The following is a 72089-nucleotide window of genomic DNA, read 5'->3' as shown; positions in this document are numbered from 1 at the left end:
AACCCTGAGCAAGCACTCCTACTCAGAGGTGAAATTCACTTCTGAAGTCTCAGGCTGACTTCCAGTTATATATTTTTATTTCTGTCTCTTACAAAAGACATAATGCACGCTAGGAAATGTGTAGTCATTCATCAGAGTGAACAGACTCTGGAATATGTTGAATGAAAGCCATAAAACATCACCAGAAGTACTACTGAATGGAATGAGAAGTCAAGGAGGAAGTCAGTTATGAAGCCTGAAGTTTTTTTGTGTGTAACTATTTTTCTTGTTGACACTTGCTTTATTTCTGGAAAGCATCTTTTGCTCTCTTATTTCCCTTGACTTAATGATGACTTGAGTAAAACAAATCTTTCCAGGTTTTTCTCTCTGACGGCTCCTTATCATGAATTTCAAAGCAGTGGTTCTGAACCTGGCTCTGTGTTTCAGGCAAGCAGACTTCCTCTTACCCACATCTCAGTCATTCTATCAGTCCATCTGGTTTGGGCTTCTGGAAGTGTACAGTTACGTGAGTTGAAGGTACTGTGTGCATTGCAGTGCCTGCATAAGGCAGGGTGTGTTACAGGATGAGTGACCAACTCTTTCCTTTCTCTGTCAGTTTGCCTTGCAAGGGAAACTTATTTTAGCATGTTGTTTTTGCGTTTAAAGGGCTGCATTACAGAGACAAAATGAGGTGTACTTAACACAAGTGAGGGTGCTCCTGAAGGTACTGAAGCAAATGACATATTGAATATACTCATGCATAAATACTGTGGTTTAAAAATCCATTTTAGTCTATGCCATATCTGAGTGTACATTTTTATTCAGTTTTAGTTTTCCATACATAAAGTACCTTGTTACAGAGTCAATCTTCATTTAAACATTTATGGGACCTATCCTAAAGGTACCTCCTGTTGATCTAGATGCAATAGTCTTCTATTTTGCCCGGTTTGGGCTACACAGTATGTTGAGAAGGTTGAGGTTCTCAATAGCTTCTTTGTATCAGTCTTTGGCAAATGCTCCAGCCTCATTGCAAAGGCCACAGCAGGTGAAAGCAGGGACTGGGAGAAGGAAGTAACCCCCACTGTATGAGAAGAACAGGTTTGTGACCATCTAAAGAACCTGAAGGTGCACAAGTCTATGGGGTCTCATCTAGTCCATTGACAGGTCCTCAGGGAGCTGGTGGGTGCAATTACCAAGCTGTTTTCCATCATATTTGAGAGGTCATGGCAATCTGGTGAGGTTCCCGCTGACTGGAAAAAAGGGAACATAGCCCCTATTTTTAAAAAGAGGGAAAAGAAAAACCTGGGGAACTACAGGCCAGTCAATCTCACCTCTGTGCCTGGCAAGATCATGGAGCAGATCCTCCTGGAAAATCTTCTGGGGCACATAGAAAGTAAAGAGGTGATTGGTGACAGCCAACATGAATTCACTAAGTGCAAATCATGCCTGGCCAATTTGATGGTTTTTACAATGGGGCTACTGTGATGGCTGATAGTGAAAGAGCAACTGACACCATCTATATGAATTTGTGCAAGGCATTTGGCACTCTCCCACAGGACATCCTAGTCTCCAAACTGACAAGACATGGATTTGACAGATGGACCACTCAGTGGATAAGTAATTGGCTGGATGGTCACACCCAGAGTTGTGGTCAATGGTTCAGTGTGCAAGTGGAGACTAGTGATGAGTGGTTTTCCTCCGGGATCAGAACTGGGACCAGTGCTGTTCAACATCTTTGTTGGAGACATGGACGGTGGGATTGAGTGAATTTGTTTTGGAGGAAGAAAATAATATCAATTTCTTATTAGCTTTTCATTAGGTTGCATTAACAGATTTTTTGCAGTGGATAATTCCCTCCTTAGGCCTGTTTCTAGTAGCAGTCTTCTCTGTTACTAAGGGGGTAAAATTCTGTGTCCTTCAAAGTGAACAGCACAACCACAGCCAGCACCATTAATTCCAGGATTAAACTCATCAGGGTTAGTGAAGCTATTTCCAAGACACAGGATTGCCATGCCTAAGTAGACTTTCTGCTAAATGTCGTTCTTTGAATAATGGTCATCTTCATCACAACTGCGGACAAATTTAGGATCACAGAAATCAGAATTAATTATTGGGTTTTCATTGTATGTTATTAAATACTAGTAAGTCAATCTGCTTTGTGCAAGAAAAGGACCATTATTCTGTTTCCACGGCCATTTTATTCTTACTCAAAATTTCTTTTTCTAGTAGTTAACATTTAGATGTTATTTTTCCTATCTGAGCATAAAAATAACATCCAAAAATGTCTCAAATTCCCACATTTCACTCTACTTTGGTAATCAAAAATCAGGAAATAAAGGAAGTTAGGACAAGTTGTAGCTCACAGCAAAAATAAATACATTAAGCTATCTAATTTAGAGCATTTTAAGTTCCTAGAGCACCTTGTGAAGACCCATATTTAAAATTCAGTTGAGTCTTTCCATTAACTTCAGTAAGTTCTATTTCAAGTCCATATGGAAAATATGCTGCTCTAAATAAAACTATTCCACTTCTTTCATGACACCGTAGTAGTCACTGTAATTTTTTCAGACATTGTTTGGTAAATCTTGCTACAATATTTCTGTCTAAGTAAGTTCCCATTTTAGTCTAATATTTAGAAAATCTTCTCTTTTTCTATTTGTAGTGTATCACATAAACATATATTATGCTAGGATACAGGCTTAAAGGGTCAGCAGTGTTTTAAAAACAGTTGTCAGTCTCAAGTAAAACACCTGGTCTTAAGTCTTGTTTCCCTCCCTTTCTCCCTTCCCCCTCCTTTTTTTTGCTAAAATATTCTCAACATCACTACCACAAGCATACTGTGGTTTCTTTGCCTTTAAAACACTGCTATGCAAAAATATAGTAATTTAAACCTGCTAGGCTTCAGAAATAAAAACTGAATTATCTTTCCAACTCACATTTTAGTTTTGAACTCATATCTAGGAGAAATAAACACACAGAAAATAATGAAGAGGTAGACTTAAAGAGCTATAAAAGGATTTGCACTATATTAATAAAACTTCAAGGATTTTTTGGAAAGCAAAAATAAAGTAACTAGAGCTTTGTAGTTCTAGAACTGTAACTGGAGCCACAGCAAAGAGTTCAGGAGAGCTTTGCACCTTTAATAAGCTTTGGAACCAAGCTGTAAAGGTCATGTGCAAAATAGCACTCTTTTATGAACAGTTAACACAAAAAAAAACCCATAGTGTGTACCTAGCAAACTATTAGAAAATTTCAAAAGCCAATTTTGATCTCAGAATGGGCAGAGTTTCTGAAACAATATAATTATCTTCAGAAGGCCTAATGAGAGAGCTCTTTCAAATCTCATTTAAACTATTAGTTTGTGAACTGAAAAAAGATACAAGAAGCATAAATTAACTGCTGAGAGAACAAATAAGTGTTTTTACTTCCTTCCCTGTTGGTTGAGAGCAAAACAGGAAGCAAAGCAAGGAAGAGAGGTGGTGAGATCCTGAAACACTTACAAATTTTAGGTAGTGGGTCATCTGTGTATAATCTGTATTTGCTGAGTAAGAGGGGAGAATTCTAAAAAGAACCTGCTGTAAACCTAGCTTTCCATCAAGAACATAAGCCAATTGGGTCATAAAACATAAAGTGATTGTGACAATAATAGTTCCTGAGGTATACAGTGAATACTCAGAAGAAATTTGGGTTACTTCAGATGGAGTTTAATGTGACAGAAGATACTTTATTGACCACACACTGACTATCTGTCCTTTTATCCATGTAGCAAATCATCTTCCAAGTCAATTTGCAAGGCAGTAGTCTTAGAAATAATGTCAGAATATAGAAGCAGTTTGGTGGCATGACAGGTAAAATTTCTTCATTATCATAAATGTTTATTAAATTAGGAAGTATTAGGGACTTTCTTTTTCTGCACTGAGGAAACTCACTGTAATGGCTTCGCTTTAATGCTGGCTAGCCAGCATATTAGAAAATTAAGAAAACTTTGATGGAAAAATAAGAGATGCCTCTATTCATTACAATTACAAATATCCAGTTTTCCTGCATTGCATTCTCTCCTCTCTGTCAAACTGGCAAATATGTAGAATTCATATTTTTATTGCCATGGGTCCTGGTTTGAGCCAAGATGAAGCCAATTTTCTTTTTAAGGTTTTGTTTGTTTTGTGTATTTTTTTGATGAGCTCTCGTTTAATGAGCAGTACGTTTTCCAGCTAGTGGGCTGGTAACACTGGAATGCTTATGTGACTATTGAGACTTCAAGGACACTCTGATCTGCTGCCTCAGTTGTATCTGCAACCCTCCGGCAGGGAGGAGTGGACTAGATGGACAGCAAAACTGACCAAAGTATTTCATTCCATGTATCTATGTAAGCTCAGTATAAGGTCAGGGATTACAAAAATCAAGTTTTCTCCTGCTTCTTTCTCCTCCCTCTCTTCCATCCATGACTAGTGTCCAGGGAGGACTCCATCTATCCATCACTGTTGATCCCCAGGCTCAGGCATCCCTGACCCTCATAACTCTGCCCTCAGTTCCTGCCTGCTCTGCCGCTCTCTCCGGCAGAGAATTTCTGGACATTTCAGGACTGCTCACAGCTCAGGAGATACCCTGGGAGGTGCTGGGGGTAGGGAGAGGCAGTAGGGTTTTGCACATTCCTGAACACATTTGTATATAATGGTACATATTTTCCTTTATAGTTAGCATTTAATTAAAGCTGTCTAGTTTAGTTTGCACTGTAGAAAGTGTGTCTCCTTATTCTCTCTCCCTTCCCTGAATGGGAGGGGATTGAGAGCATTATTGTCTCTGGTTGAATTGCTGATCCTGAGTCAAGCTGTGACATCATGTTACTCAGAAAGTGAAGTCTCTAAGAGCAAAGTTGAGAAAGTCATTACACAGCATAAAATCTATATAGTTATCCAAACTATTGTAATAGTATTTGCAAAGGCAGTTGGCAATGTTTTCTGGTAGGTGTGCATTCTGAAACCTATCATTTTAATGATGCCGATTCACTTAAGATAAAGAAATTGGAAGAAGGTTAAGATATATGCTGCTTGATTCAAGACCAAAACAGGTAAGAAAAGAATCTGTGTGATTGCCAGAGTGTAAATCACATGGTAGCTAGCAATTTCCTATAAAAACAAAAAACAGAAGAAAAAAATATTGGAAAATAGTGGAAAAGAAGTACTGCACTGCCATTGGTCAGATGATAAGACATATTTTTTACTAGTGGGGAAAAAAAAAAAAGGAAAAAGGAAAATTGTTGTAAAGTCTGTTATGTGGATTCCTCCTCCTCCCCCCACAACCGCCCACTGTTACATAAAAGACAAAGAGATGTTTACTGCATTTGTGAGAGAAGAGTTACACTGGCTTTTGGATCCATCTTGACAAATCTTTATTCTGGCGGGTTTTTAAAATACTCACTTGATGCTTTAGAAATCTATTAGCAGAAAAGGAAAGCAAGATGCTTTGAAAATAAAGTAGATATCTCTCAAAGCCAAAGTTTTCTGCCGGAATGGCTTTAACATCAAGAACAACAAATACACAATTAACCACTTTACTGCTCTAGTGACAAAAGATGTATGTCTCCTACAAGCAGTAGCTACACCCATAAGCCTCTTATGACATTAAAAATATGTCCACACAGTTGAAGATTTCTTAAAAGCAGTATAATGATTGATTGTATTTTTTATTAAATGGCACATACTTGAAAAGGCCGTACCAGCTGTTACAAAATCATTTGTTATATAAAAACATTTACATATCTGATATTAGCTAGATTGTGTCTTAACATGTCACAGTTACCATCAATCAACTAGTGATGAATCAGAACGCTGCTACATTAAAATTAATAAAGCAAGCTATAAATTATTGGTTGAAAAAATTTGAATGTAAAGAAATTTCAAATGTTCTTGATATGCATACAGTCACTGGTAAAAACTGTCATTTCACAAAAAAAGTGTTTAATTTGGAACAAACTGTAACTAACTCTATGCAAAGACTCACCTTCCCTCCCCACTGCCTCTTGTTCTCCATTCCTTTGTATTTTAGAATATATTACACTCCTTAGATATGTATCTGTATTACTTCAAGACCAAAATAATAAGTAATTCTCCTCTATATTGTATGGTAAAACAACACAACTTTTTAATAATTATGGTAGTATTAAATGTCTTTCAATGCTACTTTTAAAATCTGACTTCATTCTAGTTACTAGAAGCCTCAACACTTCCTGGGAAAAGGCAGAATATGAACAATTCACAGTGCTAATACATGACTACAAGTTTTTTTGTCTGTTCTTTAAATGTTACTTCCGTTAGCAGTGATTATACTTACATAAAATCGGCAAAAGCAGGTACAATATGACAATTTTTATGAGACAACCATCGCGTGTGTTAGAAAGTATTGCTGCTTTGGTTGCCTTACTCGCCTTCTGAAAAGCCTTTCTGATGGGGCCAGGATTTTCACAGATTTAATATGGGTTTTTCCTGTGTAAATCTGTGTAAAATTTGGACCATTGAAAGGATGATAACACATTTAAAGTTGGACAATGTTTTTTATAGAAATTGGACATGATTTTTCACCAGGAAGGGAGGCATCATTGCATATCAAGATGGAATTTTATGTACTTTTTGAGCCTATTGAGAAATCCCATAACTTGGGGCTATGCAATAAGATACTGATGTGGTTTGCCAGCTGCTGTCTGAAACCATGTTTATTGGTATTTTTACCCCTATGCCATCTGTATTTTCATTCCAATTTATCATCACACCTGGAGTGGCTTTGTGGGGGAGGAATTCCCTTGGTCCATTTAGGATTACAGTATTTGAACTGATAGAAGAGAGCTGTTTTTGTGACTGACAGCAAATTCTAGAATAAGGAGCTTAATAATTTCTACTTACACGGATGTGTTTTATCAGTGTAAGAGCACTTGGCTACACAGTACTTGCCATGGGCACGGCAATGGGACCATGGTCAAGACAAAGAGGGGACTTCCCAGTCCAGACCCCTGGATGTGCGGGAAAGTAGACGAAGAGCTACCTGATGAAGTGACATGGCAGATTAATTCCTAGACAGGGAGGCAGAGTCCTGAGAATCACTAGAGGGATTTTTAAAGGACCAGTTGTGATTTAAATGGCCTGTACTATAGAAGGAAACTAAATTTGCCTCCGGCAAATCTTGCATATATTCCAAAGGCTTCTTAAAAATTGTTTCCCTCACAAATGGTGATTTTTTTTTTCTGCTTAGCAGTCTTATTAGGGAGACACCATGCTTAATTTGAATGTCATCTTAATTGTTTAATTACAGTACCATACAGCTGAGACAGCTGCATTCCTCACTCTGACTCTTGCATTTCCTGATAGGTTTTCAGGCAATGGTCATGTTTTCCTCTTGGCCTTTGTTTTCCTAGATTGAAGTAGGGAACATTCATCATCTCTTCTTGCAAAGCAGATTGTCCATTTTCTGATCTCAAAGTCAAGGTTGGCAGTGAATACTTTTGTTATGAGCCTGTCTCCACACTAGAGAAATTGGAACAGGATGCATACATGTGGGCTGTCTGCTAAAGAGCTGATATGCTAAGCTGTAGTGTCAGTGAATCAGTAAGAAGATTTACTAATTCTCCACACATATTCCTTTGGGTGGCTGAAGGAACTGGAGTCTTAGCTGACAGTTTCCTACCTGAGGAGTGTATAGGGTGTTAATGGTAGATAAACCCAAGTAAAATAAAACAGGCAAAAGTGACCAAAAAAGTCTTATATAGACATTAGACACAAGAATATAACTTCTGGCTCAGAAAGTCCCAAGGCTGGAATGATACAACCAGAAAATACTCTTACATTTCTGTCATAGATGTTGATTATGAAGAAGTTGACTGTTGAAGATGGATATAAAGACAAAACTACCTTGGGTCCAAACCTATATGGCCATTCTTATGCTACAGTAGCCTTCCAGAGGCGGGCAGTATTATTTTACACAGGCTAATACTGCAAAAACAGCTTGAAAGGAGAAAAAGAGGTTGTTCTGTTGCAGAAATCTTACTCTGCTTCAATTAGTTTTTTTATTATTATCCATGAAAGCAGGAGAGATGGGATTATGTGTGCAGGAAAATTTACTGTTGGATAGTTCCCTGTTAATTAATGAAGTTAGGACATACTTATCCCATATTCTTATGTACTGCTACACTTTCTGTGCTGTTCAATGCAGTTTTAATAAGAGTAGTCTCTTATCAGTTGCATGGGAGAACAAACCACTACCTGCAGTCTACAAAGGTGAAATATATGTCTTATAACCACTTAATGAAATCTGTCCTAGACCTGATGAATTGTCTTGCAGCCATGTTGCAGCATATATCACCAAGGCCTTGGAGTGGTCAGCCCTCTGTCCTGAAACTGCTGCCAGAAGCCTCTGCTTATCCTTTCCTCCATCAGCCCTCTCCTCCATCAGCTCACACAGACAAAACATTTCTGTCTGATAGTGATTACAGCACAGAGTTTACTGAGGAGACATAGTAATTATAAATATTGATGTAAATATTGGGGGTTTGCAGCTGTTCAACTAGAATAAAATTATATTATTTCTTTATGAACTTCTTATAATAATTCAAATTTCCAAGTACTACTCAGCAAGAGCAAGAGTTGTAAAATTAATCATTTATTGTCATAGCCAGATTACTCCACTTTTGCAGAAGATTAGTGGTAATATCCACATTGGTTGATTAATTTTTAACAATAAAATTCTGGGGAAGATTATTTGGGTAGGCAGTTGTTAATAATTATTAATATAACCACTTGACATTTGTTTTTTTTTCCTTTCCCTGGCTCATTCAATGTTACCTATCATAGTATTTACAGATCAGGCACTCTATCGGGCTTTACCCTGGTTTCAGTTTGAAAACCTGAATTTCAATACATGGGCTGGAAATTCCCATACTTCCAAAATTACAACTATTCCACTCACAGAGCCCCGTTATTGGCATCTCTTTCCACTCTCACTTCTCAGCTAAGCAACAATCAATGAGCAGAAAAGGAACTATACAAAGGAGGTAAAATCAGAATGACTTTTGTAAATCCAAACAAATGTTCATTTGACTAGGAAAAAGAAGTTGGGTTTTTTGTGTAACTTTGGTTTCAGTTGCTGCCGGGAAATTTTTCCTTCCTCTTTGGTTCATGCTTAATAATATTGATCAAGATTTTAGTTTGTAGAATCAAAGAATCATAGAATTGTTTGGGTTGGAAGGGAATTCAAAGATCATCTAGTTCCAGCCCACATGCATGGGCAGGGACACCTCTCACTAAATCAGGTTGCTCAGAGCCCCATCCAACCCGGTCTTGAACACTTCCAGGGATGAGGCTTCCACAACTTCCCTGGACAACCTGTTCTTGTGTCTCACCACCCTCACACTAAAGAATTTCTTCCTTTTCCAGTTTTGATCCATTACCTTTTGTCTTCTCACTACAAGCCCTTGTAAAAAGTCCCTGCTCACCTTTCATGTAGCCCCTTCAGGTGCTGGAAGGCTGCTATAAGTTCTCCCCAGAGCCTTTCCTTCTCCAGGCTGAAGAGCTCAATCAGACCTGTCCTCATATGAGATGTGCTCCACCCTTCTGATCATCTCTGTGTCCCTTCTCTGTACTTTCTCCGTGAGCTCCACACTCTTCTTATGTTGGGGACACAGTACTCCAGGCAGGGTCTCATGAGAGCCAAGTAAAGGAGGAGAATCACATTCCACAACCTGCTGGTCATGCTTCTTTTGATGCAGCCTAGGACACAGTTAACTTTCTGGACTGCAAGCTCACATTAATGGCTCATGTTGAGCTTCTTGACCACCATCATCCCCAAGTCTTTCTCCTCCAGGTTGCTTCCAATCCATTCTCCACCCAGCCTGTATTTGTGCTTGGGATTGCCCCAACCCAGGTGGAGGAACTTGCACTTCATCTTATTGAATTTTATGCGGTTTGCACAAGTCCACCTCTCAAGCCTATCAAGATCCCTCTGGATGGCATCCCTTCCCTCCAATGTGTTGACCTCATCAGACACTTTGGTGTCATCAGCAATCTCGCTGAGGGTGCAGTCAATACCACGGTCCCTGTCACCAACAAAGTTGCACTGGTCCAAGCACCAGCCATTGGGGAATACCACTTGTCATAGGTCTTCACCTGGATATTGAGCCCTTGATCACCACTCTTTGAGTGTGACCATCCAGCCAGTTCCTTACGTAACAAGTAGTTCTTCCGTTGAATCCTTATCCTTCCATTTTCAATACCAGGATTTTATGTGGGACAGTGTTGAAGGTTTAATACAGGTCCAGGTAGATGACATTGGTTGCTCTTCCTTATCCCACCAATGCTGTGATCTCATTGTAGAAGGCCACCAATTTAGTCAGGCAGGATTTGAGTTTGGTGAAGCCATGTTACGGTCACCCATCATCCTTTGGTTTCCCTTGTACCTTAGCAGAGCCTTTAGGAGGATCTGCTCCAGGATCTTGCCTGACAAAGAGGTGAGACTGACAGGTCTATGGTTCCCTGGGTCTTCCTTTTTTCCCTTCTTGAACATGGGAGTTATGTTTCCCCTTTTCCAATCAGTAGGGATTTCACTAGATTGCCAAGGCTTTTCAAATACAATGGACAGAGGCTTTGCAACTTCGTCAGCCAGTTCCTTCAGCAGCCATGGATGAATCCCATCAGGGCCCCTAGACTTGTGCACCTTCACGTTCTTCAGATGGTTACAAACCTGCTCTTTTCCTACAGTGAGGAGATCTTCCTTTTCACAGTGCATGACTTCACCTTCTCTGGCTTGGATGGTGTCACCAGAGCATTTCCCAGTGAAGACTGAGGCAAAATAGTCACTGAGTACCTTAGCCTTCTCTATGTCCTGCATGGCCAGGTCTCCATTTTCCTACTGAAGCAGGTCCACATTTTTCCTCATCTTCCCGTTATTGATGACATACCTGTAGAAACCTTTCTTATTATTCTTAGCATCCCTGGCTAGGTTCAACTCTATCTGTTCTTTGGCCTTCTTTACCCAATCCCTTGCTTCTCTAACAGCTTGTCCCTACTTCCCCCAGGATACATGGCCCTGTTTCCACTCTCTGTATACCTTGTTTTTACATTTAACTGTGTCTAGAGCTCTTTGCTCATCCATACAGGCCTCATAACTCTTTTGGCTGCCTTCCTCTTCACTGGGACACATTCTTCCTGGGTGTGGAGGAAGTGATCCTTGAATATGAAAAGGACCAGTGAACATGATATAGTGATTAAGAAAAGTACAGAAAGATCATTGCAGAAAGCTAAATCTCAAGTCAAAATTAGGGCAATAGAACCACAGCACCTCAAATTACAGAATCACGGAAGTATGAGAAGTATGAAAACAAAAAAGTATGAAAATGAAAAAACAGTGATGAAGAAAGATGGGAGTGGGAATACAAAGGAAAAGGCATGGAGGAGATGCTATGGCGATTATTTTTTTTTTTTTTAAAGTCAGCTTTCACCGGATTAACTCTAAATGTGTTTTTACTTATTTAAGAAAGATTTTTAATTGTTCTTTTTTTCATTGAAAAGTTGCTTTCTGTTTTCAAATTTGGACTCGAAAGTATATCCACACTACGGCAGTGCTGAATCTAAACGCAGGGAAAGAAGGAAGACACAGGGAACTATAGGGCAGTTAATCTCACCTCTGTTCCTGGCAAAATCATGGAGCAAATCCTCCTGAAAGGTCTGTTAAGACACATGGAAAATGTTGAGGTGGTTGGTGGTAACCAGCATGGTTTCACCAAGAGCAAATAATGCCTGGCAAATTTGGTGGCCTTTTATGATGGGGTCACCACATTGGTGGACAAGGGTAGAGCAACCTGACTTGTAAAAACTCTCAACACTGTCCTGCATGACATCTTGGTCTCTAAATTAGAAGGATAAGGATTTGATGAATGGACCACTAGGTGGATAAGAAAGTGGCTGGATGGTTGCACTGGAAGTGTAGTGGTCAATATCTTGAAGTCAAAATGAAGAACAGTGACAGTGGTGTTACTCAGGGATCAGTACTGAGACCAATGATGTTGGTTGGCAACACAGACAGTGGAACTGAGTGCACTCTCAGCAAGTTTGCTGAGAACAAGCTGTGTGGTGTGGTCAATATGCCAGAGGGATAAGAGGCTTAGGATGTGGGCCCATCCCTACCTCATGAAGCTCAATAAGGCCAAGAGAAAAGTCTTGCACATAGGTCCAGGCAATTCCAAGCACAAATACTCTGGGAATAGGATGGATTGAGAACAGCCCTAAGGAAAGGATTTGAGGGTGTTGGCTGATGAAAAGCTCAACATGAGCTGGCAATGTGCGCTTGTAGCTCAGAAAGCCAGCTGTGTCCTGGGCTGCATCAAAAGAAGCGTGGCAGCAGATCATGGGAGGTGATTCTCCCCTTCTGCTCCACTCTTGTAAGACCCCACCTGGAGAATTGGGTCCAGTTCTGGAGCCCTCAACACAAGAAGGGTACGGAGATCTTGGAGCGAGTGCAGAGGAGGGCTACAAAGATGATCAAAGGGTTGGAGCACCTCTCCTGTGAAGACAGGCTGAGAGAGCTGGAGTGGTTCAGCCTGAAAAAGACTCTGGGTGGACCTTATAGTGGCTTTCTAGTGCCTGAAAATGCTACAGAAAAGCTGTGGAGGGACTTTTTATGAAGGGATATAGCAATAGGACAAAGTGTAATGGCTTTAGTCTGGAAGAGGGTAGATTTAGGTTAAACATTAGGAAGAAATTCTTCACTAAAAAAGTGTTGAGACAGTGGAACAAAGCTGCTCAGGGAGGTTGTGGCTGCCCCCTCCTTGGAAGTGTTCAAGGCCGGTTGAATGGGTCTTGGAGCAACCTGGTCTAGTGGACGCTGTTCCTGCCCATGGCATGTGGGTTAGAGCCAGATGACCTTTGAATTCCCTTCCAACCCTAGCCATTCTATAATTCTATTATATGGTGCTATGACTGTATAAATTTTATCAAGCTAAGCATGACAGAGAGATATGTGCCAGGGTGAAGACACAAATAAAAAATATTTTGTCTGTGTTTTCCTCTGCCCTCATAAGACCACATCTGGAGTATTGTATCCAGCTCTGGGCTCCCCGGTTCCAAAGGGACAGGGAATGTCAAGAATGGGCCAATCTCTTTTCAGTGGTGCCCTGTGATAGGACAAGGGGAAATGGCACCAAGTAACAACCAGGAAGTCCCACCTCAACATGAGGAAAAGCTTTCAAGACCCATCTGGATGCATTCCTGTGTGATCTGCCTTAGGTGTTCCTGTTGCAGCAGCCATGTTGGACTCTTCAGAGGTCTGATGATCTTCAGAGGTCTCTTGCAACTGTTATGATTCTGTGGTTCTATGATTCTTTGATTCCATGATTCTGTAATTTAATTCCATGGGAAGATTTCCAAAATGAACCTGTTAAGTTTGGGAAGGGATCTAAACAAAAATGATCCAGTTTCACTTGGAGCGTAGTTACAAACAGATCATGTTTGCTTCTAATAGGAACTGTATGCATCGAGGCCTCTAAAATCAAACTAACTTCACTTAAAAACCACAGAAAGGGTTTCACAGAATCACAGACTCACAGAATGGCTGAGATCTGAAGGGACTACCAGAGGTCATCTTCTCCAATCTTCCTTGTTCAGGCAGGGTTGCAGGGAGCCAGTTATTAAAAACTTAATATTATAAAAGGTTTTATAGATTAAGGTTTAATACTTCAGCTCAAATTTATGTTCCTGCTGCCGGTTTCAGTTCTATCTATGTATTTATTACACAGGTTTGCATAAATAAATTGAAGCATAATTAAGTTTTACAAGAACACAAATGTAATTCTGAGATCCGTAATATAATTTAAATAAATGTAATGTTTAACTGTGCATATTTTTTTTTATGTTAGTGCTTTACATTATTTTTTATTTATTTATTTTATTTTTACTTTTTTGTTTGTTTTTTTGTTTGTCTGGAAAGATTTCTTGAGAGTTTTTTGTTTCAAATTAGTAAATATATATGGCAATATTGTTTACTTTCATGCCATTTCAGTATGAATACCAAGTATTAAAATGGCACAGACACTAGTCTGAAATAAATGCTTCAGCTTTTACTTTAAAATCTGAAAAGATCTCAGTTGCAGCCTTGAATCATAACAACTTCTCACCATGAGAAAAAGAGAGGATGTAAAACATGACCATATGTTCTGCAATGGAGGACAGCAGAAAAGGTAGAATAATGTATTATTGTGATTAGTATGCATCCATCATTAATTGATATACAGAATAAAATATTGATCCTGTGAATATATATATGACAAACTTCTCTCCTTTCTGTCAGTTCTAAAGATTCGAACTGGCTCTGTCCTCTTGTGATTTTCAGACTGATGTAATTTACAAAAAATGTACAACTGAAATACGTAATGTGACTGTCAGTAAAGGTTCCAAATAATTTTTCTGCCTTTTTTTTTCCCTATATGATAAAACTTCCGTTATTTTTTTAAAGACCCAAAGCATTCTAAAGCCTTCTATGATTCTATGGTTTTTAAAACTGTCATTGTAGCCATTTCCCTCAAAAAGAATAAGATAAGACTGTTTCTGTGTTCCTTTTGAATATTCAGAAATATATGGTAGTTTTATTACCCAATTTTTGAGCATCCTGGAGTTTCCAATAACCATCAGGAAAACAATTACAAGAGTCTGGTCAAGGAAGTCTCCAATTTTCTAAAGTCAAAGAGTTGAATTAATTTTTAGGATACTATTTATTGACTTAACACCTCTCACATAAATATTAATGCAAAAAAATAAGACAATGTTTTAGTCCAGCGCTGCTGCAGTTTTCCAATTAAAAGAAGTGGAGTTTTCATTTTTTGTTAACTTTTCTGGTACTTTATACTGTTTGCTCCAGCATGATTTCAACTGTGTTTGAGTGAAGTAAAATGCTTAGGAACACAGTGTTATTGTTTCTTCTTCAATGTACCTATTTTCAAGAAAACTCTTTAAAACACATGACTATTCAATGAATTTTCCCAAAATCATTTAAGTAAGACATCACATTAGGTAATAGTTTTGAATCTGGTCATCTGTGAAGTATTGCTGCACCTTCAATCACTTTGCTTCATGTAGAGATAGTATGGCAGCTTATGAGAGAAGAACACAAAATAGCTTATCATATGTATTTGTTACAAGGTATCTGTTGTGTTCCAGGTTTATAACTGAGCACATACATTCACATTTTATCATCCCCTTAAAACATCGTCATGTATGACGTTATTTTTTTTTGGTAAAGTTTATTCCCAAATAAAAAAAAATGAAGGTTCTGAAGAGTTAATATTGTAAAACAAAGCCATAATAAAATAATCTAACTGAAACTCTTAAAATTCATACCAAAACAATGCTGTGTTTTATTACAAAACCTTCATAGAAGTAAATTATTTTTCAAAACAGCTGAAGCTTTGCAAATTCAGGCATTTCAGTTCAACTTTGATACAATATAGACAAATGTATTATAAAGAAAAAAAATACCCCAAACCCCGGAAATATAAAACACTTTATTGGGAAGATTGTGTTGGCTACTTACTGGACTACGTGAATGAATTGACAGTCTTTGAAAGCAGGTAAGAAGTGAAAGCTTAGTATGGCTGAGATAACAAATCGGGGAGTGCATTGTTTGTCTACTGGCGCCAAGCAGTGTTCTTAAGATTAGCGGTCCTAAATCTTTCATTCAAGGCATTACAAACTGACCATCTAAATCCATTCATTAAAGCCATACCAAAGAAAAGGATAAGAAGCTAAACAGCTATACTTAAAAAACACAAAACCTTAAAATGACAATTTAAGTATTTAAATGTGCACAAAGTCATATTAAACAAATCTTATGGTATTTTGGACTAGAAAGGCTTTTGCAAGTTAGAATAACTTTGTAAATGACCATTTTTCCTTCTCCCTCTTCCCCCTCCTCTCATGATACACATACTATAACAAAAGGGATTAGCTTCCCCCTCCTCTCATTATACACATACTATACCAAAAGGGATTAGCTAAGAAATCTGAAGTGATTCCACTTTTAGAACATGGTTAAACTGAAGGTAACCAGAAGTCAGTGTCAGGGCATGTCAACTTAACATGCGTTCTTGTAAATGAGTTGATCCTTGATCTCCCATCTTCTGTTATGAAATAGTACTACCTGATGGGAAGAAAACTTTCTCATAATGTAAGATCATAAAACGTCTAGCAGATTTTTTATATATCCTCCTACCTTTTTCTAAACTAGAATTATTCCACTAATGAAATATGGGTCCTCTTTTTACCCCAGTAAGTGGGACCATGGCAGTTGCCCAAACAGAATTGTATCTAAATGTTTACCTACAGCTGTGGGTAGATTTTTCCAAGGAAGCTGTACACCTGAACTCATCTATAAGGGGTACTCTGTGATTGTGCTCAGTACCAATAGTCTTATCTGTTTAAACAATTAAAACAGATTTAGAGGTCCTCTTGTGGCACTAGGCATTCTCCAGGGAAGATGTAGCCTTGCTTACCTTCAGTACACCAGGAGCGATCTGTTAAGAATATGTGCCTGGGCACTTCATAAAGATTTCCTATAAGCTCCCCACATTACCAGGTGGGTTATACAGATAGACAATTAGTCCTAGGTCAGCTTTTGGAGGTCTATGAAACTATAAACTATGGGAAATCGGGGCTCAGTATGCAGTGATTTGGTCTCAGTCTTTGAAAATTTCAGGCTAAAGTTCTGAAAGCAGAATGTATTTTACAAAGAGGTTTGTCCTAGAAACAGCTTTATAATACCTTAGTACCAAGCAAAAGCCTGTTATGAACAGCTTTACTTGTGAGTATCAGCTAGACGAGTAAGTATCAAAGCATACTTCTTTATGAAAGATATTTTTACTCTTTCCCCAGTCAGGAAGTAATGCAATCCCTGAAAGAATTACTGATACAGCAGTTCTTGTGCTGGACAATAATAGACTGAGTAACATCAAGTCTCCTAGCAGCATAGTTTAATCATCTTTCTTAGATCTTTGTGCCTTACCCTTTAGAGGTCAGATTTCTAACTCTTTTAAATGTCCATTTAATTCATTCTGGTTCCATTTATCTATGACAGCTCCACATATTCCACAGTAAGAAAGAAAGAAATATTGTATTTTACCAAAAATTAATGCAAGTCAACAAGCATATTTTCAGTGCAGATCACAACTATGTATGTCTTTGGATTTTTTTTAAATCAGGTTTTTCCTAAGGATACATATGGAATTTGTTGAAAAGGAACTGCTTCATTGAGTTTGGAATTGAAGAAAAATATTAATGTTGCAATGTTCTGTTTTGTTAGTTTGAAAATTAAAAATAATATTATTTTCATTCTAGAGAGCTTTTAATTTGAAATTATGTGAACTCCAGTAATTACCTATTACAGAATAATGAATGTTTGAATTGATAAAAAATAAATATTTTTCAGATACTTGGGAAAATTTCTGAGATTTTGAGATGCTGGTACAGCTTGATCATTAAAAATAGCTCTACTGTCTAAAGAAAGTAAAAAAAAATTATATTTAAAACTCAAACTATAAGACAAAGGGTATAAAAATTTAACATTTTTCTGCAGTGATATTTTGTAAATCCTCTTAGAAAGACTACAGTGCCCAAATCAGCTCTTGCGGCATAATTGTGCTCATTCTCAGAGATTTTTCAGTGTTAGTCTTTCTAAACTGAGCTGTTGTCTTAAAAGATTTCAGACTAATGAGCTGACGAGCTTTAGTGATTTCTAAGCATGATAGTAGCTAAAGTTATTATGCAGTTATCCTGTTACTCACTCAGAGTAGATAGAGATTGAGACCCAGGAGAAGATTAGCATAAGAAAAAGTAGGCACCTATTTACAAGCTTATGTCTTTTCTTTTGATTCATCCTGTCTTTTTGGATATACAAGAAGTGTAGCCAGATCCAAGGACAAGATGGATGGACAGATACTGTGTATGTACAGGTGATAGCCACATGATAAATTGTGGAACCATCCCACTTATTTATATTCACCTTTGACCATGTCACCTGCCCTTTGCCTACCAATTAATCTTTACCATGATGACTTAGAAAATTCCAACTCCTTGAGACATTTAAGTCAATTCTATTCTGCTTGCTCTTAGTTTTTCCTCTTATTCCTCCAGCTAAATGACAAAACATTGCCACAGCCTGAAAAGGAAATATTAATTAATACAGATGTGATTAAAAGAATTCCAAAACCCCTAAAAAAATGAAATTTGAATCATGACTACCTACTTTTCTTTACTTTAGAGAGCTTTCCAATGATGATAAAAAACAAAGGTGGCTGTAATTTATTTAATTTTAACACTTACTAGTTCTAGAACTGGGCATTTTGACTCCTTCAGTAACCAAAGAAAGAGCAACCTAAAGAAAAACAAATTTATCTCGGTTTAGATTGCTCATTTAAAACAATAGAACAACAAAGAAAATTAGGAAAACAAAATTCTTGTGTCCACACAGTTCATCACCACTATTGTTTTGCCTTTATCATATTATTTGGGGCAGACTTTTCAATAACAAGAATAAATGACACAGGTGTTCAGTAATACTGATAGGCATCTTCTGAAGCCTGAAAGGATGTGAAATTGTTTAGCTCAGTCCATTCTGACAGCAGGATTTGGAATATGATTTTAAAACTATCTCTTATATGTAAATAATTTACTTTTATATTCAGTACAAAAGGAATCAGTTTCTTATTGGTGAAGACTGTAGGTAGCAAGACACTGTAGGAGATATTTCTTCTAAAAGTTCCAATCTTTTCTTCAACAGCAAATGCAAAGGCTCAAGCCTGTGAATTTCAGGATCATCCATTGCTTGCCACAGCAAAAAGGATTGTGAAACCTCTAGTACCATTGCTGTCACAAGTTTAAATTTTATTTCACATCTTGTGTCTCGATGTTTGCTCTGTTATTAGATACCAGCTAACACTAACACCACCTTGAAAGGTATGTGGAAAACAGTATAGAGTTCTTTTCTTGCTCTTGAAAACATTTGGAATATTTACACGGTCATTTCTAAGGTAAAATATGTCAAATTGCTTACAAATTTCTGATAAAGATACAACCTAGAAAATATGCAAAAAAAAAAATGTTTGTAGTATGTGAAATCTTATACATGCTAGTCTTATCAGTTAATATTTTAATAAATGTTTCTAAGTCATGAAAGATGCACCTATCATATAGGACCAAACAGTAGGAAATTACTCTGTCTTAACAGCAAAAGTAGACAATATTTGTCCTTCAGACAATACATTTTTAAAAGTGAAAGTAGTGTTTGATTTTTAACTAAGTACTGGAACACAGAAAGATCAAGCAATAATGCAAAAACTGGTTAGGGACTGCACAGCAGTCAGTATGCTAAACTGATACCAAACTGGAAGTGGCAGTTGAATCTCTTGAGGGACAAGAGGCCTTGCAGAAGGAGCTAAACATATTGGAGCATTGGGCTCTAATAAATGAGATGAAATTTAACAAGTTGAAAGGCCTGGCTCTGCACCTGGGAATGAGTAATGCTGGGCACCAGTATAAAGTAGGAGAGGAGGGGAGCAGCCCTGCAGAAGGCCTCTGGGGGTGCTGGTCGACAGCAGGCTCAGTACAAGGCAGCAGTTTGCCCTGGCAGCCAAGAGGGCAAATCCCACCCTGGTGTGCACCAAACACAGCCTGACCAGCCTGTCAAAAGAGGTGGTTACCCCACTGCATTCAGCATTGGTGCAGCCTCACCTTGGACACTGTCTGCAGATCTGGGCCTGACAACTCAGGAAGGATGTGAAGGTCCTTGAACATGGCAAGAGAAGAGCAACAAAGCTGGTGAAAGGGCTGGAAGGAATGTCCTGTGAGGAGCAGCTGAGGACTTTGGGACTGTCTAGTTTGCAGAGAAGGAGGCTGAAAGGTGACCTCATTGCTCTCTGCAGCTTTCTAAGGAGGGGACATAGAGAGGGAGGTACTGAGCTCTGCTCCCTGGTATCCGATGATAGGACACATGGGAATGGTTCCAAGCTGTGTCAGAGAGGCTTAAACTCAACATCAGGAAGCATTTATTTACCAAGAGGGTGGTCAAACACTGGAATAGGCTTCCTAGAGAGGTGGTTGATGCCCCAAACCTGTCAGTGTTTAAGGGGCATTTGGACAAAGCCTTTAATAACATGCTTTAACCTTTGGTCAGCCCTGAAGTGGTCAGGCAGTTGGACTAGGTGATCACTTTATGTCCCATCCAGCTTAAATAGTCTCTTTTGCCTATTCTATTCTGAACGTATTTCAAGATTATTGTATGCCTTGAAATTGCTCTAAGCTGAAGGCACCAGCAATAGCCATTATGTATTGGGAGAGCTTACTTAATTAGGGGAAGGAAATTAGGCAGCATTTTGGGATTATTTCACCTCCCATTCATCCAGGATATGGCACGACTTCTTCAGCATCCCTTGAGCAAGAAGTGCAGAGAGACAAGAGCTGCTTCCTTCTTAATTGCCAAAGTTTACCCACAACACTGATAAGAATGATCTTTGAATAAAATCTAAAATATAAGGCAGATGCTTTTTACTCCTTCTTCACTCCACTGAGCAGCCAGAGTCGAGCTATGGGCCCATCAGTATGTGCAAGTGGGAAAAAAGGAACAGTCACAAAAATCAATTAATTACACGTACAATTATAAATTTCTAAAATGTAAGACTAGTTTTGCTTTTTTATCTTACTCAGACACTTCATAGTATAAGTACCTCATTCAGTTTATAACATAACTGTTTTCAAATGTATTAGTGCATCCTCAGCTACACAGAAAACCTATTTATTTATATTGGCAACAGACAGAAGATGAAGGCAATGCTCAAACATTACTTTCAGGTATTTGTCTTAAAGCCTATTATTTTGGAAATAGAAACATTTAAATTCAGATGCATATCAAACAGTTCAAGCAAACACCAGTCCAAGTTTTTGTCACAGTCAATAGCATTTCCAGAGGTGCCTGAGATAGCTGTAACAAAACACTGAATGTAGCTCCCGAAGACTGGGACTGCCTCACTGCTGCCAGAGGGAGATGGAGGTGGGACAGAGAGATGCTAGGAGAGCTGGGCTTTCGGCTTGAAGAAGTGGGAAGGATGGGGTGGGGCCACGCAACACAGCATAGCCACTCTCCTCCATGCCCGGACTCTTCTCAGCAGAAATTAATCTCTCATTCCAGCACATGGGAAAAACCTGTCTGAGGCATTGCTCTTTCATGGCAAGAGAGCCTAAGCAAGCATCTATTACATTTATGCCAACAGCACAAATATAACATCAGGCCACATCCCCATCTGGGTTACACTTGTAAAATTCTATAAATCAATGTAAAATAATTGCTTATAAACTAGAACCTTATATTCCAGGTTTATAATTATATGATTCCAACTATTTTTAAAAATAAAAATCCAGTACCAAAAATTCCTATCCTTTCTAGTCAGAAAACAGAATTCCATTTGCAGTAACCTCATTCAGGTCAAACACTAAGTTCTTGAAAAGCTTTTTTTGCAGCAGACATTTAAAAAAAATAAAGTCCATATCACCTACGTACCTTTAGATGGTGTGACTGTAAAGGTGTACACATGACTGGATAATCTGTTTCCATTAATGAATATTCATAATTACAAACAATTTTTCCCTGTACTTATCAGTTTGCTTTTCCTCCATTTGCAAGCAAGAAAATGTAAACCACAGAAAAATTCAGTTTTTGGGAAATGGCATGAACCTCCCAAGCTATATATTGTATTCAGGAGGAATTTTAACAGAGAAAAATATCATACTGAGAAAAGTTCTAAGAATATCAGAGTTGCTAACACTGTGAATATCATTGTGTGAATTATTTTTAATATTTATGTTTCATAAATAGAGTTCTGATAGTCACCAAGATTTAAAAAACCTATTACAAACATTAATGAAATGGTTAAACACAGGAAAGAATAAATTTATTAGTGTGCTTCCTGACAAAACAATGATTTTTGGTTTAGTTTTCACTAAAGAATGTAGCTTTTTCCTTCAAAAAAATTTCTCCCACCTAAATAAATGAATTCATATGTTAAAAAACAGACATGGGGTCAAAATTGACTGAAAATTTATTATCTCACACCTGAAGAAACTGTTAACTTTAGATTATAAAAAGGGTGAACAGGAGAAACAAGGTGAAGACATTTCTGGTACATTTTTTGTACAAGCAAATTAAAAATGAGAGTACAAATTTGGAAATGTTTGCAAGTAATACTGCTGTACAGTTTCAAATTATGTCTGGAAAGGAAGCAACCTGTATTAGTAAAAAATGGATTATTTAGTTAATCATAACACCAGATCTCACCACTGTGTCTGGAGCAAGGTTTTATCATTATTTCCAGTTTCCTAACAATTATAATTATTTCCAACACAAAAGGATGTATATTTCACTCATGATCTTTCCCTCTAGCTGTGAATCAGGCAGTAGCCAAGCTCAGTTGTGTATATTATGAGTAAATAAGTTAACCAATCATTTCAGGTTTTGAGCTCTTAGACTCTGCAGCCTTCACACGCCTGGCATGTTCCCATTTACATGTTCATATGCTGCTATTGTTTCATGTTAGCCTTCTCCAGTTGCCTCTCCATGGTGAGTTGCTGGTCTTACTGTTGCTGGAAATATCCTGGGAGACTGCCAATACCTTCATACACTGTTAGAACAGGTCTTTTGACAGGCTATCACAACCTCCCTGAAATAAACTTTCCTGTTGGTGGAGCAGCAGAAATGTTACTGTTCAAACACAGTGCAATAATGATGAAATCACTATCATGCCTTTTCTTTTATTCAAGATTGGATGTGGCTGCATCACACATTCAGCTACAGCTGGGTCTTCACTTAATATTTGTAAATTTTATTCCTGAGCAGGCTGTGAGTTTGGATAAGATCTTTAGGATCCATCTTTAGGGTGCCATTAAGATACATAAGCTGTTTTCCAGGCTAATCATCTGGGAGGTGGCCTGTTCATTTACACCAGAGGCAATTGGTGACATTCATCAGCTCAGGATGCCAGGGCTGGGCAGGTGGCAGCACTCCTGACACAACAGCTGAGCATTAGCTGACTCAGTATCTGTGAAAAATGGCCAGGGTTAAGAGAAAGCACAACTAGATTAAGGCAAAGGCATTTTAACTTCTGCTGAGATCCCCAGCTCCTTGAATCATTTGATCCAGCCATAAGCTCTGCCTGCAACAAACCCACAAGAAGTCGAAGTGACAACCGTTGCAAAGCAAAGTTTGAAAAAAGAAATCAGATTATATGAGGCAGCAACAAATCAATGCCTGAGTGTGCATGCAGCCCATTGCATGCAAAAGGACTTTTCAGACATTTGTTTCTCTAAAATAGTAAACCTGTCACCCATTGCTCGCCATGAGAGCTGAAACTGAGTATCATCCTGCAAGTGAGGTGTGTGACAGAGGTGTAGCATAGGCCCTTCTATACCCCTGGGTAGAGACCATGACTGCAGATAGAAACAGCCTCAGGTTGTCTCTGAAGAGGAGGAGCCTGAACTGATGTTCCATGGGATCAGCTGAAGAAGACAGACCTATCAGAAAACAAAGTGCAGACAATACTTGTGTCTAAGAGCTTGTCTACAGTAGTGAAGAGGTCTAGTGGTCTCCTCAAAACAAGAGGCAATGCTATGAAATGCTTCTTTTACTTTTTGTTCACAGAAGGTGTTCCCAATGTAATCCGGCCAAAGACCAGCATAGACTTCATACAGTGCAGCTTTCCTGAAGCTACAAACAATCTGGTTTCATGGCCAGTGTCACCACATTTTGCTCCTGTTCTAGCATTGTGGTTGAAAACAGTTTTTAATTATTTTAGTCTCTTTAATGAAAGCTGTGTGTTGTATGCTGTAGAAGACACACATTTCTTGGGTATTTCACAAGCAATTTCATGGGATCACACAAAACAGAACAACTCACCTTTCTGAAAACAGGCACTGACCCTTTGTCTTTAGTTTCATGCCTGGGAAAGAAACTCACACACAGTATAAATTTCTATCAACAATAAGACAGAAAAAAATGTTCAAAACAGTAGACTTATAAATCAAGACATTAGATATTAGCTACTGTGTACAGTTATGCAGTTAAAGCCAGGCAGGTGAAAGGCCACTCACAAAAATAAACTAGCCATCCATCCACACGGTCCAGCAGGCCTCCATGAGGAGGCCACTTGAACCTGAACTCCAGAGCACAAACCTGAAAGCACCAGACCTCACCAGCAGACCTCGAGCAGTCTCCACAGGGCTCAACTTTCAGCTTCAATTGGGCAGGAGCAGTGCCACAAACTCAGTTTGTCAGCAGGTGCCCAGAGCGCTCTTCTTCCAAGCATGAGCCCAGCAAAGAGGTGACATCAGGACCAGGTCTTTTGCTTCAGTTAGTATCCAAAAATTGTCCAAAGTAGGGCCTGACCTGGGCCTTGATGGCGTTGCTGAGAAATAAGCAAACTGTTAGGAAAAGATTCTCCAGCCAGTTGCCTGCTTTGCAAAGTAATTAACTCATCCCTTAAATTTACTAATACAATATTAATATGGGAAATAATAAAAATGGCTGCAAATTTAAATTTTTATAAAAATATTCTGTATTTCAGACACATAAGCAATTTCTAGGGAAGTGCAAAAAACCCGATAAGAAACTGTCAATGAATGATCAAATGGCTTACACTTCTTAGTTATAATTCAAAGGCATATAAAGATTGACGGGTAGAAAAGGTGTAGCAGAATTTCTAGATTCTGTTCCAGTGTATTAAGTATGCAGTTTGAGTATTCTCACATTGATGTATCCAGTGCTTTTTCTGTAAAACACAAAAAAACCTGTCAGCTATTAAACACTTCTGGTGACTATCCTAATCCAGCTTTCAGTTTTAGCAATACTACTTTGTTTTAAGTCAGTCAAGTCAGCTCACCAGCACAGGGATTCTTGCCCTTCTCTTGCCTTCACAAGGGCTTCACTGACCTGACTGTTACGCACCTCTTCCAAAAGGTGTATTTGCACACAGCTCTCAATAGTATTTAATAATAACTGAGCCAAATTCTTCATGTGTGGTTTAAATAGTGTTTAGATGTGTTATTTATAAACTATCTTGTACACATTTCAAAAGTTCCAAAGGCTTTAATGAAAGAGAATGTGTGTGTGGGTTGGAAATTAACATGTGAGAGATTTATCTTTCATGCAAGAGGCTTAGGAATATAAAATCAAGTTTTAAACTATCTTTTAGAGATCTTAAAGGAAAAAGAACATTTCTCACAAACAAATTCAATTTAGAGGAGAAAGGATAATTTAAATGTACACATAAAAAGAATGTTTTCATTATTTTGAGTTGTGTGATTTAAAAAGGACAGATTTTTCATATTTCTTAAACTGCTTTATTTTGCAGGTCTTTTGACATACCAAATTTGGATTACTAGCATGGACATAGTTTATGAAGAATTGCACACGTGAATAGTAGGACGGGATGAAGCTGGCTATCTAAACGTGTTTACTCACATGTTAATGTAACTATACTAAATTTAAAAGCCTGATGTTGAATCAATCTGAAAATATTACCAGCTTGTTCTCTAACAGAAAAAAACCAAACACCCCACTTCCCAATCAAACACCAAAAATACCAAACATAGAGAATCTTAGATTTGATTTAACATTTTATTTAGAGAAGAAAACGTGTCTTATATAAATGTGATGTCTGGGAAGGCTAGAATTTCTAGATTTATGTGGAAAATAACCAAGCTTGGGTTAATGAGCTAATATTTTTTGTGTGTGTTAAAGAGGAATGTAACCAGAAAATTTCCATTTAGTAGCAAAGACATACTCACTGTATTGCCTGTATACCATCTGCTGAATAACAGAAAGACAAAGCTGCAGTAAACCCAAGAGATGCCAATAGTCTACACAGCATTTTGTAACTTTTAGTGGAACCTATTAGATAAGGTTACTGAAACTCAACTTTTGCTGCTTTAAAATATAAAAGACAACTACACTCTCATTGGTTTAATGTGCTTATAGCTTCAGAAAGACTATCTTAAAAGTTCATACCTTTTCAGCTGCATTATCACTCCACTCAAAAGCGTTCCTAGTATTGAGAAGATTACTGTAGATTACCCTGTACATTCTTGCTTTTCCAGGTTTTGAATGCTATTTCTAAGGGGACTACACAATGTAAGCATTGATTAACAATGACTTTCTACCTACCACAGAGGTTAAGCAGGGATAAGACTCATCAAAAGGAGGAGTAAAGAATGCTAGACAAACTGAAATCTCATGTGACAACCTAGAAGTTAAGCATCAACATTTTTCCAGATATCAAAAATGCAGTTAAAATTTTCTATTGAGATATAATGTAGGAAATTGTAAGAAATAAAATATATAAGCATTTGTAACTGTCATGTATTTATCAAGAAGCAGTATCTTTCATGACTATTTTTTTTGTAGAGGAGAAATTGAGTAACTTTATTTTTGCTAGTTGAGATGGATTAAATACTGGAACTATATGTAAGCAAGGGAAATTATGTTCTAAAATATCGTATTCTGTTCTGGCATTTGTTGTCACCACTTACTGTCAAAAATCATGGGAGTCTTCCACATGTGAGATAGAATTTTGAGATTCTTAATTTGAGTTGCAGAACCAAAAAGCTGATTGAATAAAAGAATAACCCTTATTCCACCCTTTTTAACAAGGTGGGGAAATTGCTCTGAAACTGTTTCCAGGCTGTACAGAACAAGTGGGCTTCCAGCTAGCTCTAAGCAAAGATTTATCCTAGACAAGCATTTAGTGAACTTAGGTCTTTAACATTTTCCAGCTGGCTGGTTTACATGGCATCCTCCACAGCCTAGTAGCTCCTGTAAAACCTGTTAGGATACACTGTGCCTTCCTCAAACATCAAACAGTGAGCATGAACTGCGTCCATAGTGGGACCTGGTGTTCAAGACATGGCACTGCAGTGTTAGCTTCTGCAGATTTTAAGCCCTTCTTCTATCTGGCCCAAGATAGTGCCCTCATTAGGCACTCAGGTAGCTAAGGCAATATTTAGGCTTCATATTTCATTATTTGACATCTTGAAATCCTTATGTTCTGTTCATTTTCTCCAATTCTAGATGCAGGACATTCTCTAATTATGTGAACCGTGAAAAATAAGAGACATAAACTTTCCAAATCACTTGGATCAAATATATATAAAAAATATGTATTCTCTGTATTCCCGTTTCATGTACAAATTAGCAAAGCATTTCTAGATTGCAATTCTAGTAGAAAGAAGAAACTTCATTAAAAATGATCTCTTCAGTTTTGATTTTATCTCTTACAAAATGGTTACAAATTGGGTGATACGGTAATTCTTAATGTAGTCTGAACCAACTTTCAACTTCTGTCATGAATGGGATACTGTTCTTCCAAAGCCCTGTTTGCTTTTGGTTGCTAGAGCAGAATATATGTGTCTGTAAATAGCCAGATGGGTGTCACTGATGAACTGATAATATCAGACCCCATAGCAGTTGACCTTTCCTAAAGGTGTCATGTAGCCATTAAACAGCCTGAGGAAAGAAATAAAATCACTAGTCTGTTGCAAGGTGCAACCCTGAAGGAGGATTCAACATAATTTATTACCATTTCTGAACTTCTGGTTTTCAAATATAGCCTAAACAACTGCAGATTGTTTACAGAAATTTGTGCATCATTAACCACAATATAAAATCAATGTATTCTTTATGGTAAATGGCATCCAAATTAAGTTTTAATTGACAGAGGGAGGCTGTGCTTAATTCTTTTACAAAGTCAAGTAAGATATCAAATGAGGGAAAGACTTTACTAGCTGTGAGTATACCATTCCAGAGGTGCATGACTAAAATGATGCTTAATGAGTAGATACTGAATGGGGTATCAGAGCTCTCATCCAATATTATAGCAACTGAAGAAATGTACAGGCTTGTAGCAGACAGTCATTTTTAAAGGCCACAGTTTACTCCCAGTGGGGCCAAAAATCAACAAAGAGTCTTTTAATTGTAATAAGGTTTTTAAACATTTGAATTATTTTCTTTGTATTATTTGTGGTTGAGAATGGCTTTGTTGTTTCAAATGTATGAGAATACGTGCTCTTGCTTACTTTGCATATATTACACACATCAGTCAACGAAGATAAACTTTATTAGAAATCTGCAGTATTGCAGTAGACACAATGTCACCCACAGTATTATCAGTAATTTCTTACATTTGCTATTAAATACTTGATAAGATACAGCTTGTAATAGCTGTTTAAGAAATGAGTTACAAGGATAAGAGAGCATTAGTTTTGGTCAACTGATGCTGGGTTGCAATGAGTTAACTGGGATCATTGTTTCTAGGGCTGTTCATATCCCCAGAATTTTCACAGCCCTGGCAGAGGCTGACTCTGTAATAAGTCTCACATTACACGTGGATTAGATTTGTAGAAATCCTGTAACTCAATAGGTACCTGCCTATTCTCTCCTGGCGTCAGGCTGCCTGCACTACTTTGCTCTGTAGACATACCTGGCATTCCACCCGTGCCTCCTCGCTGGCTAAGTGGGCTGGTGCCTGCCTACCAAAACATTGGAGTATTGTTGGGAAGGGGAGACCCCCTTGACAGACAAGCAAAGTGTGAAGTTAGTCTTGCAATGCCTTATTACCTTCGTATGAAGTATACACAGAGCTCTTTTAAACTTCCTTTATGCTACAGAAATGTGGGAAATCAGATCTGCAAAAGCGCTTGGGTATAGAAGGGAGTGGAGATGTGTTGTAGACAAGGACAAAGCCAGTCCGACCTCAAGCCCTTCCGGCTGCCCCAGCCCCCCGCCAGCCTCCACCACCATGTTTGTTTACACTGAGAGAGGAAGACAACAAAAACATATTTGGCAGTGCATCAAGGATGTGAAGTGGCTTGATTTCTGGGAATCATGCCAGGTATTATAAACCAGTTTGTTTTCACACCCAGTCTTCATTTCAATGCATACTATTTGTTAAGTAATTAGTGGGTAAATGAATTAGAATTTTTTAAAAAATTGAATAAGATGAAAATAGCCATTAAAAGCATTTAGTACTTTTGAAGTGAAACAGCTATTTCACTAATTAAAACTGAGTCATGTGAACAAAGGGAAATTTCTCAATTTGTCATTAACAGTTTATTGTTTGTATCCTGCAAATTTTGGTCTTGAAATCAGCTATGTCAAAGCCCACAATAAAGCTTATAGAAGCATTTTCAGATCAGCATATCAGCCAACATACTAAATTTTTGTATTTTTTTTACATATTTGGTGGTAGGATTTTTTTAAAAATGTGTAGTGATATTTGAGATCCATAACAACTCTTTCCTCCTCTTTCAGCAGTTTATCATCTCATCCTGGAAGACAATGAAAAGACTCGAAGTGATTTCATGCAGATGTGTATGTGATCCTAGCAACCTACTAACCGCATTTAACATTAAATGTTAATAATGCCTAAGGTTTGTATGAACATTAAAAGGTCCTATTTTTTTAATGGACAAGAGAAACTTGTGTAATGGATTACCATCACAGAATGTATGGTAGCAAATTCTGCACATAAATATCTGCTTTAGAATTTTGTAAACACTGGTACAGATTAAAGCCTTGAAATTCATGTTTATGACTTCTGAGTTCAGTGAGATTTTACTTCAGTCATGAGAAAGAAAGTGGAAAGAGGACTGGGAATGTAATTCTGTCTTCTAACAGGTTAGCGAGTGCCTTATTTAGACACGCAAGAAGACTGCAAGCATGTCCTTTCCAACAGCTGCAGTGCAGGTAAATTCTTACCATCCAACTAGACTTTCCTGCCTTGCCAAGTGGCAGTGACTTACTGTGATTCTGCTTGAGTGATGAGCCCAAAAAGCCTCCACGGGAGGCAATGACTTTGCAGTAAAAGAGTTTGCAACGAATACTTGCTGATGTAGAAATATTTGAGTGTTTTGCCTCTGCAGGTTTCTACTGCTGTCCCCTCAGTGTATTTAATCCCCCACATATTTTTACAAAGGAAACTCCTTTTTCATTTTACAATAACAGAAGATAATTCTAAGCCTGGTACTGTGCTGAATAGCTCTTATTTTATCAATTTTAACATAGGAGATTTTGAAACACACTTTTAGAAATAATATCTCCATATAGGAAGTATTAGTAACACAAATTAATGTTTTTCTCTTAATATAATTACACATTTTATTAAACACACTGCTCACCCAGCAAATAAAAACAAGGCATGAAGTCAACAAGCCTCAAAAAAGAATAACCTTGGGTCCCTTTGTTTCTGTCCTTTACTTTTAATTGAGCACACTCTCATGGAAATAGGGGGAGGGTGGATTTTTATTTTTCCTGTTTCTGTTATATCTGAAATATTTCAGTTTGCACACTCCTTTTATTACAATGTTTGACTTGCTGCTAGTATAATACATCTAGGACTAGATAAAGTTGTTGGTGGGCAATGCAGTTAACAAAGCCTGATTTCTTATGGATTTCTATCATTGTCCCACAAATCCCTTCACTTCTATGCTCAAACCAGAGAACTCCTTTTCCCTCCTCAGTCCTTGGGATGCTTTTACTCCCAGGCAGCAGCTCACACTATGCACTGGCTGATCAGCTGGCCTGCACTCCTCTGCTAATTGGCTAACAGTCTGCTGCCAAGAACAATGTCTCTTGGAGCACTGATTCGGGTCTTTCCTCTACTTACATTGATTTTAATGAAATGTACAGAAACATAATTTTCCTTATATTTTTTTCCATGACTACTGCCTTTTGAATTTGTTTGGCTACTGCCAATAACAAAAGAAAAAAGGTATTAAGAGAGGGCAAAGTGCAGGTAAACAATAGAATTGCATAAACTACATTTCCAGGGAGAATCAGGCTAAAAACCATGTGTGAAATAAGGAAGGTCATGCAGTGGTCTCAGTCTGAACCAGCAACATGAGGGTGTCCAAAATTCCCCTGGCTTCGGGGAGTTTTTCTCTTTAGTTCAGTGACACAATTTTCATGCCAGTTTTCTGCCAAGCAAATTGCAGGGAGCTTGTACGACTGAAAGGGCTTGACTCTGAGTCTCTGGTGACAAGCGTGCTGCAGCTCCAATCAGGGCTTTATAGCTTCCTAAGAAAAAAAAAAAATAATGCTGCCAATTGTAACAAATGTGAAGTGTTTCTTTGACATGAAACCACTGCCTATTAAAATGAGCCAAAAATATGACAGTTTCACAGAAGACTCTTTTTTATCATCTGAGCACTTCTCATCACATCACTTGGGTCAAATTCAAATGTAAAATCATGGTACCTGAAAGAAACAAACTGTCAAGAGTCTTGTGTAATTCTCACTGTATCCTCCTCTTCTAAACAAGACTAGTACTTATGCAGTTTCCTTGATAGTAAAATGTAAAGAATTTTCTGGATTTCAACAATGGCAGATGAATGCAAGATGAAAAGTCCCTTTTTCCATTTCAATACTTCTGGCAAAATAGCTTTGTTACAGTTTATGAATTCCTTTAAATATAAAAAGTCTATGAACAGATTTCTGAATGAAGTATTTTTTCAAGGTTGAAAGCTAGGTCTAGCCCCACTCAAATAGAAATTACTTCCCAGCAGTGTGCCAAATTACCTGTTAACTATTTCAGCAACAGGATATGGTTATTCTTTATACCAGGCTTGATGATGCTTTCATGTTTAATTTCTGAAATCTACATTATCAGAAGCATTTTTCTGTTACTGAATTCAGTTAAAAAGCCAATAATTCAGCTAAAAGCGTACAACTGAGTATATTTCTCAAACCTATGGTAACAGTTTCCAGATATCTAGTGTTTTATAAATGTTTGTGTAACAAAAAAAAAAAAAAAAAAGGCAAAAAAAGCACAAAAAAACCCCCCACAGCAATTAATTATGGTCTAGGCTACACTTTTGGGATACGATTATTTGAACTAAGCAGGTAAATGAAAGTGGCTCTGGATTCTGGTTTTTCCAGATAATCTGCAAGAGAAATCAAGTCCAGCTACAGATGTCTTAGATTCTGCACTTCTAATGGGTACTTGTGCAGACATTGAACTAAAATGCATTGAGCCAGTAACAATGATCTCAAGAGTCTTACTTAGCAATCCTAAAGGTGACTACATTTTTACAGATACTTATTTTTACTATGCTTTCTCTGATTATCTGGTTTTATGCCTTTGTATTTCTGAGAATCTGTATGAGGGTCTTGGAGCCATAGTTGTGCCAAGTCTAATTGGGACTGAAACTACAGTGCATTAGCTACAGGTCAGAAACCTCCACCTGAGTTTCATCTTGCATCTCCTTCACACTTCTAAAGCCCAATTCCATATTACAGTATTTCCAGCTTGGCTTTTGCTGGGGAATTCTGGGGCCACATTTTGGCAGCCTGGCTTATCTCACTTCTTCAAGGTAGGAAGAATTAGGAAAAATTACAGCTGATCACCACTCTTGCATTTTGAGCTGCTGCCACTCAGTCAATACTGTTATCAGGAAACTGAAGGAAGAATGAGGGAGGAAAATTACTCATTTTTTTCCCCCACTTCTTTCTCTGTTTCCTGGGTTCCAAAATCCACTGAATAAAGAGAGTCTGTCTTAAAATAAGATTTATAGAAGTTATCTTTACTTTACGTTACAACATGGTTTTAGGCTCCTTTCTATCACAGCACATGAAACAGTCATTGTCAGACTCAACATTCAGACAAAAAGCAAGTGGCGGCTAGCACTTTTCTTTTTAACTGGCAGTTTATACAACAGGAGAGAAACATTTCCACCTCCTTGTAAGGCTGAACAGCATAAGCTTTCCTCCTTTTTGAACTGTATTATAAGAGAACCTGGCAAGAAAGCATCAGAGAATCAAAGAAAGAACAATAACTGTTAACAATAACTGTGAGGGTTAACAAATTTTCAGAGAAAGCCTTTCAGAGAACAGAGTGAGGCAGAAGCCTCCTTGAAAGATCAGCAATACTGCCACCGTTGGGGTCTTTCATGCAAACATTGTCTCACTGAATCTGTGTAGGCAGCTGTCCTTTCATGTCTCACCATATGTCTTTGAGCCTCAGATCATGGTTAATCAGGCTAAATCTGCATGTTTAATTAAAGAGCAAAACACAACAGTAGTGAGCCTGGAGCTCACCACAGTCCCTATTTAATTTTGCATTTTTGGCAGGAAAGAAAGTTTCTTCACACAGCCTAAATACCTGACTTAGTTTATGATGTCAGGAATAGTAGTCGTCAGACAGATAGGTACTGTGAACTACCTTCTGCACTGAGGGCGTATTTATTTTTCATGGTGAAGCACTGGATGAGATGCAGAGATACAAGTGTGTGGGATCTTGAGAGTCTTCAAATCTGAACCAGGTTTTTCCTCTGGCTTTCACTCCAGTCCTCCAGAAGAAGAATGAATATACAGGAGACGTGAATGACCAGGTGGTAGGATCAGTACAAAATGATGGCCAAATCAGCTCAATAGTGTAGGTAAATTCATGTATATCAAGCTGTATGCTTTTGTATAGATACTTCTGCAACTACTTATTCTACGTCTTGATTTGTATTACTCCATGAAGTGTTACCTCTTGAGACATCAGCCTCATCTTTGCTATCAAGTCAGCACTTTCCATTTCCACATTCTTCAGACAGAATTTACTGTTTCCTGTAACTTCTGTTTTCTGAAAGGACACGGCATAACATTCTGTTACTGACTAATATTTTATTCATAAAATGGAGCAAAAAATTTATTTGTTCCACTCTAGGGCCAAAGAAGTAACTAAATTTATTATTTTATTTTCTTGCTGTAACATCTGGGAGACCTCAGCAAGATTAAAACTTCACTGTTGTTGGCATAGTACACTGATGTTGTCCAAGTAATTTTTTTTTCCCTTGAGCATTAAAAAGATAATCAGGGGAACAGAAATATATAAAGGATCTCTGTAGCATTCATGGAGAAAAAAACTTTAAATAGAAGTGCATATAAATAGGTAGACAAACAGACACATCTTCACAACTGCACTTGGATTTTCAGCAATGATTTAGAAAAGAATGGGGAATAACATGAGCTAACCAGGAAAAAAGGTAGTGGTGGTGGAACATAAAAGGGATCATGTTTTAGCTTGTTCAAAATTGTATTAGTTTATTACATTATAAACTATTTGCTCTACACATACTTCATATAATCTCTTGCTTAATGTTTTGTGGCAGCTTTAGTACAACAAAATTAGACATGCTGCTGCAGTAGTCCTGACAGCTACCTGGTTTCCGTGCATTAACACCATTGGCTTCTTGCCCAATACAAATAAACTTGAAAGGCTAGAGAGCACATCCAGTGAAATCAAGTAGCTTAAAACTAAAAGGCAGAGCTCAGCAATTCAGAACAAAATATCATTGCAAGGGAAACCTTTGATGATATCAATAACTGAAGTATTAAAAACAAATTAAAAACAGTCTTGAAACAAAGGCATTTAAATTCTACCTGCACATCAAGAACTAAAATGAAAATGTTAGACAACAGGTAGAACTTACATAAACATTGTTTATTTTATTGTGGAATCATATTTCCACCTCATAATTTCAAAACTCTTTCCCACATAAAAATCTAGCTAAGTGTTTCATGGTGTACATTGTGAGCATTCAAAAAACTCAAATGACTACATATAACTATCGTGAAATAGCTGTTTATTCTTAATCTAATATTGACATCTGTGTGTTTATGAGCATATACACATTCTGAGCTATGACAGAGGGAGAAAGAAATAACCTACAACAAATGGTATTTGACCACTCCGTACATTTATATGAAAATGGTTTCTCTTAACTTTTTGTCACATCTTGAAACTATCAGCTCAGTTATATATTGAATTATATTTCTTAACCTTTATATTTTTAAATAATAGTAATTTTGAGGAAAATACTGTATTTAATTTAGAACTATTACAGCCATTTTGAGTGTTCTTATTTCTCTGTTTTATCAATGAGTAAAGGGTCCTTCAGACATTTTCCTATCTGATCAAAACATGAAGGGTACCTAAAAACTACATAAAATCAAAACACTCTGAGATATAAAATCTTATCTGGTATACCAATGGAGGGCTAAATTACTAGTAAATTGGAAAAAAAAATAAAATATATTTGCAGATGGATCTGATGTTAGCAGTCATTGGATGTTTAGGAGAAAAGAATTGTTGCTAATATCAAAAGGATTGCATTAGTAGTTGCATTGCATTGCATGTTGTAGTAGAGACAGAGACTGGCTTTTGTCACACTTAGAGAAGTCCCCTGCCACAGGGCCTCTCCCATGCCAGTGATGTGGTGAATGAAGACCTTGATGCTGTCTTTACCCAAGGCACAGAGGTGACACAACAGTGTGTTGCCTACCTCTTTCTCTACACCTTCATATTACAACATGGGAAGAAGAACTTGATGATCTTTAAGGTCCCTTCCAACCTTATTGATTCTGTGAAGTACATGAGGTTTTTGAGCTTCATTGTGTTCTGTAGCAGAAGATGAACCTCTCAACACTGTAGCTGTCCAGGCTGAGCAAGGAACATATTCCTAGAACTATTCTTGTCAGAGGTTTATGTCTTTGCTCAGATCTGAGTGTTGTACTTTCATAACAGAGTTCTTATCACTGGAAATGAGATAAAATATTGAAAAGATTTGCTGCTAAAAACTTAGGACGGATTTGATTATTGTTTTACAGTGGCAATGTGTGTGTACACAGAAAAAAAAAAAAGGTATTAGAAGCTGGAAGGATTTTGTTGGTTAGAAAAAAAAAAGAAAAATGTAGAAAGGAAAAATTAATGCTGAGCTACATATGGGAATACCTTCCCTCCCTTAATTTTTTTCTTTAGTGGGTATGAAAGATACATATTCTAGAAGAGTTATTGTGGTTGCCTCTTCTACCTTTCCTGAAAAAAATGGAAGGCCTGGCACTGACTGAGAAGCTATGTATCCTGATTGCATGCAAGTTCTCTTTAACATGTTTACTGACTCTGTGGAAAGGGCGTAGGGTACCAACATTCCTAATAGTTCTGAAATTGTTGTCTATAAAATCAACTCATTAATTCTTTCATTCCTCTCTCTTTACGGAAGTTTGAATTACCTCCATGAAGCTTTTACAGCACAACATTGAAAAACAAGCAAGCAAGCAAGCAAGCAAGCAAGCAAGCAAGCAAACCAACAACAAGAAGAAAGCAACAACAAACCAAACACCAAAAAACAGGTGATACTGGCACAAATTCCCTACCCCTTCAAAAGGTTTCTCATTTATTCTGAAGAAATGGTGATGAAGGGGACTGATGTGAGATTGAAGACATAAAAACCTACAGAAAGAGAGGATCTCAATAGCTACATCGTTTTCTCATCAGTGCAAAGTATGCCTGTTCATCCTGCCTTCTCTAATATAAACATACAACCTTAGCTATTGAAATTATAAAATTATAAAATATGTTATCTTTCCCTTTCTCCAAACAAAGCAGCTCTCCATGTATTTCACTCCCTAGGGTATTCACATGAGTGAAGAAACCAAATGTGGCAGATGTTTTTCACATTCCTAATTACACAACTGGAAGCTGATCTCATCCTATAACAATGCATACAGAGGACTCTAGAAGAATCTGAAGAAAAAAAAGTTCATAAAGTAATATTGTTCCAGTTGGGAATTTTTTGATCCCCAAAGCAAGTTGCAGTAGCATCTGGAAGGAAATCTCTTCACTAAAGACTTTTAGGATACATCATTCTCTGTTCTTTCCTAATGCTTAAAAACTGCAAAGAGACTCCATTTAGCCAGGAATTATTATCCACTGTTTGAAAATGCATTGCTACATGAATAAGAGCTTCATATATGGTTTGTATTTTATATCATATCATATTCCCTTAATGTATCATGTTAAAATGAGATTCTGCTTCCTCAGCTGCTTGAGTGCTTTATTTTTTTTATTCTAATAGTTTATATAGTATATTTTACCTTACATCGGCATATCTGGGTGAGTTCTTTGGTTTATTATAGAACAGGTTTTAGTGGTTCATTTGAGCTTTAAAATAGAAGTGTTAGAGAGGCATGAATAAAGATTTTGCATTTGATTGAATAAATCTCAGAAAGACTCCAAATCAGGAAAGAGCATAAGAGCTCAAATCTCATTTAATTTAGGAAAACTCAAGCACTTTTCTAAACAGAATACAGCAAATTCTAGTATGTGCTTAGACCTAAGCATGATATTAACTGCTTAGAGCAATTTACCAGCTGCTTCAATTTTTAAATGGATGTAGCATTTTTCTCAGAAAGAAAATAAAAATTATTACATGAAACTGTTATTTGTCCAAATAATAGAATTGGGGGGAGTCAGCAAAACTGGTGAGAGGTCACTGTTTGCAGAAGAGAGTGATACCAGGTTAGTTACAGAATTTGGACTGTCACATCATGGAAATGTTTGTTCATGTAAAATACCATTAGTTCTGGTTCTGTATCCCACTGATCTACCACAAACTGAAATTTTGGATCTGTCAAGGTGTCTCAGGACAGTCTCAGTTGCACATTCTGCATCTACTACCACTACAATAATACTGGAATGTACATAGTTTTTATATATTCTGGGATATCAACTGTGTGCACCACTTTTACTGCAGTGAACCAAAGACATGAGGAATAGTTTCTCAGTCCATTGGAAAAGGCAACCTCCCCAGCATTTTCTGTGGGGAAAATGCATACACATAGACAGCTATCATAGAATAATTGATATGCTGCAAGTTAACAGCACTTGGTTTCGTGTTCATGTTCTGCCTTTTCAGTCAGACACAAAATATTATTTTTTCTCTAAAGTAAATGGGCCCTGAGTTGCTTTTATTTTCTCTAAAGTACTACTATTTGTGTATGGCAGAAGCTAGGAGATCTTGTCATGGTTCACAAGTTCATTATGATTGTAATCTCATTGAGATGGAAAGTGCACAAACATGCAAAAAACATTATTTTTGCACATGTCCTGTCTGCCACTGTGCCCTGTCACACAAATGTGAAACGCTGCCCAAACACCCATACAAAGTCCTTCAACAATGCCTCATGGGTTTTTCCCAAACTCTACTCACTTGTAAACATCTGCATGCGAGATGAAACATGTTGCTTTAAAATATTCTCCAGTTGACTTACTTTACAGGGAATGTGCATCAAAAACATACATGGATATATGTATGTATACATACACATATGTATAATGTATATACATACAGATATATACTGATTATAATCATATTAATATGTGTGTATACATGGTCAGTAAATGACCTTAAAGGATCAGTTTGGTCACTTAGTTTCCATTATTAGTCCCACTTGAAATGCTTAGTAAGTACCTCCTACTCTTCAGCTGCTGCTGCATAAGGATGTAGTCCGCCCTATGTCCTGTGCCAGGTATTCCACAAATATTTGACTGGCCCTGGATTCTGCATTTCTGCTACAGACTCCCACTCTAAATGTAATCACACAGGGGATGTATATGCTCTGTCCCTTGTATCTATTGACCTCCTGCTTCCCTGCCCTGTACAGCTGGCCACCAGTTAGCCCTCATCACATGTGACTATGCAGCTCACTCAGGCTGAAGATCCCAATCTCACACACTTTTGGCTGGGCCAGGAACCACACCAATTATCAGCTAATGCAACCACAACAAATTGTACAACTGTGAGATAAGTATCAAAGAGACATGCTTAATAGAAACTATTTTAAAAACAGTGTCCGGGGGTGGCCATGAGAAAAAGAACCGTCCAAACATGCTTTAAACAGTGTCCGCTGCTCTCAGAGGTAACAACCACAGGGAGACAGGATGCACAAGGGAAGTTTCAAGAAGAAATCTAACCTGGCTAAATACCACATGCCTGTGTAGGCTAGAGAATATCGTAGGCCGTATTCCAAGGAGCTGTAGAAGCAGCAGCATCCAAAGGTAAAACAGGTAGTGAGAAGATGAAATTGGAAATGGTCTAATCCAGAGAAACAGACATCATAATGTTATCTTACACACCAGATTTTTCCAGTATAAACTATTCTCAAGATATTAATTAGCCAGCAGTAAGGAGGATTGCATTTAAGCACCAATTAAAGGTGCTGATTTAGAACACAATTTTTACATCTGTCATAAATCTGTGTGCAATTTATATTTTATCTGTGCTATTTCTGTGTAAATGTACAGATCACATTTGTATGTAGACACATATATATACTTTATTAGACCATAAGTATGCTGAAAGAATTTTTACTTATGGTCTATAAGTATTGCTATCCTAGAAAAGATCTGTTTCACCTAACTCTGACTTGTAACACCACTTAGGAAAAGACTGTAAGACACACAGCAAGCAATTCTTCTTGTAGTATTCCCACCAGCATTATTCCTAGCTTTGGCATTATTGTTAGAGAGGATATTACAGCAATGAAACAGCTTGAACCTGGCTATTTTTCAGTCTCCTACTTCTCTTCCTTCCCCTTTCCTATTATGAATAATTCAAGATTGATTTTGGGCAGAGAAAAAAAAAAAAAATTAAGCCATTTTCATATTTTTTCCTTCTCTCTCTCTTTTTTTTTTTTTTTTAAAAAAAATTTGTTTCAGAGTCTGTCCTTATTATTACTGGGAGAAAAAACCACACCACCATCATCACCACAACAAATACACAGAGAAAGCAAACAAGCAGCTATAAACAATATACATAAAATCAACAATAAAATTAGAGATCCTGAGAGATTATTTAACCATTCCCCTGTACCAGCCTCTGCTGTTTAACCTGAATCTTCTCTCTGATGACTAAAAGTGGTGTATTTTCTCATGTTCATATTTCTAGATTTGTATAATAATTCTCAGTACAGAGAAGTCTCAGATTATAAATCCGAGTGACTATTTTAAATGACAAAGTGTCCTCATGCTTGGCTTCATCGAACTGTCTCTTCTTGTATGCTGTCCAGAGTGCAGAGAGTGACAAAAAAGGAAATAAATCAGTTTTGTTGCTAAACCTTTGCATCCTAATTAAACAATTCTTGCCAAACATCCATCTTCTCCCTTATTCCTGGTCAGTAGATGTTTTAAGAGTTTTGCATCAAGAGAAATCCAGGCTACACTGCCAGATGCCAGGGCAAGGCCACTTCTGCAGTGACTGCTCCTGTAGCTCACAGACCTCTGCCTCTGTCTGGCTGATGGTTCAGTCATGGGGTGACAAGGGTTATTTCTCAGTCTGGAAAACTTTTTTTCCATCCTATTTCCTGAGGGCAAAAGGCTAAAGTGAGGTTCTGTTGCTTAGACTGAATTTCACTCCTTTTAGAGCAATCTTGCATTTCTAAGAGATAATTTAAATCTAGAATTCTGATTATACGTCATCTTTGGCCCATATGCCTAGAAAGAGCTTATGAAAAGGCCAGTTTACAAAGTGTAAAAATACAGCTGGCCCAGGGAGGTGGTTGAGTAATCATCCTTGGAGGTATAAGTTTAGGTGTGGAACTTCAGAGAACGTTCTAGTGGCTGAGATTGTAGAGTTTTTATTTTTGTGGATGGTATTTGGTGGAGCATGCTAGGTATTTGTGCTTGCTTGGGGTTTTGGTGTATGTGTGTATTTTTTGGGTGGTGTGCTGTGTGGTGTTTGTTGTTTTATTTTGGTTTATTTTGTTTTGGTTTTTGTGATGAAGGTTGGACTTGGTGATCTCAGAAGTCCTTTCCAACCGTGATTATTATGTGTTTCTGTGACACTGTAGCTCTGCTTTCATGTTAAATATCTATACAGAACAGGCAAAAGGAAGAATTGGAGCACTTTTCCTTGACTGTGTTTTACAGCCACTCTTCCTATATTCTTCTGCAGTTGCAGCTTACAAGCAGAAATGGCTGGCCTTGTGGTGATGATCTATGTATTTTAAGGGGTAACTGGAGCAGATGTAACTGGAAGTTTCTCTGCTAATTGCATTAGGAGGCTAAGAATGGCTCTACAAAGTCTCCCTGGAAAGACATATGAACTGCACTCTAGACATCATGACCCAGCTTCTTGGTAATGTTAAAGCAGGAACCTGAGGATAGAGAATCCTAGAATGCCAAGTTGGAAGGGACCTGAGAGATCTGGCCTAACCTTTCTAGGAGAATGGTTTAGATGAGATGACACAGCACCTTGTCAAGCTGAGTATTAAAAGTGTCCAGTGTTGATGAATCCACCACTTCTCTGGGAAGATTATTCCAATGTCTGACTGTTCTCATAGTGAAAAATTTTCTTCTGGCGTCCAATCAGAACTTCCCCAGGAGCCACTTGCACCCATTGTCCCAAATATTTTCCATGTGACTCCTTGTAAAAAGGGTCATCTTTGTGGCAGCCACCCTTAAGTACTAAGTAGCTCTTTTGTCAACTGCAGAGTTTGTGTGGAGAAAACAGCATGGAAAGTGTTGAGAGCAGAGTTGCTAAATGACCCTTTTTAATGGGCCTTGGAACAAAAGTACAATGAGGACATACAATGCAGGGTAAGTTGTACATTATGTACTTCTTTTTAATGTGTATTATCTCTATGAGTGAAATGGCTAGTAACAACACATAGATGTTGAGCCCTGGCAGTGTGAGAACACAGGGAAGCAAAACACCTCCCAGTTTCCAGGTCTAGGCTTTCACCAAGTTCTCGTTCTTTGCAGGGATAGTACATGGCACATCCAGTTTCTTTTTTCTACTGCGATTGTGTGCAAGCCAGATAGATCCTCACTGTAACCTGGCCTGGGTGCCCACCAGGGTAAACCAGAACTGGGGAATCAGAACTGTGAACTGCAACATTATAGCATAATTATCTTAAAGTCTACACATAGATCAGTCAAAATATTTAGAGTGATACAAGCTATGCAATAGTGGATTTCTCAATCAACTAAACATAATTTCCATTCAGGTGCTACTAAACAGACATTTTTAATTTTTTTTTTCTTTTCTTTTTCCCTCCAAATACTTCAATCCCTATATCTGAAGCTTTAAAACATTTGTGGGTTTAACAGTTACTTGTGGTTTTAATATTTTATTCTAATATTTATTTGTCACAAAATAGAAAGTTTTATTTATTTTATTTTCCCTTCCTCTGTCAAATCAAAATTAAAACCAACAAAGCTTCATTTTGAAAATCTGAAAACAAAATGCTTTCAATATTTAGGGAATTTCTCTCTTCATTATTCTTGCCAATCTGTTTTTTTGAACAGAGCTATCCTTTAAGTTTGTGGTAAGTCTACTGAATAAGTAGACACTTCTGCAGTTCTGCAATCTACTTGCAATAACAGGTACAGCTGGGGACTGTATGAATTCTAGTGGTACATTTAACTACAGAAGTTTGGTTTTAGAGGAGAAGGGAGGAGAATAAATGACCTGTAGATTACTTTACTGGGAAGAAACATTTCAACTGCCACCTATAGAAACATGGGCTGGCTTCTTTCATAAAAGGGTTAAAATTTGCATCACTGCTGGAGATCTGTTTAAGAGTATGTGTGAGTTAAATACACTGAATCCTCATCCCATACACAGTAAGGCAGCTAGAAGTCAAACATAACACAATCTACCTCTTACAGTCCTGCAAATGTGAAGTAGCATATGCAGTAACAGATGAAAAATCTACACCCACAGACCCATTCAGTTCTAAAAGCAGACACTCCTTGTGTGAGATAGAGCAATCCTGCTTCTCCAGGAAGAAATTACCAAAATCCCTGAAGCCCCAAAGGCATCTTGGAGACTGTGCTTGTGCTTTCCACTTTGCGAGATGCACCTGTTTTGTCTCAGATACCTGGGTATGTTAGGAATCAAAAACAGGTCATGCACTGTGACTTGCAATTGCGTAGAGCTAATGTCTCAAGTTCTGAGTAAGCCAGTAACCTGAAGGATAAGTGTGATTTAGGGAAGATCATTTAACTGCATTTAAAAAATGAGCCCAGGTTTGAGAAGATAAGCATGCTAGGGACAGGTCCAGGAAAAACACAGCATTTATAATGCATCATGAGTGTTTGTATATAAGCAATCTAAAGATGCCCCAATATATATTGTAGAATAACGTCTTGTGCTTGCTCTATCAATTGTTCTAATAATCTAAAGTATATGGTCAAGAATTAAAGGAAGACATTTATAGCCTCCTGTTTACAGTGGACCCTGTACATTCAGCATTATCTTCATATTTTTCTAAAATGTTTATGTGCAAATGATTTTCACTCCAGTAATTTCATCATGCATGAATAAGAATATATACTTAGCTATCAAAAGATAATTAGGTGAGACATGTATGTTTTGTCATAATTAATATTCTGTCAATAGGCTAGATAAGAAAGCTCCAAGGGTTAATGCTTTCCAGCTCTGTATCTACCATTGCCAGTGAATTTCTCTAGCTCACTCCATTAATCCAGTCAGCACAATGGATCAGGTTAGAGATGTGTCTCAATAAATCACTCTCAAGTGCTGGGGGTAGGAGTACCTAATTAATCAGCACTGTCATTATGTTTGACTTGTAGCTGCCTTACTGTGTATGGGATGAGGATTCAGTGTATTTAACCCGCACACACTCTTAAACAGATCTCCAGCAGTGATGTAAATTTTAACCCTTTTATGAAAGAAGCCAGCCCATGCTTCTATAGGTGGCAGTCGAAATGTTTCTTCCCAATAAACTAATCTACAGGTCATTTATTCTCCCCCCATATTCTCCTTTAACACCAAACTTCTGTAGTTAAATGTACCACTAGAATTCATACAGTCCCCAGCTTTATCTGTTATTGTTCCCTCTCCCACTTGCCCATCCATCCTCTCTGCCCTCATCCATCCTGCCCCTCGTTCTCACACCATTGCCCCCCAGAGGACTTTCAGCCATGTTTTCTTCCCTCACTGGCTGGACCTTCCTGCCCTTACTTAGAAGAGGCCTATTGTGTCATATGCACCAGTCTACCAGTCTTCTCCTCTACATGTCCCCCCTTGTTAGCTTTTTTATTCCATAGGCATACCTGGAATATAAACACACCTTTCCTGGATCACTCTTTTCACTGTCTTCCTGCATTAGGTAGCCCCTTGCTGCCATAAGATCAATTTTTTATCTGCTTCAAATTTTAACTGCAGTTTAGTGCTATCTTCCCAACTGAAAACAATTATATATTCCTTACCAAAATAATTGCTCTGCTATGACTCTTTTCCATAAGAATATTTTCATCTTGACCTCTGCTCTGGTTCAGAATTCAATGAATTTTCACTGATCAGTTTTGCATTATTCTACAGTCCAGGTGGCAGTTGCCTAACTCACCAAACTGGCAAGGCAATCTACATGGGTACAAGTTCAGCCTGTCCAGAATAAACAGCAGTGATGTGTTGCTGAGCTCATGTACTTTCTGCTTTTCATTGACATTCAAGCCACAGCATGAGGGTAAAGGGGCATAAGAGTATAAGGAAGATGGGAGAGAAAATGCTGTTTCTGACAGTGGCAGGGCTGGCCTCTGGCAGCCTGCAGGAAGAAGACAAGGTGAAGGAAGACAATTAGCCTGTGCTAATGAGGTAAATGAGAATATGATACCTCAAATATAAACTGTAGACTAAGCCATAAAGAAATATAATAAGAAAGCACACACTTGAATCAGCATCTCCAAACTCATCTAAACATGCACTGAGCCAGTCACAAGCAAGTCCAAGAATGTACCTCAGGTTGCAACATAGAAAGCATGGTTAATTCAACCCCAGTTTAAGTAGGCAATTCTTGTGGACTTTAAGGGGAACTTCATGTGTTCACACCAGCTCAGCCTGAATCTTCATTGTTTTTCTATGGCATAAAGCAAAAGTATGCACTTGAAAACACCTACACTAAGAATAAAACTGTTCAAGATTTTATATATATATGGCTACTCTGCCACCTACTTCTGATGTGATGGTGAACTGTATTAACTATCTGTTGTACTAACTTATTGCTTATAATTTTATGGCTGTCTAGATGTAGACACCTATGTGACAAAAAGCACAAAATATTCTGAAAATTTTATAAACCAGATATAACAAAATTATATGATGTAACATTAATATTTTTGTATCTCAGTTTCCCTTTTCTTTTGGAAAAGATATGTCACCATTTCCCCTTAAAGTGATATCAAACAATTACTCATTAATTACCGTGGATCCTTCCTCATAATTGTCAATCACAGAAGAAAAACCTAAGAGGGAATTAACAATCCAATGTTCTGAATTCGTTGCATAAGGAGCAGCAAATGGCACATGGAACAAGGTGCTGGATGGTGAGGACAGTTTTTATACTACAGACATGGATAGGGCAGGGCTTCTGACTATCCTGGAGCTTCTCAAATTGTACTGTTTGTGAAAACAGCCTGTGTTTCTGAAATGAACAGTGGCATGATACAAGGGCTTGTGTTCAGATTGCAGAACTGCCTCAGATTTTGCATTTCATAGGTTTTGAATGCTTGACTTCTACAGTCATATTGACCTCTCAGTGTACAAAGGAAATTACAAACACAAGGTAATATTGGCATATTTTTCATCACTTATTTACAGCATTTATTTCATGCTATATCAGCTGCAAGCTTCCTAGCATGTTGCAACTTGTGCAATCAGCAGGATACAGGCCATCATCCAGAGCCCAGAGCCCAGACCCAGGCTCCATCTACATCGTCTCTTCCCTGGGCACTCAGGTACTGCCACGGATTGCACACGCAAATGGGCAAACCTCAGGAGGAGCAGCAGGGCCCGTGCTTCTGGGGAAGATCTCAGGCTCAGAGCGGTAGCTAAGGCTACTGACACTGATGATATTGATGACAATTAGTAGAGTGAGATTAGAATGGAGATGAGGAGAAGATTCATCTGTTACGCTATCCATCATCTGTGTGTTGCCCCAGGCAATGTGAGCAGCCTGCTGTTTTCAGTGGAGCTGCTGTTGTTATGGACTAGCTTTAGCCTTCCTGTGGGGTGAAACTGCTTGACTAGCTTTCCACCAGTAGGGATTGGAAAAAATACACAACTTTTTGCTCTCTATGCTTGTCAGAGTAGGATCAAATGCATATGCAGGTAGATGAGTAAGCCTGTTTTTGGTGTGATACATTTCATACAAAGATATATTTAATATAAAAAAGTCAGTGTTAAACTGGTAAATTGAAAGTGTAAATTAAAACAAAAAAGTAGTTTAATTCTTAACCTCTTCCACAAAAATTACCAACAATTGAAAAGAAAACTTACCCGTTAGCCCATTGTTAGGATATCACCTCCATAACAAAACGTTTTATTTTATTTTCCTTTTCTAGAGAATAGTTACATTAATCACTTAACCTGTTATAGGAAGGGTTTTTTTATCTGTTAGTTTGTAAAAATTATCATTCTCCTATACTTTGCCTTTTTATAATATCACCATGGGCTGCTAGTTCCTATTATGATGCCTACGTACATTTCTCCAGATAAAAAACTAATGCATATTCTTAATTGCAGATTGTGTTATATGTATATATATATATATGTCACCTATTGCGTGCATGCATACATGAAATGCTGTGTACGTGCCAATATTTTGCATTACTGGGGGACAGTGTTAACTTTAGGTTTCAATAGTAGATGTCCACCCAGTATTATTTCCCCTTAGTACTCAACAGCCAAGACCAGAACTCAGAAGTAACATTTTCTTTGAGATTTTGTATAGCCTACAGACTTTTTTTATAGTCGGGACTCAAAACATCTTCACTGATTTTAACTGCATTGTTCATATGAGATGAAATAATGTAGACAGTTTGCCAAATGGTATCCTGCTAGGAAAAACTTATTAAGCTTTCCTGCACGTATGATCCACAGCTTATACTCTCAACGAAGATTCTCATTTCCCAGAAACAATTCCCGATCATCCCTTTTCCTGATGATTTTGCACACTTATAGTGTTTTCTTTCTTTGCTTCACAAGATCTGTTACACATTCGTAGCACCCACCTGTCGTCATTTGGTTCCATACATGCACCTTACATTTACATCAACAAACACAAGCAGGTTCTTGCACATTTTAGGAAAAAACCTCAATCACTGTTTCAGATCCCAGTTTGGCTTGTGGAAACTTCACAATAGACAGGACAAGTTTGGTTTTGTTAGTCTGTACTTGGTTCTTGACATTAAACTATATGTGAGTCTTAACTAGAAAACTAGTTGGTATGTCACTGTGATTTGGATTACTCTTAAATATATTTTAATCACTATATTGCAGAAGTTTTACAAATCTCATTTTCACAGACTGTGTAGGGCTTTCCAGTTCATTAGCTAAATGTGAGCTTGAGAGGTTATCTGCCATCACCTCCACTGTGCAGTGTCCAGTATCACTGGATAATTCACTTACTAATTCACTTAGATTAGATAGCATTTGAATTGTGAGTTTATCAGAAGAAGCAAGCCAAAACTGTGCTCTTTAGAAGCAAATACATACAACTTAACTTGAACATTACTGATTGTCAGAGATTGGTGTGTGCTAAGGAATCATTATGCTTTCAAATAAAAGATTAGAAAAGCAAATAGAAAAGGCACTTTCTGACATGGTAACTTCTTTCCTCAAAATACTGTAAATCTCAAGGAATCCCACTGGAATTCACTACTCTAAATTTATGCTAACTCATTGTAATCCCTTCCTAGCCTTTATTTCTATGTGTATCCTAAACCCAGCTTTCTTCTACTCTACTCATCCTTCGCTTTGACTCCAACAACCAAGTACAAAGAGAAAACTTGTGCAAACTGTTTCATGTCTTATCATCTCAGGAAAAGAAAGCAAAATTTACATATTTTAGCTAAAAGCTCATTGGTTTTTAATACTGAAAAACTCATGCCCTTATTTAAACTAATTTAAATAAATTAAAGCTGTTAGGAAAAGGAAATTGAGTCAATATTTTTAGTACCATGCTAGTTGAAATTAATATTTCCTATGTATATTGCCCACATTTTATTTTAGATCTAGTAATTACAAAATGGTGACTAACATGGCTTTAAGTTCTAGAAGCATTTATCTCATTAGTACCTTTTTATAGTATATTAGTGTTATATGATTAAATCCTTGAGAAAATTAATTAAATGGGTGATTGTCATCTTGGTGTCTTCTACATTTGGCACTGAGTTGATTCATAGCTTCTTTTGGAAACTTTTCCCAGCCCACATCTATACAGATCCCTTACATAAGAAAAAAATATGCTTCTGGAGAATTTCAGATAGTTGCATTTGTCATCCTTTTTTCCCAGTGGGCAGAACCATAAAATACCTTAATGTTCCAAATAACCCTCCGTTCCTGCCTGCCTTCCTGCCTTTCTGCCTGCCTTCCTGCCTCCCCTCCTGCCTTTCTTCCTGCCTTCCTGCCTTTCTTCCTACTTCCTTCCTACTTCCTGCCTGCCTTCCTTCCTCCGTTCCTGCCTTCCTTCCTACCTACTTTCCTCCCTTCCTCTCCTTCTCCCTTCCTTTTCTTATTGGAGTCCTCACAAAATCATATTTTAACAAAAATCCTATTTAGCCGGTTGAGATATTAAAGCTCAGTAATAAGAAAGGGATTGAATTTCTTTCCTTTCAGCTTTTTTTTTAATTCTCTTTACAGCTGTTCCACATATAAACAAGAACTTCAGTCCATAAACAGGGACTAAGCATAATAGAACAACAAATTAGATGGCTCAAAACCGATGTTTAGATTTCTTCTTCATTTTTATTAGTGTTGCATATTGCATGTCTAATCCATACTGAAAGAACTATGTAAATTGGCTAACAAAACTGTCCTCAAACATTTATCTGGCAAAAATTGTTCAACATATAGAGCCCACAGAAAATCTTAATTGGCTAATAATTCTTAGTGAAAAGGGGAGGGATAGAGGACAAGGAAATTCAGCAATGACTTACTGAATTGCAGCTGGAATAAAACTGTTTCATATTCAAGCAGCTAATTGCAGGGAAAACTACATTTCAGCATTTAAACTTTGATGTCTTGGTTTTCCAAATATTTATTTGTCCTGCACAGCAGGCTTCATGAAGGAAAGTGTTCTAAAAGCTAGAGGAGACATTTGGGTTGAACAGTAGTTTACTTATAATTTACAGACTTGTAGTACTTAATATATAATGCAATAATCTACGCTGTGCCATTTGTCATTTGGACTAGGCCACAGATTATAGCTTAGGGCAGTGCATCTGTGCACAGATCAGGCAGGAAATGGCCTAAAATCTTGAACAGCTGAGCATGATGTCTCAGTGCAGTTGCAAAATTCAACCTCTGCTCCAGAGGTCACCGCATGCTTCAGTCATGACAGCCCAAATTGTTAAGCATGTGACTAATATGCATACAGAACACAGGCTGCCTGATGTCTGCTGCAGGCTTGATGGCTGGTTAGCGGCTAGTCTTAATTTTATGTGACAATCCTACGTAGGAAGTGCCGGGTGGGTGACTAAATGGAGCATATTGATGTCCCACTGGGTGTAGCCCCTGTTGTTTTGACAAATTCTCCTTAGCATTTATCAATCAGGCCTACAATGGGGAGTGTGCTGAATATCTAATTCAGATATGCTAGGCAGGACTAATAGAGCAAGAGAGCGTGTTATTCAATTTGTACTTGTTAGCGATGTCCCACTGTCACCAGGCAATTTACCTTCACACTTCACAAATGAAAAGAGAAATTTGCTGGGCATCAAACACTTACATGAGTTACAAGCAAAATTTTAATTAGCATGTCATTACAGCAATAATTTATTGCTTCTTTCTAGTTGTCTTAGCATACAGATTGCACTTTTCCTTTTTTTTTTTCCCTTTAAGAAGACGTGTGCTTTAATATTTATGGGACAGGTACTTAAAACAAAAATAAAAAAAACACCCTGTAGCAATTGAAAAACAGCATAATAAGATATATATCATTATGCTTTATTTTACAAAGCCTAAAATAGATTTATATATTTATCACTTAAACAAACCTTTTGAGCTCTCCCCTTACTGAGTATTAAAGGATTCGGTAAGCAACATAATATAAAAGTCTGTTTACTTTAATCAACTTTAAAACTATGATAACATTTTAAAGTGCAATTTTCAGCTGTTGCCGAAGGAAGTATAAAAAACGTGGGGGAAACAGAGGAAAGGATGTGTGTCCTCTAGAGAACAGTAAAGCCAAAACACATTTTTGTTATACCTAGGTAAACATTAGTAGTGAAATTTCACTGGAAAATCCCCATTATCAATCCAAGAAAACTAGATTTGGTAAATAGTGGAGAGATTGCTTCTTTAGTTAAAGTAAGTGAAAATACCTGAATGGACTGAGCTGTAAAAGTGTTAGGGAGCCTCAGAGCACCCAGTGTTGCTACTGAAGCTGAAAAGGGGCAGCTCAACACTTTAACAGAGTTGGTTCCTGTGGCCTTTGGAAGTTATTGCATGTATCTGTTGTTTCACACACTTGTTCTTTTATATTGCAAACCGCAAGAGAACATAAAGATATCCAGAGGTTTAAAAGGACTGGAAGAGACAATGCAAGCAACATGTATGAAGCAGAGGTGAGCTCAGAAACTCCTTAATTCCCCCAGAAAAAAATGTATTGTAGAGTAGCCAGCGTGACTGCCTTGATCTGCCTTGCAGGAAGCAGGGCAGCTCTTTGAAGGCTAGCTCGTTGTCTCTGTGGTACCTTACTGAGAAATAAAGGCGTGCTCTCATGAGCTATCCAGTAGCAGGTTCTCTAATAAACTGATGAATAAGCAATTAAAAGAAATGTGAGCAAACAGATCACCTTGGGTAGTTTGTTGAAATGGCTGCACTTGATAAGACATGCTTTCAGATTTTCAGGGAAGCAAAACCAGTTTGATTCTGGGAACATTTTTTTAATTGGTGAGAACAGATGATAAAGGGGACTTCCTTATTACTTAGTGTTTTGATACAAACATTCTATGGAAATCAATATGAAAACAGAATACTGACCTGAAAAAGGGCCTGCAAGATCAAACCCACTGTTTGATATGCAGAAGCACCCTAGAGGAAAGCTAATGAATTGCAGAGATCAAATAGAGCAGGAAATGATAGTTTCTTCTGCTAAACATCATGATAGTTATCACTTTCAACACTCTGAAAGTCAACAGTGTGATTTCATAGAAACCCCAAAAAATTCAAGGAAAACTTTTGTTTCAAGTAATTATCATTAACAACTCTTTTGCCCTGTTACTGGTCTTTTCAGAGTAACAGCATGTTTTGGCTTTATTTAAAGGTTTTCAAAAGAAAAATTACCCTGTTGACTATGACTTTAAACCATGTGTGAAAGAGTGGAATTCGACCCACACATACTACTCATGGATCAAAACCCCCCTGCTCTAGGGCAACTAGTATGGTGCAGAAGGTGACAAGAGAAGTCAAACCAGTGGCCATAGCTGCTTTAAGCATGTGGTGATTCCTATCAGCAACAGCTGGAATCCTACAGCATCAACAAAGTGCCAGGAAAGACTTTGCAGAGAAAACCTTGTCTATTTTATTTCCTTATCTGTGTTCATTCTGCACCAGGCTGAGGGGAACAAAGACACACAGATGGCATATGAATATACTAAAATTGGGGGAAATCTGAAGGCCTCAAGAACACACTAGAAAACTGCGTAACCATGGCACAATATAAAACAAGGTGGCAGTTGCCACAACTCTGCAATAACTCTTCCCTGATAGTGACTGGGAACACCACACCTCTATGGTTTTCTCCCATCTCTTGGTATATCCAGCTTGCTGATGACCTTTCAGAAAGCAGCTGCTATTAGCAGTTTATGAGTAGTTCTAATAAAAAATGCAGGCAACCTTGGGCACATTTTTCTGGTTTTTTTTTGTTTGGTTGGTTTGGTTTGAGTGTTTGTTTGTTTGTTTTAAAAATTGAATTCCACTTACTGCTTAACTTACAAAAAAGGAAAATTATTTATATGGTTGTAATCTTATTTTCTCTTGACTTTTCTCTATCTTCTATTCCCTTTCTAGTGTTCCATAGAGTGCTCTGTTTCTTTGGTCATTCACACATCTCCCAAAGATTTACTGCTTTAGAAAGATCACAGATACAACCCTTGCCAAGATGGTATTTTTTATTATTAGGTAGTAGTTTATACATTTTACAAGTCAGCATTTTTTATCTACCACTGTCTTTTTGAACCTTACCTCTCTTTACAGATTTTCTGCTCTTTTAATATGTTTTATTTTATTTTTGTAGAAGAACACCAAGACCTAATGTAACCATTTAGTAATACAATTATTCTTTCCTGAGTATGCATTTAGTTCCCATCTCATCATCCCAAGTCTGCAACATGTACTTAATACTAATATTTTTTGTTGTTCTTAATTTTCTTGAGGAAATGTCAGTTGAATCTATGTATAGGTGGCTGTAAGGACAATTTTTCCTGCTAGTAGAGCAGGAAAGGTAGGTTTTCTTTATCTGGGCTACCAAGCATCTGGCAGTTATTTCCATTTGCCATACGTTATGTGTGAGATCTCAATGGAAGAGAGCTAATTTCTTGGCTTTTGAGAGATCTTTCCACTCAAAGGAATACTAAGTGCTCTTTAGGGGAGAGTAACACAACCGAGTCCTCAAATACATAAAATATAGTACTCTGGATTCCAGTGCATTTGTGCATTTGTTGAGATCATATTCAGAGACATTCATTACAGAACAACACACACGCACACTATTAAATCTCTTTCTCTGCAGAAAAAGAAGCTTAAAGCTCGCTGCTACCTGGGGCTGGTAATCTGGACTATGCTGCCTTTTGCCTCCCTGCAGTGTTTTGGAGAGGACTAGTTGCCAAAAAAAGGCCAGGGACTTCTCCACTGATTTAACAGTGTAAGTAATAATTTTTGTAGCACTTGCAAATATTTCCTGGGACTATTTAATTTACTGAAACACCTACAACCTTCCTCTCCTGGATATTTTATACTGTTCTTGGCAGTGTTAAAAATCTAGAGGAAACCAGACCCAAAACATTTTCCTTTTCCATGTAAGTCAAGATGAAACATTTTGCTGTGGGTTATGATGTCACTTGAAAGAAGTTACAGGCTAGAAGAAGGAAAAAAATGCTGAAATTCTATTGCCCAGGTTACTCATGAAGGTAAAGTCAGTAACTATTAATCTCTTTCTTGATGTAATACCTCTGAGTATACAGAGCGCTTCTTCGGTTAGATTTTATATTACATTAATAGCATCCATGTTCAGCCAACATTTCTTAAGGAACTTAGTCTAAGCACTTTAATATCATACTGCAACAGCAATGTGGATGGTTATCTAGTAGTTTCAAAAGGAATTGTATTTAGCTAGCTAAATACATTAAGTACATATCCAGAAGCTGGGAACCTTGCACTTTTCTTAAACCCTATTCCACACATGATGTGATTAGAAAAGATCGGTGTAGGTTTTGCCTCAGCATCATTAGGGGCTCCTATACTCTACATTAGATTTTCATCTGAATTAACTACTATCCAAAACAATCAAGCAATGGACTTGGTGCTACTCACTGAGAACTTTCATACTAGCTGTTGATTTTCATCTTGAGATGTATATTACCAACATAGTGGGTCATAGATGCTAACCAGGTATCTTGCATTAAGGGAGATCTGTCTGCTGGAATCTGTAAAATAAAAGAAAACAAGGGTCAAAATATGTGTCTACACAGCAGACTTTAGGATATGTTTTTATGAGGTATGTTGATGACAATGTTAAGCAATGTCTAATTTTATATGTATATATATATGGATATATATATATGTATGTTTAATAGAAAAATTTAATTTCAATCTGAAAACTTCGTGTTCTAACAGAATATACATAAACAATGAGATGTAGAAATACTGATTTTTTTAGTCTCCATAAAAATATTCAGAAGGCTTCTAGCATTTTACTATTTTTTTACACATTCCTGATAATTCCCTATCATTTTTTAGAAGTTTAGATTTAGCTTAACTACTAAATCAGCTACATTTTGAAGAGATTGACAAACACAGTGATCCATCAGACCAAGTATAACTTATATTCAATTCAGTGGGCACTAGGTAACGCCAAAAAGGCCCTACTCACATCAGCAAATAAACTATTTACTTACTTTTTCTCCATCTTCTCTTGTATGTTATTTCCTCTAACCGGATGAACATGTTTGCGTTTTAGCTTTAGGTCAGAACTAACTCTGTAACAAACTGCTGCCATTATGAATTCTCAGTTTTTCTCCATGACATCCTAACATCTCAACACATCTCAGACTAAAAGCATTTCTTTACATAGGGCTTACATCCTGAAATCTAAACATTTTTACTGCCAAAAAGCATCTGAAAAAACCCAATAAGCTGAAGAAATTGAGTTATTCTCATTATTCCTAAACTGACACATCTAGTCACAGAAAATAAAAACTACTTTCTCTATCTTAAACAAAGGTGATACCCCCCAGTCTAGAAAGAATCCTAACAAAACACTCCTGCATAGAACTATGTGGAAAAGAGCTATCAGCAGCCTTCCTCCTTATTTCCCAAGTTGCACAATTATTGGAGCAGCTACCTCACAGCCTTTTAAAATGTGAAAAGAGTCACACAAGTAAAGATCAGAATCACTCAAGATGCCCTGGGAACCACTGATGAACTAATACCCAGTTCTCACAGCTCTAGCACTGTAACCAGGTTCATTCACAAGCTATAATTTCCTTTAAAAAAATACACATAGTTTCTTCAAAGACATTTGTAAAACAGGACTCATAGTGAATACTCACTTCAAATATTGTAGAAAGAAAACCCCACCATCTGGCTGTGCTGTAGCAAGATGGAAACGCTGTACTCTATGCATCCCACTTGCTAGACTGCTTCAGGAGGAGTTCAGAAATTCTTATTGAGGTTCAGGGTGCATTTCACCCTCCCCATCTAAGGCCTCAACAGCGAAAAGACCACCTCATTGATCTCCTTATGGTCATCTGTAGTAGGAGGAGATGAAAGCTCCAATGGGGGTGAACCAGTTAATGGTGTGGTCATTTTCTATCTTCTTGTTCTGTGGTGACTTGAGACTGCACATTGTAGTCATGGTCAACTTGCACTTAACAGAAAGTGGTGGGTGCTCTCAGGTTTGCTCTGATCAGTGTATTCCTGCAGTTACTTGTTCCTATGTTCAACTCTTTGACCCCTTCCTAAGTCTGTTCTTTCTTTAGTACTAATGACAGAGAGGGTATAGATACCAATGCTGCTTTCCTTAGCAGCCTAACACGTAAGCAGCAGCCACCAAGGACAATAATAACTTCCAATAAGAAAATATTACCAGGCATCTATCTGGGTATTTAAGCAGGATGCTCCTCCAAAAACTTGTCTTATGGACTTCCTGAATCCATGAGTGTCTCTGTATTTAATAATCACTACTGATTTATTTCTTTATAAATTTGCCCAATAGCTTAATGCTTTACTCCCTGTTTAACATCCTTCCTCCCTAGCAAGGTAACACCTTGGCTCCATAAAGAATAAATAAAGCATAGTGGGATAAAAGTGAGTTCATACAGTGTGGTTTTTAATGTTTCTACAATTATTGCAGCCCCACCTGAAGGCAAGTCTTAACATGCATCTTGCATTTTTATTTTTAATGGAAGAAATTTTCATTTCTTTGTGGGGCTGCAAGAACAATAATGAGTTTTCCGTGGAAAACTTCTCACTTTAAAAACCACCACAGCCTTACAAGAGAAGAAGGGATAATGGAGGAAGAGGGATTCTCAGCCTCTTTCATCTGCATACCTTTTGAACAGAGAGGAGAAGAAAGCTCCCTGTTAATACCAAGAGGAGAAGACACCTTTCTAAAGTCACTTTCAGAAATTTTATTTAAGTACAACTTCCATCTGAATTCAAAAGAGAAAGGGTTGATTTCTTACATGGAACTGAACATGGCCTTACTTTATCAGTACTTATGGACTCTCATTTTTTTTTTCTTTCATTATCTGATGATGGTTTTGCCACTGAGCTTTTCCCGGAGTGTGAAAGTGGGGCTTTCCAGTAACAGTTCCCTATGGTGCAAGGGCAGCATATCTCAGATAGCACATGATTTCCCAATACCATGATGGTGGAAGTCCCAGATGCTACATGATATAGAGGGTTTCTCCTACACCGTGCTTTATGAAGGTACTTCTAGGCAAAATAAAGGTCATAAGAAACAACTGCCAGAATCGGGGGGGGTGGGGGGAAGGAGAAAAAAAGGTGTGTGCTGGGAGTCTTTAGGGACTGGGAAGATGATAAGGAAGCTTTTTGCATTTGTTCATCCTTTATGCCTAGCTGTGATTTTTTACATAAGGTGTATGGTTCTTGTTTACAATTTGTTAAAAACTAAATATTTGTGAGACATAACAGCTTACTGTGATCAATAACACACTGTTATCTGAAAAAAAAATCATATATATGCACTTCCTGCTTCAGACATATTAATGGGGATTATATGCATAAATATGACATAATCAGTAGTCCATAATTAGAGAAGTTATGTGGTAGAGTGAAAACAAGGTGGGAAGTTAACAACACAGACCTTGTTTTTCATTAACTTCCCCAGGAACCTGGGTTAAAGCTTCTAGTACTGGTATTTGCATATTAATAAGCTGATTTATATACAATTTAATGTATCCAAATTCTCTATACTTATATATATATGTAAAGAAAAAGTAAAAATATGCATATATATTATGTATATATACACACATACGTAAAGAAAAAGTAAATATATGCATACATTTACCTGGTGGGGAGGGGATTAGGCTGAAATCAGAATGTGACAGTTTCATGACAATCACTTTGGAAGGAGAAGAAGGATCAGCTTCATTCTAGTGCTGATACTCATGTGAGTCTTCACATATGCAAAGTTAGATATTAAATGTTTTATTCTAGTTCTTTCCCAGTAATTATCTCTTCATTCTTTGTGAAAAATTAAATACTCCAGTTCTTCTTTCAGGAGCTCTTTTCCATAATAAAGGTTTAATTATTTGATGAGGAACTAGATATATTGTTATGTGGTTTGTGAGTGTGAGATGCACCTGCCACTAACAGATACTGAACAAAACTGACTGGGTGATATTCTCCAGAGTATTTATGCCTCTTCCTTACTCAGTAAATATTTTCAGGATTCCTTCCAAGATCTTTCTCAAATCTTTTAGACTACTGTGGGGAAATAAACAAAACAAAAATATGTGGCAAATATTAGTGAAAAAAGGCAAGATATAAACAGTTCACAGTTATGATAAGATATTTTAGCCATTCTGAAGGAAGGAGGCAGAAAATAAAAGGTTTTTCATGGTCAGGGTATTTCAGTGCTGAGGCTGATATATCAGCAACTGATACCTATTTGCCATGCAGACCGGTAAGTAACTTGGCACTACTGCCCTTTCTCTGACTTTTGCTCTGTGGAAAAAGGAGGGGGAAGAGCTATCAATGAATATTTATTTGAATTGAACAAAGGTGTGTTTATCTATTACTATGATGGAATCCACACACACACACACAGAGTACAGATAAGATTTTATAACTGATTTCACATCATCAATTTTTGAAGTAAAAGGCGTTATAAAATGTGAAATATACATTTTGCCACAAAATATTTTTTATTATTGATTTCAGCTTCCAGCATAAACTGATTTATTCTTTATTAATCAAGTTTAACAAACATCTCTCTTCTGCCTGTTTCACTCCTACTGAAACTGTACTCATAGTGTGATTTCAGCTAGAGTTTGCGATCTCTGTATGCAGCAATCTTCCTCCTTTACGGCTTTTTCTGTGAGAGGCAAGTGGTTATGCATTTGAAACTATTTTAAATGACTGTAAGGCCATGGTTGGTGGCTTTTTGAAATTACAGGATTGGTACTTCTTTAAATGCTTGTTCAGAATCTTGGAGCAGTGACTGAAAGTAAAATAGATGATAACAAGATTTTGAACTTCAGGACTGTCTCACTTAGGTAACCCAAGGTCAAAAGGCATCTTGCTTTCTCTTTTGTAGTATTTCATACAGATTTACTAAATAATAGCCTTGCTGCATTTGACAAAAAACCACAACACTTTATTTGGAAATTTGTAATTTATTTGCACTTTAATAATGAATTCAGAAGCTGTAAGTCAGTATAACCAAGATATAAATATTTTCAAGCTTACTCCTATTGAATAGTCGATTGTTCTACAGTTTCTTTAAAATCAATGAACTACTTCTAAAGAAAGGATAGCAATATCCAGGCCTAGATGGTTTGTAAATTTCAAACTATTAAATACATTTTCCTGTTTTTCCTTATTCACTTATTCCTCTATTTGTTTCTTATTTGAAATACGCATACGCTGTCCACCTGGATTTCTTTCAAAAATAAATGCATGAGTATATATTTGATTTTAAAATTGTAGAAGACTTCTGCTTTGCTTTTGTTTTGCCACTTTTGAATTAATAAAAATACTTTTTTGTCTTTTTTTTTTTTTTCAGTGTAGTCTGTACATCTGCAGTGCAAATCTGAATGATGAAATAAAGGCAATTTTCTTCTAGTGCATGCCTTTTCCTCCAAAATAAAAAAGAAATACAACTCTTTACAAGATACAAGACAAATGACACAAAAGTGAAAGGGCACTGATACAAACTGGATAGGCTTACAACATAATTGAATTAAGTCTTGTGTGCCACATATGATCACAAAGCAGGGCCATGTCTTGAGCACTCTGAATGTAGGGAGGCTGCCAGTCAATAAAAAGACCCTTTAAACTGGTTAAATGCATCACGAGTGTGTGCAGAACCCTCCTAGCTAACAGGTGGCTGAATAAAACTCAGCTGGTGTTGCACAGGGCTGTAGCACTGACCTTCTTTAGGATAATTTCAGCCCTCTTTAAAAAAAAAAAAATAATTGTTACTGTACTTGGTGTAGTGGAAACAATTTAAGGATGAATAATTTCTTTTAGTCCCTCGAGGCACCGGTGGCTCTCTCTCCTCTCTCTCTCTCTCCCTCTCTCTGTGTCTCTCAACTGAATTAACATAAAGGAACAGTGACAACAGCAAGCTGAAAAGCGTAGCTGGTGGGAGGATTAAGTATATCATTGAAAGGAATTATGTTGTAAATGACTGGGAGGGGTAGGGGCTTCTGTTCCTTGGTCCCATCTGGTCTTTAAAGAATACCTTGTTGTAATTACCCCCAGATGGCTTTGTGCTACACTGAGTCTGGACAGCCAGGTGCCACTGTACCCTGCTGGGTGTGATATTCATTGCTACATGCAGTGACAAAAATGGACTTTATTGCAACCTAATTTCTTCCAGGGTATTACACAAATATGAAACGAACATAGCTTATCAAACAAGAGCTTAGAGTGCCAGGAGCTGAAACTGTCACACCTAAGACAAGACTGCCTTGTTATTTCACTTTTAACAGTTGTCTTGAAAGGTGGAAATATCAACAATTTACAGTGTTTGACTTCTAATAAATATATATTATATCATGTTAGCTATTTTTCCAGAAGCTGAAATGTTTGAATTACCCTAGGGCAATTGCTGGAAATGGCAGAGTAAAAAAAGCCTGTTACAAAGTCAGTTTTACAAGATTTGCTGTAGGCTAAATTCAGTCCCAATCCTGCAAGAAATTGGCACACAAAACTCTCCCTCCTCAGCCCCAGCCTCAGGCCTGTGCTTCTACCACAGGCACAAATTTTGCTGCTTCTTTTCTCTTGTTGCCGCATCTATTTCATGTAGTTCCTGATAATTTTATTGCCAAAATTATACCAGTGTTGTGCTTTCATATCCTCTTCCAAAAAGCAGTTGCTGAGGCTGTTTTAAAATAATCTTTACAACCATTCAAAACTAAGCCTTTTGCCACAAAAGAAAAAATACAAACTTGAGGAAAAAATAGAAGCATGGGATACAAAATGTTGCCTTGCTCTGAAGCAGCTAGTTGTATTTCCAAAAGGAGTGGGTCAGCACTTTTCACTGAAGTTGCACAGATGTGTATGGGGAGAAATGCTGTGAGGAGTACACTGCTTCCCGTGTTTCCTCCTCCTCTTCCATGCATCTCTCCTATCCTGCTCAGGAGCCTGAGTTTTTCTTGGAGCAGATTTTCATGGACATGTGCAGGCAGCTTCATGGGGGTCTTGAAATTCTGGTGCTAAACTAGAGCAAGTGTAACTTTTGGTATTTCTAAGGTAACAATAAACTGACTAACCAAGGAACTGCTAAAAGTAGGAACTTGAGATGGTCAAGCCACCAAGTACATACAGAGCTTCTTCAGTGCATTTTGTACAGCTAATTTACCATCTATGCTGCTGGAGGGTCCAGGGTGCTGGTGCACAAACAGAAACGGTATACCAACAGTACCTGGTCACCACAACCCCACCAACAGCATCTGCTTCTTTTCTGAGGTGTGAAAGGGAAAGAAATGCTGATTGCCAGCTTCTTGCAGTTCCATTTATTCTTGCCAATGCCAAGATTGTCCTTCCCTGGCCTTTGTCTTCTTTACAGTATGTTGTATAGCCGAGGTGAGATGAGGTATAACTGCATGGTAGCTGATTTTCTGCTGTGAGTTACAAACATGCTCAACTGATGTGAATAACTGAAGGAAAATAAAAAGATGGTCTTTACTTCTAACCTACCTGTGAAAACATATTAGCAGACTTATAACTGATTTCCTAGCCTGAGTTCTTTGCTGTCATCTTGTTGGCAATGTACTTCAGAGATAATAGCTTGGTTTACTTTTGTTCTAAGGCTTTTTATGACTTCAAATCCTGCCATAACAAAAATAGAACTTCCCTGCAAGGTACAATAGATTTTTTACCGATTCTCTGTGACTTGGGCAAAAAAATTTTAGGGAATTTATCTGATCAGCTCTTATTCACCCATTCCAGGAAGTTCAGATTCATCTATAAAGCCTCAGTGTCTTCTTCCATTACCATTACAAATACTCTCAAAGGAAATTTAAGTGTTGTCCCAGAGACTTGGCAGACGAGTGCATTAGTCAGTCAGATTCTTTGCCATGAAAAATGAATGGACAAGTTGTGGCATTAGAGGCAAGGTCAGAGTTATGCTGACTTAGTACTGTGTAGTGCCAAGTTTTTACATGTTGACCTAGACAGTAGAATATTTTCTCTCTTTCTCTGTCCCTTTCTCTCCTTCTGTCTTTTCTTCTCGTTCTCTGTTATGCATTTATTATACAAATATATAATTCAGGGAGAAAATCCAATGTATTAGATATATATAATTACAATATCTGTCCTGTTAAAATAAGCAAAATTATAGTTTATGTGTGTTTTCCAAAAACTAAGCCATATCTGAGATACTTATCGAAGTCAGTTTATTCTTATTTGAGAAAGTGATTTATAATGCTTAATACTAACTGAAATGGTCTACCTGAGTCAGACATGTTTGGGAAAATTAATTTCAGTCTATGCAGACTTCTCTACAAGCATGATTTCTAATACGTGAATACAAGTTAGCTACACAGAAATGAGAAAAATGACAGCTCTGGATTTCAGTGAGGTTATATTGTTACAAACATTTGAGTTGATAATTGGAAAAATAAAATTTCCAAATCCTTCATTCCAACTTAATAAGAGCCAACCAAGGTTAAGAATTTTCTGAATTTTCTTTATGAAATACAGGGTCCAGTTTGGACTTAATTCTGGACCTTTGTTTTGTCAGTGATGCCAGCTCTGTATTTCATGTGCCTCCCATAAAAATAGTACCCTGGACAAACTTCCATCAGAGTGCAAACCTCTCACTACTTGGCTTCCTCCTCCAAACCTACTTCTGATGATGAAGAAATTTTATGCGTAACAAATGCTACATGTTCTCCTGCAGAACCTGACTCAATGGCAGAAAGACACCCTCAATTCATTATTACTTTAATAAGTATATTGTCCCTCTATCATGTACACCTTTTGGGTTTTTTTCAGACTGGAAAGACCTGATAGAAGAACTGGCTTGTCCTATACATGGAAGATGGCTGGCATTTTGTGACATGAATAATGCTAACTACAGAAATTAAAGAAATTATAGCTATATACTTGTAATAGTTATGAATTTATGACCTCAGTTATTCTAACTACCAGGCTTCATTTCAGTATAAGTCTTAAGAGGTTACATGTTTCTAAGCAATTTTAACAACCCATGGTTAATGATTACCTTCTGAATGTAGAACATTAATACAGTCCCTCACTAGGTATGTTCATCCAGGAGACTGTATATTTACAGCAAAGCAAAATCACTGAGCACAGGAGATGACGTATTTATTGATGAATGCACTGTTTTGTCAATACCACTGATGTGAATCTGTGTCGTATTGAAACATTGTGTCAGGAAGATGTTGTGTGGTGAACTTGCACAATTAGACTTGTTTTGTTTAATTTTGTGGTGTTTCATATTTTAAAAAAATAACAATTCCTCTAAGAAGTATTATAAAGGCAGCAGTGACAATTATTGTAGAACATTTATTAACCTTCCGGTGTTCCTGCTAGCAAGGTTATGATCCTGGTTTAAGATGTAACATTTCAGGATGTATAGCCAGAGTTAGCATGAGTTTAGTGTTGCATGTTACCTTTCACTTTGTATGGAAGGTGTGCACATGTCTAAGTAGGAACTACAGAAGATAATAAATCTACCATAACTTATCTTAAACAAACAAAGAAAACGTTCTTGTCACCTTTCTGCATTTTGGGCAAGACTGTAGCTCTTGAGAAACATTTTTTCTGCAGTGCTGCATGGAGAAACTAAAGATGCTTAGGTGGAAATATATGAGCACAGACATGAAAATGCAGAAGAGAAAGCATGGGACACACAAAATTGTACATACACAAATATATGTACATATGTATACACATACACATAGCTGAGAACTGTTGACACAATCTATCCAGTACAGGGCAGATGAGAATGCAATGGCACAAATTTTTCTGAAAAATATCTATGGTCTCTGAATTCTCTAACAGTGTGTGAAAGAAGATATCCCACTTTCCTGAGTTATTTAGCTTCTGAAACCCATATTTCTCTCTCTTATTTTAAGAGTTTTAGGGTAAATCAGTGTATTTGTTGGAAATAAATTTTTGTAACAAGATCTGCTCTTAGTTCTCCAATCGGTCATCTTGGGGCATGGTATAGCATTGCAGTGCAGTTTTAAATGTGGTAGCAGAAATGGAAAAACTTCTCTGACAAAACAGCATGGCTTTAATGAGAAAAATGTTATGCATTTTCAAGCTGGTGAGGCGAGTGTAAATTTTCAGTATTTGCTAAGCTGAAAGTCTTATTGTTTCATAGTTGGAATTTACATATAACCAAAAGTGACTATATCCTAGTGTTGAGGATCTTCCACTCAAATTTCACTCAATTAACTTTCAAAGAGTCTGAAAGTTAAGATCTACTCTAAAAATTTGTAAACTCTCTTCTACACATGGATATACCTTTTTAATTATTGTTAACCTGGATCACTTGATTTTACAGTGATTTATGGAGCTTTGAGAGATGGAGCCTTGCAGTGCAGTGCAGTCACCATGGGCACAGTACGAGTTATAGCAAGGAACATGCAGGTGCTGTAAAGCTCCAGGGGTCTGCTTTTGCCAATATTTAAGTTCTTTAAAGGAGGCCATAAAGATGTGGCATAGAGATGTTCTTTCCAATTTTCTGTTTGCAGACTACTCCCAAATTAGTACTAGCCAGCCCTTGGCTGAGATGGCAAACATGGGGGCTTAGCTGAGATTGGGGTCTAAGAAAGGATGTGAGTAGGACCGAGTGGTGGGATGTGTGACAGGGAACATGAGATTCCTGGGAAAGCAGAATGTGGGAAATGCTAGCAATCACCTTCAACAGCCATTTCTACCCAGCCACATTTAACTGCCTCCAGCCTTTATCAACCATTTGGCTCATGACACTGTGCATTAAGACAGGATCTAACTCTCTCTAAACTCAGGTGAGCCTTCCTACTGCTTTCAATGGAAAGACACTGACTTCTGGTAACATTTGGATTTGGTGTTCAAATACCCTTATTATACTCTATTTACATTTTCTTTTTCCACTATAATTACTGTGTAACTATTTCAATGACAATGGTGGGCAAGACTGTCCTGCACACAAGCACCCAGTTCTAGGAGTTAATTTCTCTGTTCAAATAGGTCTTATAAATAATATACTATGAAGTCTACCCAGAAGTCGGGTGCTGAGATCTTCATTTTGGAAATAGTCTTACCAATTCAAGATTACCTGAGGTAGTGTCATTTTGTTATGTTTTATGCAAACAATGTGAAAAGGAATAAAATAACTCATTATTCTAGCACACTAGAATGTGTGTGTTGAAGTTTTGGTTCTTGCTTGGTACCTACCTCCTCTGAAGTGTTCTGCAAAAAAAACTCATTACACTTAAAGAGAAGGATTTTTGTCTTGTGTGAATGTCATTGCCTCAGAGTAACATAACTAAGATAAGATTATTACTTCTACAGAGTTAGAGAAAACAGGAATGGTTGTGGTTCTTTCGGGTTTTTTTGTGTAGGTTGGGTTTTTGCTTTTTTGTTTGTTTTTAATGACTCTTCAATATAGGATATGGATATTTGAATTATGTACTCTCCATAATGATAAAAATGTCTCATCACACATTGATGCAATATTATGATCCATGTGGTATAAAAACTTATATTTTAGTTTAAATATGGGACTCTTTTTAAATGTCAAGTGCTAGATTAACAATTTTTTTTTTTTTTAATGTAGTTTTTCCAACCCAGCCCCCAATTCATGTTTTGTAAGTTGTAGTTACACAGTGATCACTCCTGCCTTTTAATGAGTAAAAATCACAAGAGACAAAACTCTTCTGTTGGGTGGGAGGTGGATGAGAAATTAAATTCTAAACCATAATGTTCTGGAGTAGGTTATAAAAGTATTGACAGCAATGAAAGTATTCAGGGATAAAAGAAAAATCTCATTTGTTTGCAGATATCAGTACTTAATGTAGTCTTAAGATATTTCTGCAGCTAGTGAAATATTTCATTAAAAATCATTGAGGAACAGAAATGCTCTCAATTTTCTACTTCTCTGCTATTTTCAATTACTCAGAGCACAACATGCTTTTAAAGCAGTGTCTGGAAAACAGAGTACATTACATAGACATTGTGTAGAAATCTACAACCACACTATCCTGAAAGGATGCATGCATAACAGTAATCCTTTTCTTTGACACCTACACTGAACAGTAAATATTTATAAGCTAATTTCTTTGAAATTGAAGAGGTTATATTTTGCAAAGATCAGGTAGAAACTGGTCCTGAAATACATGGAAATATACTTATGACCAAGAAGAGCATTACCACTGTTGTTAAAAGAAAGCTAACAAGTATATCAGTAATAATACTTTACTCTTCATGCATGGTAACTTGTATTTAAAAGAGCACTGGAAGATATGACTAAAAAGAAGGAAAAAGATAACTCTCTATTAGTCAAATTCAGTAAATTATATTATCTGCTACCAATGGAAAATTCAATAAAGGGTCCTAATAAGCTTTTAGATGCACTCAGGGCTTATATACTGCTCCATGAGCATTTGTAGCATTCTGCAATTAAGCCTAAAAAAGGGTTCTCAAATTATCCATTTCCATGTGGAAATATTGTTCACAACTAAATCCTTTGGATTCTTTAGCTCGAGCTGCATTTATTCCTTTTTGGGCAGAATTACTGTTCGGCCAGATCAGTGTTTGTCCTAGCTCACCTCATGTAAACATCCCATGGAGTCAGAGAAATGAGCTACAGCCTGTGTTTCTATCACATTAAAGTGACTACATCAAAACATACCTTCTTTCCAAAGAACCTCTCTGTATTTTCTTTGTAGCAACCTATGTTCTCCTGTATGTTTAATCTTGGAGGAAAGATGGATGGCTGAAAGAGTAACTAAATGAAAATTCTTTCTTTTTTAGTTCATATTCTGACACCTCACCATCTACACTATGATAAGTCCCTTAAAACATACACCTCTTGGTCTCATAAGGCTGTAAACTCAAACGTGGGTGGACAAATATTCAACTTAGGGCTTGCAAAGGAGAGCAGATAAGGTGTGGCTGAAACTATGTAAATTAATTTTCTACACTTTACTGTCAATTATTCCCACTAGGGAGTTTGTATGGACTTACACAAGTGCAGATCACAGGCATAAACAGGATCTTGCAGATAAATGGCAATTCCAATCTATTTATGATAAATGTCAGAACATGTCTCCTCTCAAAACCTCTTCTTATCAGATATGATTGCCACTACAGTAGTCTACAATTGTGAGGATAAGAGGATGTTATTCTCTGACATTTCATTCTTTTTATCAATTTTTAAATTTTATTTCACCTCATACATTATCCTCCAAACGTAAAACTCTAATAACTTGTCAGTCACATCTTACAGTGTAATAAAATTGCAAATTAAATTGGGAAGAGATGGCGAAGCATATTGCCCATCTATTCTGTAATCAAATATCTCCCTAGGTCTAATCGGTAAGAGGACAAGCCAGCTGAAATGCTTGTGCACGTCTTTACATGATATTCTCCGTGTCAGCTGAACCAAGCAAAAGATTGTGTGGAGATTCACTCCTCTGAGGCCTGCTGCAGTATTGATTCTTTGTTAACGTACTTGGAAGCAAGAAGAAGTTCTGCATGATTATTCAAACATGCTCCTGAAAACACTATGAAATATCCTTTGTTTGACAATACCTTATCAGACAAATTTAATGCACATTTTAGAAAATAGTCCTGTAATTATTTTGAATCAGATGAAAAGTCATATCTCTATCAAAAAGCAGTACAAATTATTGAAAATTCCTTATTCTGCTTCTCCTTGGATATTGATTAATTTCTATCTAACAGGAAAGAAAACTGCAATTACAGCAGTGCTGCTCATGTTACTAAACTTACAAGATTATCACGTTTTCCAGCATTAACCCCTATTGTCAGAGGTTTCTGACTCAGTAGCAGTATGGCACCCACAAGCCCAGCTGTTCTTCAGTATATGAATCCCAACAAGGATTATATGTTTAAAATACTTAGGGACATATTCTGTTCTTGAAGGTCCTGTTGTAAATCCAAACACATACAATAGTATCCGAGCACAATCTTTCCATTGCATTTTTCGCCATCTTCTAGGAATAATTCTGTTCAAAAATAACGTAAGAAATCAACATTTCTAGTCTCCTAACAGAGATTTAGTAATCTGAAGATTTCAGAGTGGAAGAAAGTATTACAATGCCCTTTATTAGAGTAACAATTGGATTATAATTAAACCCAATAGGGTGAACATATTACACTTGACAAACTTTATGTTCATTATCATGCCTGTAAGTGTGTCAGAGTAGTTTTTATGACTTAAAAAAATTACTAGGCATTTTATACTTTATCATCGTATAGAAGACAACTGAGTTCTCTAGATCAGCATTTCTTAGTTTGTTCAAATAGCAGCAACGAGCTAGCTCTTGTGGAGAGGCACTGATGGTGTATGAAGGGGATGGAGCTTTAGCAACATATGGTATAGTTTCAGAGGGATGGGAGGAGGTGTATTAGGTTTCATTTTTCTAATTAGGAAATCATCTTTCTAAGTCTAGAAACCACAATATCAGATAACGTTATGATTCTAGGTCAGCTAGCCTAGAGAAAGTATTTTCAATATTAAGGAAGATAAATCTGAACTGCCTGTTGAATAGCAAGTTCAGTTATTTACCATTTTTTCTGACCAGTGTGAAAATAAAAACTTTACATTAGCCTAGTGCTGCCTTAAAAAAGGAGGATTAAAGTACACCTATTTATTTCAATTTACTTTGAATCAGGATCTGAGCCTGGAGGATAACACTTTAAAAGCTATTTAATTTTGTTCTCATGAAACTGCTGGTAAATAACTTTTTTCCTACCTAGGATTTAAGTGCACTCAAAATGAAACTGACTTTAATGCGATATTAATAGGTTCATAGCTTATCAGTTTTTAGACATTTGAACGGGAAAGCAGTGTAAAAAAAATAATAAAAAAATTCTGTCGTACTCTATCATCAGATACCATATTTTAGATTTTCCTATCCTGCTTCAGTTAAATATTAGAAGTAATTAGAGATCAAGACTAACAACAGGTTGACTATTTTGAGGCTTTAAAAATGGGTTTGTTATTATTTTTAGATTCTTTTCTGGAAAATTATTGTGGAAAATTTTCAAACATCAGCCACTTTGACAGAAAAACTAGAGAAAAACCTGGAATACGGAGCAGATGTAAGAATCATGAACTCAGAAAAACCTGTGGGTACACTTCAGAAATGGCATATCTACTGAAAACAGTCCTACAATACATTATTTCACTACAAACTGAAAAAGAAAAGCCGCTCCAAAATAACTTCCCACAGCTAATGCAGCCAGATGTTTCAGTCTAATTTTGTTGAAGTAAGGAAAGAAAAAGCAAACTTTACCACAGCCATTGATAAAATCTATTGCCATAGAAATGAATCACAGTTTTGCTTCCTTTATTCTCAGGTACAGTGCTGAAATTAACATTGGAAGCCTTGCCTGTTTTAAACCAACACACATAATAATGTTTCTTTCAGTCATGTTAACCCCATTGTGAAAAGGATTCAGTTGAGAGTGGGTTAACCACGGTTAGTGGGTTAAAGTGTACAGAGAGTGGGTTAAAGCGTACTGAACCAAGTTTATTGAGAGAGACATGACAGTGCTGTGTCTTGCAGAGCTCTGTGTTGTGGAGGGATGTTGCTGTCTCTCTAGGTTATAGAGGAGTCGGTGACTAAATGAGGTAGTGACCCACTCAGAGATGTCTAACATATGCTGGCACAGATGCTACCAGACGTCTCCCACAGGGAAGGAGACAGGGAGTGATTATTGAATATTAGGGAAATTTGTACCAGAGAGGATTAAAGCTTCTTTCTTTTCTTTTCCTGTTTTGGGGGAGGGGAGAAGAAAGGAGGGGGATCATGTCATTGCCCTGCTGCAGCAAAGAACAAAAGATAAGCAACTGAAGTTCAACTTCATGAGCTGCCCCCTCTTGATATATGTAAAGCTACATGTTCGAGCAACAGTAGATTAATGTGGAAATCTTTCATCTCTCGAGATAAGAGTTTTAAATCTAGGTCAGATCCCTATGGTAGCATTTTGAGATTAAATATAAAAATGCCTATGCTATTTTTGCTTGTAGAAGAGAATAAAATAGTTCACTGCCCCCATTTGGCATTTTGTTTTGTAAATTATTTTATTTCAGCAGTTTAAAAATTCACTTACATCTTAAAGGAGCATGTTATTAGCAAATTTGTTGAAAATTTACTTTCCTTGCCCCTATTAATGACATGCATAAACTAAGCTCATCACAGGGATACACAAATAAGAACACTAAGAGAACAGATCCAAATTTTGAGTGAAATTGACCACAGGGAGAGTGCTGATAGTTCAAACAGGACCATATATATGTATAAATAATGAACAAGAATTAACAAGTATTAGTATTTTGATACATTGCAGAGTTCGTATACCAGGTTTCACAAAATGCATGCCTAAATTAATTAGTGTGCTAGGCTATACTGTAATTGTCTGTATCAAAGATTTGCTTTGGTTCAAATTATTGGGTAAAATGTCTGGGTAATAAAACCTCTGTTCTGCCTTCTTAGGCATGAATTTGGCCAAAAGATAAGCAAACTTGACAGTGTTTATTTTTACTGATATACCTTTGTATCTTTCTTACTGTGATCTTTCCTAGTAATATGCCTGTGCACATAAATGAAGATTTTTAAAACAAAAACATTCATTGAAAATTTTATTGAGCCCTCCCTTTTGCCTTGTGCTTTGTGGCCTTTAAGAGCTAGGGATGTAGTAAGAAGAAGGAAAGTCTGGGGCTGAAGTTCTCCATCTTCCTGATGTACCCTGAAGAGAGACACATGCTCTGTGGAAAGGAAAATCCTTGCCTGCTGTACTTTGCCTGTTCATTTTTTGAAAACATCTTCCTAAATGGAGCAAGAGATGATCGGGTCTTGTCAGGAAGATTTCTTTTTCAGAGCTATTGTCTCAAAACTGATCTCAAAAAAGATGTTGACTACAGAAATTGTATCTACAAATTGCATGTTGGATTTCCTATCTGTATTCACAAATCCAGTTCCTATGTCGTAACAAATGTTCTTGATTTTACAAACAACTGCCACATCACTAAGAACAACTTGGCAGGCAGACAGTGTTTTCAAAGAAAATTATTTTTAAAAGAGAAATTGTACCAGACGACCCAATTACTATATGTTAAACACAGCACAAACTCAGCTCCCATTATGCTCAATATTTCATGCTATGGTTTCTCTTCTGCACTCCTTTCTCACCTGTTAATTACCATGAGGATACGGTGCTCTGTAGAGAAACTTAAGAACTGGGACCAATATATATGCTTTTCTTATCCAGTCCAGGACTGTCATCTGCATACTCTGTTCTGTGTATGTTTTATGGGATTAGATGCATTTCCTATTGTTTATAGTTCTTAAAAATAGACTTTATAAGTGTTTTTTAGAGGAAGGAAGGTTGTACAACTTTTGTCCCCCCAGATCTTTGTCTTTGTAAGGAACAAACTCTGGTATCAGCACATAAGCACAAGGTAAGCCTGTAAAAATTTATTTTCAGGCCTAATTATAAAACTAACCTGTTTATGTGCATGCATGTCTCACAAGGATGGAAGCAACAAAAAAAATCTTTGGACAAACGAATGTACTTCTTATCTTTTTTCTCATCTCTAAGAGTGTTACCACATTTAATTTATAGCATTCCTCAAATCATAGAATTATTAAGGGTGGAAAGGACCTCAAAGATCATCAGGTTCCAACCTCCCTGCCATGAGCAGGGAACCCTACCACTAGACCAGGTTGCACAAAATCTCGTCCAGCCTGGCCTTAAAAACCTCCAGGGATGGGGCATCAACAACTTCCCTGGGCAACCCATTCCAATTCCTCACCACCCTTATCTGAAGAATTTCTTCCTAATATCTAACCTAAATCTCCTCTCTCTCAGTTTAAAACCATTACCCCTTGTCCTATCATTATCTTCTCTGATGAAAAGCCCCTCCCCAGCTTTTCTGTAGCCCCTTTCAAGTACTGGAAGGCCACTATGTGGTCTCTCTGGAGGCTTCTTTTCTCTAGGTTGAACAGCCCCAACTCTCTCAGCCTGTCTTCATAGCAGAGGTGCTCCAGGCCTTTGGTCATCTTGGTGGCCCTTCTCTGGAGGTTGGCCCTTCCAACAGGTCTACATCTTTCTTGTGCTGAGGGCACCAGCACTGCACACAGTATGCCAGGTGGGGTCTGACCAGAGCAGAGTAGAGGGGCAGAATCACCTCCCTGGTCCTGCTGGCCACACTTCTTTTGATGCAGCCCAGGGTGTGTTTGGCTCTCTGGGCTCCAGCACACACTGGCAGCTCATGTCAAGCTTCTCATCTGCTATCACCCCCAAGTCCTTCTTCTCCTCCCGACTGCTCTCCAGCCATTCTCAACACAGCCTGTATTTATGCCTGGGGTTGTGCTGACCCAGGTGCAGGACCTTGCACTTGGCCTTGTTGAACTTCATGAGGCTGGCATTGGCCCAGCTCTCCAGCCTGTCAAGGTTCTTCTGGACAACATCCCTTCCCTCTAGGGTGCCAACCACACCACATAGCTTGGTATCATCAGCAAACTAGCTGAAGATACATTCAATCCTACTGTCCATGTCTTCAACAAAGATGCTAAACAACACTAGTCCCAGTACTAACCTCTGAGGGACACCACTTGTCACCTGCCTCCATTTGGACATTAAGCCATTGACCACACCTCTCTGGGTGTGGCCATCCAGGCAATTTCTTATCCACTGAGTGGTCCATCTGTCAAATCCATGCCTTGTCATTTTGGAGACCAGGATGCCATGTGAGACAGTGTCAAACGCCTTGCCCAAATCCAGGTAGATGACATCAGTTGCTCTGCCACCATCCACCATCTCTGTAGCCTTGTTGTAGAAGGCCACCAGATTGGTCAGGCATGACTTGCCCTTAGTGAAACCATGTTGGCAGTCACCAATTATTTTCCATGTGCCTTAGCAGACTTTCCAGGAGGATCTGCTCCATGATCTTGCTGGGCATAGAGGTGAGACTGACTGGTCTGTAGTTCCCAAGATTTTCCTTTTTCCCCTTTTTAAAAATAGGGGCTATGTTCCCTTTTCCCCAATCAGCAGGAACCTCACCAGACTACCATAACC

Source organism: Apus apus, chromosome Z (genome assembly GCF_020740795.1).
Source record: "Apus apus isolate bApuApu2 chromosome Z, bApuApu2.pri.cur, whole genome shotgun sequence".
Taxonomy (NCBI): Eukaryota; Metazoa; Chordata; class Aves; order Apodiformes; family Apodidae; genus Apus; species Apus apus.
The sequence above is the reverse complement of the archived record's forward strand: the minus strand, read 5'-3'. Positions refer to the sequence as shown.